General features: G+C 32.3%; 4 protein-coding genes across 5 annotated transcripts; 3 read left to right on the top strand and 1 right to left on the bottom strand.

The window, feature by feature from the left end:
- Window positions 1-27,829: 27,829 nt before the first annotated feature.
- Window positions 27,830-31,299, bottom strand: LOC140047685 (large neutral amino acids transporter small subunit 2-like). The gene is made up of 8 exons (XM_072092723.1): window positions 30,890-31,299; window positions 30,359-30,484; window positions 30,130-30,268; window positions 29,893-30,016; window positions 29,550-29,653; window positions 28,981-29,077; window positions 28,504-28,671; window positions 27,830-28,066 (listed from the first exon to the last, which is right to left on the bottom strand). The coding sequence occupies exons 1-8, from the start codon at window positions 31,239-31,241 to the stop codon at window positions 27,830-27,832; spliced, it is 1,347 nt and encodes a 448-aa protein (XP_071948824.1). The 5' UTR covers window positions 31,242-31,299.
- Window positions 31,300-43,616: 12,317 nt separating this feature from the next.
- LOC140048085 (endoplasmic reticulum-Golgi intermediate compartment protein 1-like) lies at window positions 43,617-53,054 on the top strand. Its single transcript, XM_072093091.1, has 10 exons — window positions 43,617-43,776; window positions 44,381-44,442; window positions 44,588-44,660; window positions 44,924-45,012; window positions 45,603-45,727; window positions 46,285-46,392; window positions 49,187-49,247; window positions 49,677-49,777; window positions 50,479-50,601; window positions 51,328-53,054. The coding sequence occupies exons 1-10, from the start codon at window positions 43,757-43,759 to the stop codon at window positions 51,433-51,435; spliced, it is 870 nt and encodes a 289-aa protein (XP_071949192.1). The 5' UTR covers window positions 43,617-43,756; the 3' UTR covers window positions 51,436-53,054.
- A 262-nt stretch (window positions 53,055-53,316) lies between these two features.
- On the top strand, window positions 53,317-61,152 carry LOC140046835 (serine/threonine-protein kinase haspin-like). Of its 2 annotated transcripts, XM_072091558.1 has the most exons (11): window positions 53,317-53,337; window positions 54,079-54,299; window positions 54,693-54,855; window positions 55,472-55,915; window positions 56,402-56,605; window positions 56,844-56,929; window positions 57,326-57,376; window positions 57,431-57,611; window positions 58,877-59,087; window positions 60,130-60,232; window positions 60,337-61,152. In XM_072091558.1, exons 2-11 carry the CDS (start codon window positions 54,124-54,126, stop codon window positions 60,539-60,541), a joined length of 1,824 nt encoding a protein of 607 aa, XP_071947659.1. In that variant the 5' UTR covers window positions 53,317-53,337; window positions 54,079-54,123; the 3' UTR covers window positions 60,542-61,152. The 2 variants fall into 2 exon arrangements, with proteins under 2 accessions (XP_071947659.1, XP_071947658.1); XM_072091557.1 differs by having other exon boundaries at window positions 57,326-57,611.
- Window positions 61,153-61,999: 847 nt separating this feature from the next.
- On the top strand, window positions 62,000-71,751 carry LOC140047684 (Y+L amino acid transporter 2-like). Its single transcript, XM_072092722.1, has 9 exons — window positions 62,000-62,522; window positions 63,462-63,587; window positions 64,302-64,440; window positions 64,641-64,764; window positions 64,848-64,951; window positions 65,081-65,177; window positions 65,517-65,666; window positions 70,381-70,558; window positions 71,243-71,751. The coding sequence occupies exons 1-9, from the start codon at window positions 62,000-62,002 to the stop codon at window positions 71,302-71,304; spliced, it is 1,503 nt and encodes a 500-aa protein (XP_071948823.1). The 3' UTR covers window positions 71,305-71,751.
- The last annotated feature ends 338 nt before the right edge of the window (window positions 71,752-72,089 follow it).

Raw genomic sequence — 72,089 nt, 5'->3', positions numbered from 1 at the left:
ATAACGTTAAGGCAGTGGCAATCTGGGGTCAGGGGGGAAGCTTGGCAATTTGGCCTACCGCCAGGTTGCAGTTCGCACGTACACTTATATAACTGTAGAAACATTGATGGTTTAGCCAATAACCAAGGTTATGAATGCATCGTTTTAGCTTATTTCTAGTGCTTTTCATTTTTAACTTTGAATTGTTTGGTAAACGCTAAAGCACTTGTATACTGAACTTAATTTGAACTTAATGTCGAGCTGAGATTTTCAGTTTAAAGATCAGTAAATTAATTATCAATACTAAATAGGTTCCATTATGTATCTATCTTGTAACGAAACTTTTTTTGTACAAATACGTTTTATTTTATTTTCTATATTTCATAAAGCATTATACATTACTTAACTTGGTTACATTACAAAGTAGTACAAAATAATAATAAAGTAACCTTTTCAAGTTACAAAATATATGGCTATTTTATACATAAATAACAACACAGATTTCATTTAAACAAAAAAAAAAAAGAATGATGCGAAATAAAAGTGTAACTATTTTTAAAACGATAATGTAGTTATTTACAGGTCTATATCAGTTTGCAATTTAGTTTATCTCTATATAGATTTTCAGCCATGAAGTAAAGGCTATATAACATTGTCTTTGAAACTTTTAATGTAGGCCTACCGTACCCATCGTGTCGTCGATCTAGATGCAAACAATTTAGGAAAGTGATGTTTAATGTTATATAGTTGAAACAGTAGTCGTTTTGTACTGTATTTATTTAAATATAATAATTTGTATTACCAAAATCTGCAATTGGCTAGACGCCAATAAAAAGTTGTATTCGATATGTAATTGGCTGATAGCCAGCTACATTCAGCCTAATTAAAAACCCAGCCATAGATTGTTTTATTTAGTAACAAGATAAATAAATTGACACATAAACCTAATTGATATGGATCAATGACCGCCCGGGCATCAAATTTGGGCCTATGTAACAAGAGCCGTTATCATGGTCCCTGTCGAACCCCTTAGGCTCAAAGGTTGGTCATTAAATCCCCTCAATAACAAGCCAGAAGGAAATAACAAAAATGCACCTATGGTCCGATACTTTTTTAATTTATCGCTATACCCATCTATAGGCCTATACACATGATTATTCAATAATATTGTATCTCACATGACGTGATATAATATTAGTCCGTCGCCCTCAAACTAAGAGTTAAGTCCATGTCTTTTGCTGAGGCGGAGCACTCGTGGCTTATTCGATGAGGTGAGCTGACAGCAAGAGTTGTCACGCGTTTTTTTTAGGAGAACATGCCAAGTAATGATTTTTTCCAAGGACGTAATGGTCACGCGTCCATCAACCCTGTATAACCATTCAAATTGCTTAGCGTTAATTTGAATAGATATTGACTCCGATTTAGACAGTTTAAATTTATAAATATATAACTTCCATTGTTTGTTAGGGCAAAACCATATTGTTATTTTTGTACGAAACATTCGCCAAAACCCTGTTTTAAGTATCAGGCCTGCAAGCCAGACATTCAACTAAAAAAAGACAAATACTTTATACTGTAATTGGAATACCTTATTTGCTATCAAAAGATATTGCAAAATATCATTATTTTGCATTCGATTTTTTTTTCAATATTCTTGATTGCTATCTTGATCTCCGGTTACAGCCCTAAATTCATGACTAAATCGGTGTCTAGGTTGCTAGATAATATTTGCATTCGACCTATATACTGCATCACCATTTATTATTTAATTAGAAATTTATAGCCTAATTTAATATATATTAGAAAATACCAGGTGCATATATCAAATAATATGGGCAGACTAAATACGTCAGTTACCATTTTTATTATATCTATATAGGAACATTCGGAAGTTGGCTGGGCTTTGTGAATATGTGGGTGTAGTCATAATTAAAAGAAATTAACGTAACGTTCACACTAAGAATCAGAATTGGGTTGGTATGGATGAGAAAAGAAGAAATTTAGATCGGGTAAATAATACCCATTCACACTGAGATATTTCTCGTATATTAAAAGGCAATAAGCTGCAGTATTCACTATAGGACAAGTTTGAATGCGTGGTTAAACTTCTAAATGTGAATGCGTGTTTGAACAGAAAATGTTTTCTGAATCTGGTGTGAATCAACCTTTAAGTATTTGACAGCTAATAATATCAGATACAGACACGTTTGGCTCAATGTTTGTGTCATTTTATGTAAAAAACAAAGTTAATTTAGGTAGGTAACATGAACAATTGCTACCAAATGATAAACATACATAAGGTATACATGTCGGAATCAATTATGCAATTGTAATTTCACTCTGCCCTGGTTGAACAAACTTTAATGTTGTAAAATGTTAGACTAATCTCTCAAGATTAAACATAAATAATGTGATAAAAATCAGCCGCCGAGAATTATCGTTTCTATAAACTGTGTGTCTTTAATAACTGTCTGGTCTCCCGTACTCTATAATCGCTTATCTAATACGTCATAAGACCTTTTGCAGACACGCACCCATTAAAATGGGTATTGTTTCTTTAGTTAACCCCATTTAGAATTCATTTCACTCCTGGTACAAGCTCCCAAAATACTACTAATAAATAAGAAAACAGACATTTTGTATAAAAAAAAGCTTTAATCTAAGGCACTGACCTAATAATCTTTTCCCCATTTAGGCCTATATCCTGAAACTGCACTAAATAATAAGTCCATTAATAGTTGAATCTCCTTTGGCTTGGTACAGATTGGTGTAAGGTTGTATAGGCTACGGTAATTAATGAGATCATTGATCTGTAACAACTCAACCCCGTTTTAATATTATAATTTGACTGCAAAAACTATTCATTTGCATATACTTTTGATTTATATGGTGACGATGTTATGTTTTATCTGCAACAAATTGAATAAGGGAGAGTGTAATGTCATATATGCCCATATTTAAGATGTCTTCAGTGTTTATATTATTTTGTTTCAGAAGAATAAAAACTAAGTAAAATCAACGAACGCTGCATTATAAATTATAATTGTTACAACAAAAAGGGCTTTTAGGCCTCGTAAGAATAAGTCATAACCTACCACTGGTCGCGTTGGGTGTTATTATTAGTAATTGAGAGGGTGGGGAAATTTCAAAAATTAAGGCTTGGTAATAGGCCTATAGTCTATATAAAACTGTAGACGATATTCAAAGAAAATAATGGTATGTGCGTCAATCGTAGCAGCATGATATCGAGATATTTCCCTTAAGAAGGATTGCGAATCGAGTTAGGTTTCAATAGGAAATATATGAAGACGTGACAATGGGTTTATCTGTGTGTCTAGGATAATTACCAAAACGTCAGCCCACCGTCTATATCTATAAAACTGCGATGCATGTGTGACAGTTCACACCATATCACACTGTGTAATTTCATAGGCCTGAAGTACCATACAATAGATGAAGAAATACTAATCGTGTTTCGCAACCGACCAATTACATATGAACATGAGTGCGGTGCTGTTGAATACACTGCGCCTCACCACAAATGACCCCAAGTCAAGGTGACAGAGCGGACGTCGAATGGTCATCAAAAGAATCATGTAACTCCTGGGATTTGTAAAAGTACATAAAACAAACTGCCCGATATTTTACCTGTGTCTGTGTCATATTTTTGAAGTATTTAATTATTATTATTAGGCCTACCCTTATTTCCTTTCCGATTTCAATCATGATACGTGGACGTCAAAACCCTTGAGAGGTATCCACTTCATTATGTATTAGAATTCACCAGTCACGTTCAAGCCCACCCTCTTTGTTCCATTCTATCATGTGATTTTTATAGGAAAGAATCGGTTTTTGGTTAATAATTACATGGGTAACTTTAATAAGGATACATCAAATAAACTGTATTATGTGGTTGCTTGTTTTGACATTAATTTGTGTGAAAGTAAACATGTATGCACAATGTTAGTTTATCAGGGAGGAGTAAAATTGTAAAGAATGTACTGTCATTCTTTTTGTTGTAACCAATTATATTGGACCCAGTTTTCATTGTAACTCATTTAAATGTTGCGCCTTTTCTACTGGTGGTGGTACAACTTGAAAATATGGACAAATTATAGGAACGTGACATTACATTTAGAATTGTCTTTAAATAGTTTTCACGCTGTTAATTGAAAACAAAACTAACCTAGTTGTGATTATGCACACCAGGATTAAAGTATTGAGAGGAAGAAAACAACTTTTTTTAATAGTTTAATTTAGAAAACTGAATATTTTGTCTTTTCTTTTCTATAAAAGTAAAGTCTTTGTGGCTACCCTAATTCTTAAATTGTTAAAATTAGGATCGTCACGGGGATATCTAGTGTCTATCTAAGTTGTAATTTTAAAAATTATCTTTCAAAAACAGTGAGGGTAATAAAAAATATAATATTCGAGCAAAACAATACTTAACAAAGAAAAACAAAGAAAACCCAATATGTATCACAGACCCACAAACTTTCACTTACGTCATTGTATAACCAAATATATTCCAAATAGCGGCCCAATCTACCACAGTATAGCCTATCGAGTATAACTTGATAACTAATTTCCTCCGATAAGTATCAATTATATGACCTGGATGTAATCCTCTAGTGAGTTTGGTATTTTATACGAATTTGATACCGGTAAGATTTTCGAAGATTGTCATAAATAGTTTCATATACGCGCGCGTTCAAACAGTATAATATGGCTTTTTACACACGCGTTCAAACATTGCTAGTTGATAGTACGTATATGGCTTTGTACGCGCGCGTTCAAACATTGATATTTGATGATACGTATATGGCTTTGTTGCGTGTTCAAACATTGATAGTTGATGGTACGTATATGGCTTTGTACGCGCGCGTTCAAACAGTGATATTAGTAATACGACTTTGTATGCGCGCGAAAAACGAGTGTCCCAATGCGCGTAGTAGGGAAACTAACTATGAATAGATATCATAATACTGTATTATAAAATCAAGACAAAATTAATGTAAAAGATTATTATAATAATACAATATGTTTAGTTTATGCCTATTATGGGTATAACACGTTTTCGCATCAATTATATCCTGGAGTGAGTATGCATAATAATTCGTATTTGATAACATAATCTGTAATCGGCTAAAAAAATTAACGTTAGTGACACAATTTGGATTATAAAATCAAATAAGCATTTCCCCTTGAAAGTGTACGCTAGTCTAGACGTGTAGTAATGTTCCGTGATGCAAGAGTTTCAACCTAAACCATTGTTAAATCTCTGCTGACCCACAAACTTACATATAATTCTGCGGTAGGTTTTTCTTTCCGAGAATACAAACTTCAATACGTAACGAATTAAATGGTGGAAACTCACTTCTTAATATTCTATCTCTATAGATATAACACCGATTAGTTAGTTGTATTAGTGAAATTTTTTAATCTGTGGGTGATAAGTAATATGTTTATTTAAAAGATGCCGAAACCAAGATATTAACTTTAGGATTTTACTTCTTATTGCGTACCACGTGAAGTCAATGATAAACATACGACTGTGGTAAAAGTACAGGATTTTAGCTACCGGTAAACCTGACCTACTCAGTCAATAGTATCTTGAGACTTTATAAATTATTTTGTTTGTACTGCCTTCTTAAACTAGCACATCTGGGGAATATTCACAACGGATGTTGATTTTATAGTTTTTTATACTAAATTTAGAACAAAAATAGTTAGAAATGTATTGTTCCCCAAAAACATGAAAAAAGAAGGTTATTAAAAAAAAAAAAAAAAAATTGAAGTTTTAATAAAGTCACTTTTGTAGAAAAAAACAAACAAATATAAGTTTTTCACTCATAAAAGACAAATAACCGGTTAAATTCAACCTCAGTGGGACAAATATGTCTTTAACTGATAATAATTCTCTTCCATTAGAAGCCAATCTTACAGAGTAACATTATAAGATTGAGATACATTGAGTGCTAGACTTGCCCAATAAGTATGTAGTTATTGTCTTTGTTGTTAGTCCACCAGTCGGCGTTTCGATTTTTGTCTGAAAATTACGAAAATGTGATCTCAAGTATTATACATATGAATTTCGGTCTAGAACCAAGACTAATTGAGTCCATTCCTATGCCAATTTAATAATTCTATTTTTGTGAAAGTTTTAAGCTATTTTTAATGAATACAGACAGTCGGCTTCAAAATATGTCATTTAGTTTTTCATGATAATGATATATAAGTAGACGTTTACCCACACATGTATAACAATACACTTTAATGGCAAAGTTAAATTGGAAGATTCAGATACCATATCCAATAATTAAGTTCCTGGGAGAGAAAAATATTTGCACACAAGGACAAACCGTTAAAAACACTTTTAAAATGGTTTGTTGACGCAAGGTATCCATGTCCATCTCATGTGAAAATATAAGAAACATGACATCATGCAACAGGTTGACAAGACAATCATGAAATATTGATTTCAGATGCGAAATACTCGTGACGACACACAGGTGGAAAGGTAAGCCGTTGTAAGCATGGCAAATGGCTAGGGAACTATTCATTACGTATTGGTGTTATACATAACGTGTTCTTAATAGTTTGTATACAAATGTACAGTCAGCATAACGTCATCTGCATTCTGTATCAAATAAATAAAATATAACATAAGACATATAAACCTTGAGAGGTTAGTGTCCGTCTAAAAAAATGCTTTTTTTAAATGAATGCATATTAAACTAAAAGAGTGTATTGAATCTCTGGTATTTTTCCAAAGTTTAATATGCACCTGTTACCAAAAACAAATTCAATTACGTCAATTGGGCATTAATTAGTAAACATTCTACTATTAAAGAAGATTGCAATAAAATAATTATTCTCGTCATTATTTCTCTGAATCTTTTCGTTTGGAGAGATGACGTAGTACCGCATCAGTTTCAGTATGTGATTGTGATTGGCCGGTTAAGTATCATGTATATATCAATTCCAACGAGCTGAAACTCTTTATTTTTAAAGAGTATGGTCATTTTTACGTTAAATAATTAAAAGTAATTAATAGGTGTTTATAGTAATTCACGAGTGTATTCGTTATTCTTGTAAATCAAATTTCACATTAACTATTTCTAGCCGCAACGAAATGGTAAATGACAAGTTATAACTTGTTGACAGTGGCTTACAATTTGTTGGCACTTTTCATCTACTTTTTTCTTTTAAATATATTATACATTATTTAACTGAATAATTAGTACGGTAAATAACTACTATTTATTGACATAAATATTACTATTATTTTATTATTAATTATTAATGTTTAACAAATCTCAATATCACTCTCCATTTTCTATAAAACCCTATTCTTGACCTTTTGCTTATTTTATTGTTTTTTGTTGGTTTTTTATATTGTAAAATTTGTCTTATTATATTGAATAAATAATCTATTTATTGACATTAATATTGAATAATGCTATTATTTTATCGAATTAAAATAGTAATAAGTAACTTTTTCATTCATTCGTTCACACATTTTCCATTTTATAGCAGCAATTGTAGGCAGGTTGCACAATAACTTGACCGACAGTTATTTCATTAATTTCGTTCAGTACAATTTATTGAATACTAGTTTTCCCTTTTGGAATATAAAAATAATAACTACCGTTTATATTATCAGATAATATTCAGGATAATATCCCAAAGGAGAACATTAAAATGTGTTTTTGCAACATGTTTTTTCGAAGCTGTTAAGTTATTGAGACTGACCTTCAAACTTGGAAGTTTGTTTTCCTGTTTGTTAATTTCATTTAATTTATTGTTTTATGATATAATAAATTGTCGTAACTGGTAAGAGGGCCTAATCAGGGAAGATTGTATTCCAATCTCTATTTAATACATAAATAAAATGAAATCGTGTTATCAACATTATTACACACCTATTGGTTTAACCGTACTTTCCCACAACCCTTGTAGGTCTATTTAATTACATTTTAGTACTAAACTACAAAATATTTATTGTATGACAGTATTAGGCTACTTAATTGGACATACATTGTGAACAGAACATGTGTGATATAACATGGATTGCAAATCACTTTAAAAAATCGATAAACAGACAGAAAATATTTAGAATACATGGCGGACTTTTTACGAGCATCCACGAGAGTGCAAATCAAGAATGTATGAATCAATACAGGATTTCTAGGCCTAGTGATTTTTTTTACAACAAACGAATTTTTAAAATGAACAAATAGACCCTAATAGCAGTAAAGTTTAGTAGTCGCGGGTTTAAACTCTTCATTTCTCGATTATATGTTTTTCTTCTTCTTTCGTTGGATTTAAACTTGCCTTATGTTCAATACATCATAGCAATCCATGCCCGTAGCCACTGGGGCTCGTAGGGTACGAAAGACACCCCCCTCCTTTATTTTTTATTCTTAATTTTTCCAGAAGTGCCCCTTACAAACAGCAGCAAAAGTTCTAATAAAGAGGCATAACTCATGAACATTTTTGGCCATTCCTTCATAGATAACATGCAAATTACTTTTATCTAATAAGCTAGGCCAAAATCTTTTTTTTTCTTTACGCTTGCATTTCTCCATTTTTTTGCGAAAAAAGTAAAAATCCTAGTTACGGGCTTGTAATCTTATGTAAAATGTTACAGATTATTTATTTATTTAACAAATAAATGTTCATATTGTTTTAAATAGGTTGTATGTGTATGTATTCAAGCACCAGAACCGACCGGCCTACTGAAATTAATTTGATATTATAACAATAGCTCTTTTGTAGATTTTTAATTCTACTAACAATTGCAACCACTTTTGTTCTTGTTTCATTCTTTTCAATTACACCTGAGTATTTTACAAGTGTAAATAAAATACTATGAATTTTTCTTCTTTTGTTGTTGTAATCTTTCTTATGAAGAACAAAAATGTGAAATGACAATGCACAGCCACTCACACACAACAGGTTCTACAGAAGTCCTTCTTAAAATATCCTGGAATGTCTGAGTATAGAAAACAACTTTTAAATGTGAACATACCTGTACTGTACTTGCTTCACTTATTTATTGCATTGAAGAGCAGCTTATCTATGTCAAAATAAATCACACACAATATCCACTTTCGGATAATTTATTTACCATGTGCTTGAATATTTTATAATCGAAAATTATTATCAGTTTGCACTACAGCACTGAGATTTGCTTTATTAAACATGTCAAAAGGTATAATATAACTTAAGTATATACTTGGGTCTGTACATCTGTTACGCCTACGATGTAATAACATAATTATTATCAAGGTATATGGAAATAAGTTGTTTTCCATAACAGGTAGGCGGAATTATCACAATAGTTTAAAAGTTAATTTTTGTATTAAATCAAACTTGTTAATACTCTTAGTTATAATAATTAATTTTATTTTATAACCACAAATATCCAAGGGAAGTGAATGATTGACCAGGTGCATTCGTTATTGTAGAAAATAGAGATTTGAATTAGTGCGTGTGCGTGTTAGGCCTATTGCAATAAATTATTATTAGTATTATTAAACAGGTAATTCAGATACCAGTGTTTAGTAATTTTGAACATAATTATAAGTGTGTTACGGTGTCCAGTACTGTGTATCTTAATTTCCACGTTATTCATAAACGAAACATTCAATAGAATGTGACACTTAAACAAGTGAATTTTCAACTATTTTTATGTAAAATGTTCATTTTCTCTTGATACATCTTTTAAATTAGTGGTCCCCTGGCATCGTACTTAATGATAGTATCATAATTTTCTGTTGTAACCACAATATTATAAATATTATTTTTGGAAATAGATTGTGGTAGGCGTTTGGTTGTATGCCAGCGAGTAAACCTCTGAAATGGATCGTGGCGAATTACTTTGAGGTAAGTTTTTTTTTTTGATTAAAAAAAAAATGTATCACATTGGGGTCATGGAATGATTGTTCAAAGGTGGCCAAAAGAATGTTACATGATCCTTGAACACAAAGAACATTAAGTTTACAAATTGTACTTTTACTAAATTACACTATGCGTTAAATTGCTTTACAAAGGAACACATTTTAAATGTGTTTGCCTGGAATAAATTGTGTTTTAGCGATATTCTAAATGTAATGTTAGTTTGTTTTGTGATGTATGTTAAGTTTTTATTTTTAGATTTGTACATATTTTATATTTGGATAAACTTTTAAATGGAATTTTATATTTTGTTATGGGTACTTTTTATAATGTTAATTTGGCACAATTCAGACTATTGTGCAATAGCACTTAGTATATTTTTTAATAAACCTGAATTGAATTGAATTAGGCTGCATTGTTCAAGTCAATGGCCACTGAGCATTCGACAAATTTTTAAAAATACTTACACGTATACATTTATTAGTAATAAAATTAGATTACGTGAGAATGTTGTGTGACATTGAAATTATATATAGTGATATTGACCTTTGACCTCAGCCTAATGAAGTTCAAAATAATGGTTAATAGAAATTAATGTATAATTTGCACACATTATGAATAGATTATACCGGATATTATATTCGAGAAAAAATGTCGATATCGCAAAAGACATGCATAAAAATGTGCTTATTATTATGTCGACCGATGGAGTCTATTTTATTAATTCAATAATTATCATTATTATGTAAATGAGTTGTATGATTGTTGATTTACTTTTTATATTTATTTAATTATATTGATTACGTAATAGTGTGTTCGTGTGAACCTGGGACGAAGCTCCCACACCACCTGTGAGTTACGGTACTTAACACTGTATCCTCCTTCAGCGGTCTCATAAACCACATATTAGGCCATCAAAACAATCATCCCTTTACTAATATTTTATTTAATCCACTCAATAAGTTACGTCTTTAGTATGTCAGCTTACATTTGAGTTGACCGCGTGGCGTGTAAGCGCATTCCGCCGCGGCAAGGTACCAGTAACTTCATGCAATATCATTATCCTCTCGAAAACGGAACGAATTGTTATAGCATATTGACCTTCCGTTGAAAACAATATGGTCACCATGTCAAGTATATTCCCACCAAAGTCGGACTAAAATCTACATTTTGACATTTTTTACGGTAATTAAATTGTTGTGTATAACAATGTAACTTTAGCATTGGTTATTAAAGCTTGGTTCCCACATAGGAAAACTACAAGGACGATACGAAAGCTTGGTTCCCACATAGGAAAACTACAAGGACGATACGAAAGCTTGGTTCCAACATAGGAAAACTACAAGGACGATACGCGCAATGCAATTTGGCCAATCATATCCCGTCACTTGCGTTACGCACTATATAAATTATCTCAAACAGATTAAACTGAATATACGTAAATGAAATATTAAGGTGCTAATGCATTTAAACACACTTAAAAACATACGTCTATAACTTGTGTATTATGTCTTAACTATGTATTTACTTTTAAGTTCACTTCACTTTAAATGTGATATGCCCAATGGACATGATGATGTCATATCACTATCTTATTTGGGCACGTCACACAATAGTTTGATAGTGTAAACAGAGCTTAACGTACCAACAAAATGTGGATGCATGTGATATCGTTCACCATTTGAGTTCTGTCATCAAAAACCTTTTTTTTTAAAGTGCAAGGCACACAAAACTAAAATACATCGTGATGGAATTCAATTTGTGTTAGTCATGTCGTCATACCCCGGGAGTGTAGTGTCATAATAAAGTGGTTAAGATGTCAAATTGTAACATATGGTACCCTTTTTTAAAGGAATATTTCCCCTTCTTTTAAATTCGAAGGCTCATTCCTACATCATTTCTGAATCAAAAACAATGTAGCCTAAAATAGGTCAGTGACTAGAAGTTAACTTAATGGTGTATATGGTGGAATATATAACATTTAACAGTTTGTTTCGAGTTAGGCCCCTAGTTAGGCATAATTGTAGTTTAAATAATATTATTTAATAAATCACCAATTCCAAAAGTATATCTGATTCACCCTTTGAATTGCTTAGTACTGTAATTGATCATAAGAACATTGTGTATTATAGATCCGTGTGGTACAACCTGGAATGAAGGCAAAGAAGTTTAGGCGCTAAGCCTGATGAATCTTTTTTTAATGACCATTATTTATTTATATTATATTCAATCAAATTGGTTTATATATTGAGTGAACAATAAAGTAAATATGTTCGTTACTTTGTAAAGAAAACAAACAAGGATAAACAATACAAAACAAATCGTGGGTCTGTGTGTTACGCAGCGAATTTCTGTCATGTCAAGTATATGGAATTAAGTAAGTAAGTGCTCTTTACGGTTGAATAGACTTTTTGAACATGTTGCGGTATTATTTGTTGTCCATTGTTATAGTTTTACGTGCTTTAAACAAAAAGTTACTTATTCTTACATTATATGTATTTAATTATGATGCTAATTATGTATGATGCTAATTACAGAATGATGTGATACGGTATTGCATGGACTGTTTAACTATAATATGTACGTGAGTGGCTCATACCTCACAAGAAGATGATTTAAATGCTTTCAAAATAGATATAACATTGATGTTAATCCATGTGAATGTTGTATGGCTACTTGGTAAACGATAGGATTATAAGTGCATTATGTTTGATCCGCTTCTGAGCATTCTGACACCGAAGAAGAAGAAGAACAATTTATAGTTCAACTAAGACAGTTACAGTTTGAAACGATGTTGTATCATAACTTGCAAATTTGAGTAACAAAAAAACGAGAAAGAAAAATACTAACCGAAACGTTTCATAACAAATCACTGTCTCTAGAAAATTGTCAGTTCTTGTTTGTAAAATGGTCTGTTGATAAGATGGACAGGCTGGAATCAGACCAGGTGTATTTTGCTATATGGTAAATGGGTAGTTAGTGAGGATGATATAATGATACCACCTCAATCCATGCACAAAAGAATGGAGGTTTTTGAAACGTGAAAACGAGTTTGCTTTACATGACTATTAATGTTGTAGCTCATTTCATTGAGGCGGGCGAAATTACCTTGGTCATGCTAGGTGCTAGGTGCAATAACGTTTGCGGTCAATCAGACTCTATTCGTGACGGGATATTGTGAGTCGGTGATTTTTTTGTGTGTGGACATAATGATTGAAAAAAATATGTCTATTAACGTACATATGTTTATTGTTAAGGTTTTGTTAGGTAAGGTAATTTCGTTTCATCAAGGGTGTTTAGAATGATTCGCTGTCCCTTCAGAGGTTCATGGCATTTGTGGTTTAACACGGGTAATCGATGTACTTTTAGGTCGAAACGGAACTTTAGGTTCAACTAAAAAAAATGTTTTGTCAAAAAATAACAGCATTCGTCATCGCAATATTATACACAAATGTTGATGTTTGCTGTGAGATTGTGTTTTTAAGATCGTGTCTTTACTTCCATTTGTGGTGTAATAATTTAACGGAAATGTTGTATATCATCAATTATCAATTAACAGGTTGTCTATTACCACGTACACTGACTAACAACACAACGACAAAGTAAAAATTGAAGTAATCCTGTAGCTTATGGCTGTGACGTATGACTCTGGATATGAAGACGAACCAGGTGTGAGTAGACTTAATCCGTCAAGACTTGACCGCCAAATAATCATCCTAAGTCAGTTTTGTTGTTTTTTCACTTTTAAACCATATTAAAGGTTACTAGACTAACATAAAAACAGCGAAAAGTAACTTCTAATGAACACGTTACGGAATGTTAACACTGGATCACCGAACCACCGGCCTCTTGGGATTGATTAAGACGATACTTCCAATATTTCGTGAGCAACATGTAGAACGTCCCTTGAGAAGTGAGCCGCTTTCTTTTGACACGCTTCGATGTTCCTTGCGTTGGAGTTGGCTGACTTCCGGTTCCTTTGGTGTATATAAAGACGATGGCAATATTATGCCAAATTATTATTATCACACATTTTGAGAAGTACATTTGCACTCACTGATTGTGGAAGGTGTCATTTTTTAAACTTCACATTACTGGATATCTTGACTCTATTACTATGTATCTAAGTAAGTAAGAACATTAATGTTTTGTTTATTTTGTAAGCACATTAGCTTTTTCGTCAGCGAAAAACTTTTACGGTTTGTCAAAACGTGTTCGAACCGTGTAGGTTCATTTCATTTCTCATTATTTTATTTCATTCGTGTGCACATTTTATGCGCAGTTAGTAACTGTGTTTCCATGGGATACACAATAAATTTGATGATAAATCCGTACCACGTGTATAGTGCTTACAGAGTAATTCATCATTTTAGTAAATATATTTTGGGGATAGTATAGTTTGGCATTATTGTTTAATAATGCATTTATTGGTTTGTTTAGTTTGTTCGATGTTAAAACAGAACAATATTAGTATTTTCAATCTAACAGATTCTTAGAACGTTTCTTGTAAGTACCTACTCGATATGTTTTAAAATACCGATCTGCAATTGAAAGGTTTACCAATTAAGTATCGAGTAGATCTAACTAAAATAGTCAATAATTAAAAGAAGAATAAAATAATCTATAGATTTTTTTTACTAAATTTATGAGAAAGGGGTGGCTTTGGTTGGCAATTATACCTATACAATTACGGTATTTTGTAGATATAATTAAGAAACGAACTATAGTTGAAAGTTATTCACTGAAGAGAATGCTTCAGATGTGTTAGACATTTTATTGTGTAGTATAAGATATTGCGCGACATTATTTCTCAGACATACCGCCATCTTATTTTATCAAACAAGGGATAATAATAAAAGATAGAAAGTCCTTCGTAGTATTTTTAAACATTTCCGGTTTTGTGGTTTAAACACAAATCCCTGAACATGTTTTATGTGTACAAATAGATTAATTAATATTGGGCACATTCACTTTGGCAATTGTCCAAGATATTAGGCCTAAATTCGTCATAATTATGATCTGCTATTAACTCACTGATGCGGGCAATGTATATTGTGACTAAGATCATCTTATATTACGTTTAAAAACGTTATTTTGTAAAATGAAATAACTAATCTTAATAATGCTGTTCCGTTTCAGATATCTTGACAGTTTGTATTCTGTTTGCGGTTGCTGATTCTGCACCGACGGAGGTTTCCACCACTATTACCACGGAAACGGTAACGGTTTCATTAACGACTGCGGGTTCCCCAGCGGCAACATTAGCACAGCAATATAGCCGCATACTGTCATCTATATCCACGACTGCAATTGAAGTGAACACTGTTATGTCTAACTTCGTGAGTATGCACTATTTTACTTCCTCGAACCGTATTTAGAAAAGAGAGAATGGTTTCTTCCATGCGAATTAAAACTTGCAAATTTGCCAAAAATATACAATTCGGGGAGATGATTAGGTATTTTTAAGTTTTGTAAACTATTTATCACGTGGCTTATGATATCTATACGTCTACGGTTTGAGCCAATGGCTGCTTGTTCCATATTTTTATAATAAAGATATACGCTGCCGAATTTTTTTATATTTGCATCGATTTTAATTAATAATATAATATAATAATAATAATAATAATATATAATATATATCAATCTTTAATATTATATGAATATTAATTAATTAAATCGAATGTTCTTTCAGAGAAACGAAAGAATCAGCGGCCCAGAAGTCAATTATTACTATTGGACTATTCTAGGAGTTCCAAATATTCACAATTTCCCGCTTGGCAAACGAGAAAATGCAAACGTAGGTTTTACTTTACTCTGTCTAATTTTAGAATATATATATTTAGAAATAGTACCTAAATGATGTATGGTTATTTGAAATCATATTTGATGAATTTCGTAGTTGATTTACTCCTTTTTCAGTATGTGCCCTATATCCAATTTCAACATTCATTTTATTGATAAGTCTCTTTTGAGACCAGTGGAGTAGGTGGTTAAACACCTGTCCCTCCGTCATGATTGACCCCAAAGCTTTCGTTGTTGATGTACCCCTGTTTAAGTATACGTATATCCAACTTCAAATTTACTTGAGTCTAGTGAGTGGAGTAGAAACCGTCATAGTGGTTAAACCCCTGTAACTCCGTCATGATTGACCCCAAAGCTTGGAGTTGGAATGCATGGCCATCAAACTACACATGTTCATAATGTGACAATATTCCTACATTCATATTTATTTTATAGGCTCAGGATTTACTTGAAACATACAGAGAAAACATCAATATATTTGACACTGCACTTACCTTTGTGATAGCAGATGAGGATAATTACAGAGGCCACAACGGATATAGAAGCCGATTTACGTCACTTCGATCCAAGATTAGAGATATAGTCGCTCAATTAGAAAGTATTGTAAGTTTTATTTTTAACAAATTCATGTTTTTATACAAAGTGATTAATATAATAATTTTGTATAAATACTCGTAATTTAAAATGTTTATGGGGGAGGACTATAACTAAAAATTACATTAATGTGATTACGTACTATGACATAGTTTCTAACAAGGACTTATCGCGTCTAATCTGGCTAACTCTGTCTGAACTCACCCGATTCTCTGTAATGTATCTGTACAGATGGCAATATATCAAGTATAATGGTACTGTAGTATAGTAGTAGTAGTACTGTATTGTCATATGAGCGATGATAAAAGCGTCACATGTGATACTTATACGCTGCTGTATTACAGATCTGGCTATGATACTGGGAAATTATAGGTACAGTACCTAATAAATCCAGGGTTTTAAGCTGATTCAACAGTTTACAGTAATATTTGTTATATAATTATTATTATATTATTCATAATTTCTTACAGATAAGCAGTTCTAATCTTCCAGTAGGTACAAATTTAGCCAGCGTCGACACCCAAGTATGGTTTCCCCCATCAGCAGATGAAACAGAGAGGGCCAAGAGAGATTACGTCACATTACGACAGTTAAGTGGGTATTTACCCGCTACGCACGCCAGTATATCTCGCATACGACCTTAACAACATCTAACCCAATATAACTAATAACAGAAAATGCTGCAGCAAAATTATATTTTCTGTTTATTTATTACAATTAAATAGTATTCAAACCATTCCAATATATTTTTTCAAAACTAGACATTTGTAATGAAAAAATGAATGTTAAAAAATGATATACATTCGTCTATTTATATTTGTAAAAAAATATTTTTCGTATTTATTGTTAATTTATGAAATTAATAGCTTTGATATTTTAATGTGTATATAATTGCTTAAAAGCTATAATGCGGTTTAATAATTTATAACTCTTGTTTGGTTTGAGTAGACTAGTCAGCCTAAGAGAAAAACTGTTTTTCATTTACAGCATTTTTATTAATTTTTTTTATTTGTTGCTCTCTCATAAAACCGTTACACAAAGGACGCAACGCAAGGACGTATAGCGCAACGCTGAGTAAAGCGTGGTTCCCACTAGCGACGCAACGCAAGGACGTAACGCAACGCAAGTGAATTGACCAATCACAATTGCGATGGCTTATTCGCTTGTGATTGCTAACTGTCTATAACTTCGCTTGTCATTGGTTAAAACGCTTGCGTTGCGTTTACGTCCTTGCGTTGCGTCTCGAGTGCGAACCGGATTTATTTGAGAAATCACAAGTGATGGAACTGTGAGAACTGTCGCTTGAATTTGTAAACTCGCTTGCGTTGCGCATTGAAACCAAGCGTTACTTGTGATAGCGTAGCTAACCAATTAGAAAATACTGTTTGTAGCTCAATACAAATTAACTTTTTGAATGGTTGATAAAGTAAATGGGCGTTACTGTAATTGGCACTAGGTTTATGCTATGATCTTCGATTTGTCAATGTTTAAGTATGCAGTAAGGTATTAATTATTTTCTATTGTAGATCAGATTCTTAATGAGCATGCGATTAGACTTAATTAATTAAAACGACTTTTAATTTTAAATATATTTAAACCCTTTAAATGTGAATATCTATCCCCTCTGTAATGGTGAACTTGACTGGAATTGCAGTTTTTAAGATTGGTCCCGGCCAACTAGGACGCAATGCAAGAAATTTGACCAATCACGACGCGTTGAGTCATCCGAACTGTCACTTGTGATTGGTCAATTCACTTATTGCGCGTATTTCCAAGTTGGACACAAAGCTTTAACAGAAGACGTTAGTATGTTTAGATGTTGTTTAATTATTAAGATGCTTGAAAAATATTCTTTTAGGCTCTCATTTCATGAGATAAACAGCAGCATAAAACAATATGTGCAATACTTGACTATTGCCAGTGCAATTATTTATGTTAGATTAGGAAAATGACAATTTCAATGTATATTATTGTGGCTAAGCCTTGCAAGAAGTTATCGATTTACAATGTAAGCGTACATAATTTAAGTCTAGAGTAGGCGGTATTACTATTCAATTGTGCCTTACATGGTAATAAAGATATATTTAAACAAAATTGATTTGAATTCTTTTTTTTCTTTTAATTTTTTTTTTTGGAATACTGAAGTTATAACCGATCAGGTTGACTCTCTGCTTGTTGACTGTTTTACACCATAGTCACTATACACTCACAATCATTCAGTAGTGTTTTCGGAGCCATGTAAATTTACAACGTATGGCTCTCAGAAGAGATAATATTGATAATCCTAAGATATTTTATTTTCCCACTATTGCGCCCTCTATCTAGAGACAACTTTTGGTACCTCATATTGAGCGTACTAATCGCATGCTGTCAGTAAAAAAACGGACCAATAACTCCTACGTACGTACAAGTAGTGTTATTATATTGTCTTGTTTAGGTCTACATTCTAAAAACCAAATGGAGAAATAATGTACACTGTACTTCTAACCGTTCCTTCTAAATGTTAGACCTACAGACATGTCCGTCCTTCACTGCGACTTCTGGAATTCGGAATGAATACATAAGAAAAGGATATCCACCAGGCAGGGAGTTGTATTTATTTTACAACCCTGCACGAGGTGTGTAAGACTTAGCGTGTGAGTGGTGAAACTATGTTGTGCGTGACACGATTGTAGAGGAAAGCCAGGTGATATGTAAAAATACAAATCATCGAAGGACGATTATCAGTCTGTAAGTGTGGATGGGTTAATTAAGAAACGGTTACTAATTTATATTAAAGATATGAGATTACCTTTAGTTTACTTTCGATACCATTGCTTATGAGAAACAACATGTAAACTGAAAAACACGAGTGGTAGGGTACCTTATGTTGATTCTGGTGAACATTTTATAAAGAATTTGTAGCATATCTTGTATAACTTATATTATAAGAGAAATGAATCTAGCACGGGATCGCATTTTTGGCCTAATTACTTTTGTGTACGTGTATAGAGGGCGCTGGACCATTTTCCTTTATGTAACATATCTAACTTCTCCTTGGAAACAGACTCTATAACTTATAAGTAATAATCGCGCGGCTTTAGCTCCAGAACAACCAGACATTGCGCTATACAAGCACCGTGGTTATACAGTACAACCTATTCGATTTATATGTTTATAATGTAATTGATGAAGAACATAGTGAAAATATTTTGGATAGTTTTTGTAAAAGATTTTTTAAAGACACAATAACTATTATCTACATTGCTATATTAAGTAAATTTAAAATAGGGGGTGGGGGTGTTTTGTAATAAGTTGTTGTGTTAACAGTTGATTTTATTTAGTTCTGTACACTGTTACTATATTTTATTTCTTTTATCTTTAATTGAGGAAGAAGTATGTTTTATTTTTAAAACTGGTAGGGGCAGGAGTGTTTCGGGTAGGGGCAGGAGTGTTGCGGGTAGGAGTGGGGTGTTGCGGGTAGGGGCGGGAGTGTTTCGGGTAGGAGTGGGGTGTTCGGGTAGGAGTGCAGGGTGTTGCGGGTAGGAGTGGGGTGTTGCGGGTAGGGACGGGAGTGTTTCAGGTAGGGGCGGGAGTGTTTCGGGTAGGGGCGGGAGTGTTTCGGGTAGGGGCGGGAGTGTTTCGGGTAGGGGCGGGAGTGTTTCGGGTAGGAGTGGGGTGTTTCGGGTAGGGCGGGAGTGTTTCGGGTAGGGGCGGGAGTGTTTCAGGTAGGAGTGGGGTGTTTCGGGTAGGGGCGGGAGTGTTTCGGGTAGGAGTGCAGGGTGTTGCGGGTAGGGGCGGGAGTGTTTCGGGTAGGAGTGTTTCGGGTAGGAGTGCAGGGTGTTGCGGGTAGTGGCGGGAGTGTTTCGGGTAAGGGCGGGAGTGTTTCGGGTAGGGGCGGGAGTGTTTCGGGTAGGGGCGGGAGTGTTGCGGGTAGGGGCGGGAGTGTTGCGGGTAGGGGCGGGAGTGTTTCAGGTAGGAGTGGGAGTGTTTCGGGTAGGAGTGGGGTGTTTCGGGTAGGGGCGGGAGTGTTTCGGGTAGGGGCGGGAGTGTTTCGGGTAGGAGTGGGGTGTTTCGGGTAGGGCGGGAGTGTTTCGGGTAGGGGCGGGAGTGTTTCAGGTAGGAGTGGGGTGTTTCGGGTAGGGGCGGGAGTGTTTCGGGTAGGAGTGCAGGGTGTTGCGGGTAGGGGCGGGAGTGTTTCGGGTAGGAGTGTTTCGGGTAGGAGTGCAGGGTGTTGCGGGTAGTGGCGGGAGTGTTTCGGGTAAGGGCGGGAGTGTTTCGGGTAGGGGCGGGAGTGTTTCGGGTAGGGGCGGGAGTGTTGCGGGTAGGGGCGGGAGTGTTGCGGGTAGGGGCGGGAGTGTTTCAGGTAGGAGTGGGAGTGTTTCGGGTAGGAGTGGGAGTGTTTCGGGTAGGAGTGGGGTGTTTCGGGTAGGGGCGGGAGTGTTGCGGGTAGGGGCGGGAGTGTTGCGGGTAGGGGCGGGAGTGTTTCAGGTAGGAGTGGGAGTGTTTCGGGCAAGGATTGTTTGTATGTTATGTTTTCATTTGATTTAGTTTATATCTTCTTTTTGTTTGCTTTTACACTTTTCTGTATGTTAATTTGTTTTTCTTTTGTATTTTATATATTATATATTTTGTTATTTTATGAGATGTATATTTGTACTATAAGTGTGCCACCAATCTAAAGGTGTAGATCCAAATAAATAAATAAATGTCCACGCCAACAAAGATCTTTATATTATATGGTCCATATGGCGGCTCTGTGGTCCATGCTTATATAGCGCCCTCTATAATTTCCTAATTTTATCGGCTGTGGAGACACGGCCTGAAACGTCGAGTATCGGATTACATTTTTGCACTCATAAGAAAACAACTAATACTTTATAGTTGGAGCATGGATTAATACATGCAGGGAATAATTTCGCCAGTGTAGCATAGCAAAAAGCTATACAAAACAACCTTCTTGCTACACATTTCTACAATGGTGTAGCAAAATATACTATAGAAAACTATGTTTCTCGACTCAAAAATCAGTTTTATTAGCAATATTGCTAAACAAAATTTTAAGATGAAATTTTTCCCTGACATGATTGGAGGAATTAATTGGGTCGTCCAGAATCAGTGTGTATTTATTTATGTTTTTATAGATTTTTAGCTTAGCGGTAAGCAAGCATGCTTAAGTTCATGCATTTGTAAAATAATGGATGGTGCTAAATGAGTTATATACCAGCATTAAAGTTATTGGCATCATACAAGCCAAATAAATCATTATTGATTACTGTAATTAAAAAATATGGAAAATTCATATAATAATCAAAACCAGTTTATACTGAAACATCTTAATTCATCATCAAAAGACAGAACTAAAATTCATTTCATGATACCGTACATTACTAATACTGTTATTTATTCAACAAATAACACCAGGCTACAATACTGTATACAACTAAAAGCAGACTACCGTGTAATGATATACTGTACATTAATATATTATTATAATATTATATGTTAAAAAGCACATTAATCATCAGATCTGATTGTTATCGGTTCTTTTTTGTTGAGAAAGCATGTAGTCCAAGGGCATTGTGAGATTCCCTGACAGTTATAAAAGTTCACAGAGTTCACTACAGTTTGTAAGTAATTTTCTGACAGTTTCCGGACCAGAAAGGAAATTCAATTTTGTTGTCTTCATTCAATATACGAAAGTTTTATATATGCAGCGTTGTTGTAAGTAGGTAGCTGCAAAGTGATTCAGCAGTTTCGGTTAAAAAAGGTGCATTTCCACGAACGTTTCTCTGTTTTTGAAGATAGGTCCCCAAACCGATTCTTGTTCATCATCAGCTGCGTTAATATTCTGATTGACATCCATATTTGGGCAGTAGTTTTCCTTTTGCTCAATTTCTGTCACAGGTTCAATCTCTTTTCTTTCCTCTTTAGCTACACGTTTAGCACCACTACCACCACTTGTACTATTGCACATTTCAGGATGAAAATCCTCAATTAACTCTCTGAAATAAACAATATATTTAGCAAAAATAATTTTTTTTGTATGATACCGCTACGAATACAAATTTACTATATTATTATTTGTATTTTTTTAAACACGAAGGGATTAACAATAACAGATGTATATTTTATGAGAATATTTTAATAATTTTAATTGTAATTTTAACCATTGTTGTGCTGCTGTTATGTTAATATTAAAGCGTATGTTCAATAAATTATATAATTACAGTATATTAAAAAATGGTTTTGTTTTGGCCAAGCTAGTTTATTATAAATAGAATATATTAATATTATTATAATAAATTATAATATTTAATTACCGTAAGTTTTATGAGAATATTTTAATAATTTTAATTGTAATTTTAACCATTGTTGTGCTGCTGTTATGTTAATATTATTATTAAAGCGTATGTTCAATAAATTATATAATTATATTAAAAAATGGTGTTGTTTTGGCCAAGCTAGTTTATTATAAATAGAATATATTAATATTATTATAATAAATTATAATATTTAATTACCGTAAGTTGAATCCTTATCTAAATAGCAATATAAATATTAAACCAAGAACACATATAGGCTAGCCTAAGCCTAAACGGTAAGGTAACAGTATTTATTATATCCAACATCCAACGTACGATCAGCTGGGCTGATTGTACGTGAGGAAACTCCCTGGATTCTCCGCAAATTAATGTTGATTTTGACAGCTAATTTACTTTGCTAAATAGACGTTAAATAACAAAATAACAACACTACCTTTTCTTAGTCAACTTCTGCGCATTATAAGCCTTCTCCGCCATTGTATACATGTGTAAAATACGGTAAAAAATACACTAAAACTACTTTAAAATTTCCTATGAAACATCACCGATTGCAAAATATACTGTACAGCACTGCTGTAAAAACAATGACGACAAATCCTCATAAAATGGATTGCTCGTCGGCTGGGGTGACATTAGGACGGACTAATATTAACAACAATTAAAAACAATATAAAATTACGAATATCACACTTTAGATAATTAACACTTATTAAAACCAAGTTATACAAAATATATTCGTGTAATTTAAAATGATAATATAGCATTGTGTAGATATGTTTAGAAACGATTCCCCCTAATGATTGCATAAATGGAGTGTTCCAGAATTAGAACAATAAAACAGACCTTGATATAATATCACGATCTATTCACGTGTTCACGGGGAGCGAGCGAGGTCACCACCGCCGCCGATGAATAGCATGCATTAGACGAACATAGATATTAAGACCTATATTGAGCAAAGTACACAAAAAAAAAACTTTTATAATCATATAAGAAAATCAATCTAATGTTTTACTTTTTTGTAAAATAAAATAAACTAAAAGTTATATTTGTCATTATTTATAAATAAAAAGTAAAAGTATTTTACTAAAAAGTATAGGCCTACTGTAGGCCTATTGTCCCCCGAAAAACATGAAAAATGAAGATTAGTAAAATAAGACTTTAAATAGGTCATTTTTTAAGTATGATTCACTTTTCAGTTCATAATTTAAGTTCACTTATAAAAAGACAAACGAAACAGTTGATTTTAACCCCCCAAAATTTAAGTAGGCCTACTTTTTGCTTTAAATTACATTTTTTTTACAGGTAAATCATTTTTTCTATTCAGTTTTTGGTCAAAGTGAATACTATTACACATCAACATTAAATGGCATATTCAACAAAAAATTGTAAAAAAATTGTAAGTGGACAATATTTATCTTTAAGTAGTATTCACATACAATTTAAGGGTGTGTTTCCGTTAGCTTCAGTAGGGCCTATGTGAAATGGTGAAAACGGTGTCACATGATTCATTCAAACCCATTATCTGCTACGCAATTTATTTTTAATTAATAGATGCTGGAAAGCGCCTTCATTACATAATAGTGTTGTACAGTATTGGCTTTGAACCAGTAGCCTACTGTAGCCAAGGTTTATAGTTGGTGTTGATGTCGGGTGATGATGACGAAGAGAGTTAACCTTTTAATCATCGTTGGAGAACTACTTCAATCACAACCAGGATCATCCAGGTATCATACATTGGCGGTGATTGCGATTCTAACGGTGACGTATATTCCATCGGCATAAGTATTGTAGGAGTGGCAATTAGAAGCAGCGAGATGGTTGAACTTGGAAAGTCTTGTACAGCTTTCGACGCTGACGATCGACCATCTTCAACATCTTGAACATCTTTAAAGAAATGAGAAGAGCAATCCAACATGCCGTGTTTTCCTCTATTGTAGGGTATCTAGAAACAGTTTTGGTAACAACTATGACGTTTATTCAAGACAATCCTTTAACCTATTATAGGTAAATTATTATTATATTATTTGTAATATTATACAACTTTTTTCCCTACCAAATCTATACCATTTTATTATTGTATAACTTAACCTGCTGTTTGTTTTTTTTTATGCAAACCTGCCACGACTATCCAATGATGACCAAGAGAAATAATTTCAGGTAAATAAAATATTCAAAATATATTTTTAATACCGCTATTAAATCTTAAACTTTTTCTTTAAATATTGTGTAGGCCTATAACTTAACCTGTTTTTTTTTTCTTTTCATGCAAACCTGCCACGACTATCAAATGATGACCAAGATAAATAATTTAAGATTGATATATAAATATATATTTCAATCAATCAAGGTAGGCCTAAATAAAATATTCAAAATATATTTTTAATACCGCTATTAAATCTTAAACTTTTTCTTTAAATATTGTGTAGGCCTATAATAGGCCTAACTTAACCTTAACTAATCAAAATTTATTTTTAATACCGCTAATTACATCTTAAACTTGTTCTTTAAATATTTTTGTGGAAAATCTGTGTGTCTTTTAGACGTTCACCTAGGTAAATATAGCTAACTAAGTAACGTGTTTTCTTTATTCTTTTGTTATCAACATAATATTAGGTAAACTCTAAACGTTAAATTGATTTAATTATAACTGTGAAATACATTGATTTGTGTAGCTTGTGTAAATACGCGTAGCTAAAATCAATAACTAATAAAGTGGTTTTATTTTATTGATACTTGTCGAGGAAACTACATCGACAATCGACACAAAGCTGATGTTATTAACATTTTAGGTAAGAAGAGTCACATTTGTTATCAACTCTATCCACAAAAATGTTAACAGACGTAACATATTTGTTTGTAATAATTTCCGATATGGCGATACGACATAATAAAGTAAATGTCAACATTTTAGGTATGAACATTTTAATCACTTTGTACTGTAAGTCAAGGTTAATACAATCAAAGTTGTTAAAAACAGCCTTGATCGAGCTATTACAAGTTCTACCAACATTGTTTCTTAAATTTTGTTGTATTTAAAACTTTGAAAATTCTTTATTTTCCTTAATTGGCGAGAGCACTACTAATAAGACTTATCAACAAGAAGTAGACATGATAATGGTTTAGCACATTTTTCAACATTTTAGGTAACGTATAAATTTTTTTTTTATGAATTAGCCTAGGGTTTTACATACAACTATAGTTTTTTTAAACTAATTCTATTTTTCCTTTCCTTTTTTTCGGTAAGTACCACAACCCGTTACCAATAAGTTAATATTAAGGTTATGTCTCCGACATTTTAGGTCAAAAACAATCACAGTTGATATTTGAAAAATTAAACGTTTTACAAATATACAAATGTTTGAAATGATTTTTTTCTTTTCATGAATACGCAAACCAACTCATCACGAAGAATTTCAAGATGATTTTTTCAACATTTCAGGTACAACAACCAGTCACAGTTGAATTCGAGTCTAGCTTGTGGCATTTTTTCTTTTCATAAACGGGAAATAACTCCTCACCAAGAAATTATTACAAGATGATGGTTTCAACCAGTGGCGTAACACACAGGTTTAGCACTCCAAGGGAGCCTCCAACGCTGTGTAGTTCCATTGGACTGCTCGTGCTCTGTAATGAGCTCTGGACCCATGGATTTAGCCAGTTAGCGCTCGTAGCCGTTACGCACTATTTTGACCATCTCAGGTACAACAACCAATCACAGCTAAGTTCGAGTCTACTGTAGCTTGTGAAATTTAACCATACATAGATATAATATATTGTTTATAATTTGTAACTATTTTTTGTTTTAATGAACGGGTTAAAAGTTGATATCAAGATGATGTTCTCAACATCTTTATCTTTCTTGTCTTTTCATGAAAAACGTTCTGAGGGACCCAAACAATCTCACAACTCATCAAGTTACTGTATATCAAAGATTCTCATTTTTAGGTACAACCAATCGCAATTCGTAATCGTAACTTTTTTTTCCTTTCATGAATACGGCGGGACCCACCGCAACTCATCACTAAAAAGTTAATACTAAGAATAAGAGTCCACAACATTAAACAAGCAACCACAATTGTTATGCAAGTACGTATGACTCGTACTTAGCTACTTTACAGTTTCAACAAAATGTTAAAGCTATACAACTTCGTTTCTTAAAAGGATGATGTAGCCTAGTATTAAAATAAACAACAAAAACTTTCTACATCATTTTAATAATAATAATATCCTTGATTTATATAGCGCCTAATGTTGTAAACCTCTAAGCGCTGAACATTACCCCAGTCATTTTTTTTATCAAACACGGAAACATACTCCCATAATGCAGCTAGAGTAATCAGCGCATTTATACATGAAACATATTTTAAAGATGTATTGTCCCTTTGACTAATTCCAAAAAAATTATAAAAAAAAGATTTCGATAAAAAGTGGGTCATTTTGAAGTATCATAGTAGTTACCAAACATTTATCGAAAAAAATCAATTAACTGAAATACAGACGTTTTTTGTTTTGTGTGAAAAAAACCTTCTCATGACGAGTTGTAAACAATCCTAATTAGCATCATACATAATGCATACTCGTGGTTTGCGACGATTTTCCAGACGACATGTAATCAAATTAATTTATCTGTTAATAAAGTAACCGATGGCAGATTATTTAATTTCTTCACATTCGTCGCTCTGTAATCAAAACACCGTGGCTAGGGAGTTGTGCATAATATGGTAGTGATGTACCCGAATATGGTAGTGATATGCTCAAATATGGTAGTGATATGACATCATCATGTCCATAAATATGGGCACATCACATTTTTTGTTACATAAAGTTTGATAGTGTAGACAGAGCTTAACATTCAAATGCTAACACGTTTTATGATATTCTAGTTGTTCAACACAGCTTCCGATTCTTCTTCCACTACTAATAGATACTTTTGTAAACAATCCGTTAAACGTTCTGAAAAATAATTACAAATGTTATCCCCAATATCAAAATAATTAGTATTAGTCCACCGCCATGGTTCACATTACAAAGATTAATTTGCACGTTTATACGTTGTTCACGTCAACATATTACCAATTAAGCTTCGTTCCACGATAGGAGGAACGCAGATGACGTATGTGCAACGCAACGTAAGTTGTTGACCAATCATAAGCGACAGTTTGGATAATATCGCGAGGTGATTGGTCAAATTAAAGTGCAATGCGATTACGTCCTTGCGTTACGTCAATTGGAATAGCTCGTCATATTAATGTGACTAAAATGGAGTGAAAAACAAGATGTACACGAATCCGTAGGCTTAACTTACTAATTCGATATACCATCCATTCAGGCTGTTTAAGTCCTTTTAAATAATACACCGGGAAGCCTGTGCATGTTATCAAGAAACCAATCAACGTATCCATTGGTTCGGCAACCGCACCAGCTATAACTATAGCTATACAGCTTATAATAAATATAATCGGTATAACGGCGTTGACCTAAAGAGAAGAAATTATGGATACTAAATTATTGCTCGAAATAATATTTCTTAATAGTTTCCATCTACCCTTCAGGCATAGTTATTTACCCGGTAAGTTGGTTCCTACTAAGGTTCAGAAGACTGTGTATGTAAACGCAACTTATACCCGAGTAAAGTTAAACATAAACAGGCGCTATATAGAATAAGCTTAGTTATTTAACCGGGTAAGTTGGTTCCTACCAAAGTTCGGAAGACTTTGTATGTCAACTCAACTTATAGGCTAGCGCCTACCCGGGTAAAACTAAACATGAACGGGCCCTATATAGAATAGGCTTATTTATTTACCCGGGTAAGTTGGTTCCTACCAAGGTTTGTGTATGTGTAAACGCAACTTATACCAGAGTAAAGCTAAATATCAACGGGCCCTATAATAAGAGATTAACGGTATGTATTTACCCTGTAAGAGGACGGAATTACTTGAACTTGAACTTGAATTGACTTTTTCCATCGTAAATACAACAATCCACCCACGGCAAATCCACTAGATGTCCATGCGACAAAATTAAAATAATTTATCAACTGGAAGACGTCATTTGAAAACGCATAGATTATCGACAATGTGCACTAAAAAAAAAATTAATAATTAATATTTTATTGTTATTTTATTTTGTTAATCTTATAAACGTGGTGGTGAATGTGAAAGTAGATATGGAATGTTGACGATGCCAAGACTGTTTATCGATTATCATAAGTTGTTGTTTATAATATAAGGGCTACAGAAGCAAAACGCAATTTCCATAACTTTGATATTTGCTTAAATATATTTCATTAATTAACATTTGTTTGATTGGTTTGTTGATTGTAGTGAGTTATTGGTGTATTGATTGATTGATTGATTGATTGATTGATTGATTGATTGAAAAGAAGGATTACTGAGAATAACAGGGCTGGTGTCGGTGTCACGTGACCAATGTTAATCATAGATAGAAATTTGGGTAGTTCACCGTTTCTAGCACCAACGAAGAATATTCTGGAAAAAAAATATGCACTTATATTAAAAGTTAAATAAACTACCACCACGGAAAAGGTGCTAGTTGTTGCGTTGTCTTAAAAATATACTATCCATATAAGTAAACGAAAAAAAAAAAAATTATGTCGTATTATATTAAGGAATGTACATATTAACAGTCCATTATGCTTGGTTCCCACTAGAACGTAACGCAAGGACGTAAACGCAACGCAAGCGTTTTAACCAATGACAAGCGAAGTTATAGACAGTTAGCAATCACAAGCGAATAAGCCATCGCTTGTGATTGGTCAATTCACTTGCGTTGCGTTACGTCCTTGCGTTGCGTCGCTAGTGGGAACCACGCTTTAACCAAACAATCGACGCACACGTAAGTACTACATCACGTCTACCGCGCCCTCACTAAACACAAATGGCAACATTTATATAAATTGCATTACGGAATGTTCAGGTGATGAGTAAAATGATGGGCTACCTCGAGTCCGCCAATAGCATACCATTCACAGATCCAAACGTTGATAATGCCACTGCCAATGGCATTATCCATGAGAAATTGCCCATTAATTTCAATCCAAACGTCTTTGAACAAGAATAAAATAAGAGAAATGTAATTATTGGGCTTACAGTATTATTGATAGTAAAAACAACATACATAGAAATTTCAAACAATATATCAACATTCTGGCAAAATATTATGGTGTTGACACAAATTATGTTTAAATAATGACATTCAGAAAAACGATTCTCAATATCATGGGCCGGCTACATGGTATTAACACAAATTATGTTTCAGTATAAACATAGAGGTATGGACTTACAACAGCAACTGCGTCTGACGCTAAAAGCTCAGCTGGTGACATTGCAGCAAAGTACGCCATGTTGGTTAACACGTAAATACACGTTACCATGGTGATAGATATTATGATAGCACGAGGTAAATTTCTATGAAAAAACGAATATTGTATAGTAATATCTTTCTTTCAATATAATAATTTGATAGTGGCTCATGTAAAGAAAGATAAGATGTGTCAAATCTCTAGAATTCAAATCATTACTTTTGTGGATCTTTTAGTTCCTCGACAATAACGTTCAAACTGTACCATCCAGTATATGAAAATAACCCAGCGTAAAACGCCACTCCAATTTGATTCCACGTTGTCTCGGCAAATGGTGTTTTAAAGCTCTTAACTTCTCCTAATAAGGTTAAAAATAAATTTAAATTAATAAATCAAGTCAACAATGGACGCGTCCACGAATAACTTATGAACAATACGATCGTATTACCTTTACAGAGTTCGACAATTCCAAGAAAGATGATTAGACATAATGCTGTAATCTTCGCAGCTGTAAAAATGATTTGTATCCGAGTTGCAAAAGCAACGCTCCAAGAGTTCACGAAAGTCAGCAAAACTACGAAAAAATATAACAAATCCAATGGATCAATGCAACCAGGAAGCTGATGATGCAAAAAACTGTCATAGATCGCGCGAAATTGTTATGATGGAAGGGGATAAGTCGGGACCCAATAAAACGTCCCTAATGCCTGGTTCCCACTAGAGACGCGACACAACGACGTAACGCAACGTACAGAATTTGACCAATCACAAGCGACGGATTATTCGACTGTCGCTTGTCATTGGTCAATTGTTTGCGTTGCGTCTACGTCATTGCGTTGCGTCCTAGTGGAAACCAAGCTTTACTAAGGGACATCCCTGGTTATGGGTCTTAAACTATAATAATTGGTGTTTTTTTGTCCTGAATAGGGGTTCCATATAGAAAGGTTTTACGGTAATTGTATGAGGCATATAAACTCACCTAAGCAAGCTACTGAGATGAGTACGACCGGGTTGCCAGGAATATCACAATTTGGAAACCATGGTTGAACACAGTAGTAAGCAAACGTCAATGAGATCACTGCAAATGATACTGGCATAAGCATTACAATACTAACCCACAGTAAAATAAATCCCCATAAATCGCCGTATATATGCTTTATATACGCGTATGCTCCTCCCGATTTAGGTATCATTGTCCCTAGTTCAGCATAGCAAAGTGCCCCAAGTCCTGAAAACACCCCACACATTAGCCATATGATTAGGGTCATACCGACAGACCCAGCCCCTTCCAAAACTCCTCTGGGTGATATGAAAATTCCAGATCCTATCATGACGCCAACATTAATTGACACTCCGGCAGCTAAGTCGATCTGTTTTGCTAGCCGTACACTTTGCTTCTCTGCCATGATTATTTCGTTGGTATTCTATTATAGGCTTAATATTTGTAATTTGTCTGATTATGTTATTATGTAAAGTTGGTGTAATGACCTTTGGGCTTACAGATCAACCAGATTTTGGTTTTCAGATACCACCGACAAACTATTTATAATAGCAATGCGATTTAGGTAACATTGTCCCTAGTCCTGAAAACGCCACACACCGATAATTATAGGTCATACCGATACCAAAACTCCCCCGGAGATCAATCAGATTTTAGGTTCATGATACCGAAAAACTATTTAAAATAGTAATGCAATAATAAACATATATATGTAGGCCTAAACTATACGTATTGATTTGATCATTTTCTTCTTCTTTTCAATTAAATTTCAATTTTTCTGTGTATTTCCAAATACACCACGTGTACATGGGGGATGCATAAGATAGTAGCAATACATACCACTACAAGTACAAGGCATCTTGAGAAGAGTGATGTTGATTTTTACATTTAATCTTTCCACTTCATTTGGATTATCAACAAATAGTTCACTAACGCTGAAGACAAAAAATGTATATTTTCCAATTAAGACTTAGTTAGGAGGAATTTGTAAAGAATAACAACGATACATACTGGTCGCTCACAATTAGCGTGGCAAGATAGATCTACGCTACGCATACGAATAAATATAGTGCAATTTACTTGGAAATTACTCTTTTGAAACAGTATATATCATTTGAAAATAAAGGCAATAAACAAAATGAATAAAAATATATAAGTATGAGAGTAGACAGGTGTCGGTGAGGTGTTTACTCACCATTATACAGTATGAACATATGTTAGCAGAGGACTGAAAATTGTACGTATTCAAGACTAATTCTTGCAATCAAGCTTAGTTCCCCGCACTGAGACGCAACGCGCAAGGGACGTTAGCCTACCTGCAACGCATTTGACCAATTACAAGTGACAATTCGGATAATTGAGTGGGAGAAGAAACAAGCGCTATTATATAAACAGTATCCCCAACGCGCGTATAGTGAACGCACTTCCTATGCCTCTACAAACGCGCATCCGCTTTACGCGTGCGTATTTAGACGCACTTCCTTTTTCTTAAACTCAAATTATTGAGGTCAAACTACACAGAATAAGCTTCTATACACCGTATTTATTTTTAAAGATATACTTTTGAAGCAGAAAACCATGTTAAAATTAATTCATATACTTATCGCCTAGGTTAAGCATTGAATATGGTGAGTAACGCCGCCCGGTAGGCCTACTAAGACTAAGAGGGGAAAGAATAAAATGTATTAAAAGTGTCAAAGTGTTGGTGTTTTGTATATAATAACAACAAACTGGATGAAGAGACTAACCAAATTAACCAATCATAAGTAACCATGTGTTTGGGATTTCTCTTATACGGTCTATTGATTTTGGAAGGATACCGATTACCGTCTGTGTAGAGCTATATATCCAATACCAAATTGGCGAGTAAATCATGTTTTACTTTAAATTAAATGTATACGCTCTTCCACAAGGTCAATTGTTAGTTATACATACAGACTATATTAAAACAATGATTTTGAACACGTAGGGCATTTCTTTGAATTCTTTCCTATTGTCGTTTTGTGGTAATTTACAGCTTTTTATATATTTAACAAACGTACATAATCAATTGCGTCTGCATCATGCTAGACTACAACTTCCGGTAGTGACGTAATCAGCATATTTTTGGTAATAAAACTTTTTCACTAAGCTAGGGAATCTTCTAATATCAATATTCATTAGACCGTACTTTAGTTAGCCAATCAAAATAAACGTATAAACAATTTTGCGGCGATGTTACATGTTGTTGAGGTAAAATATACTGTGTTTTACAATAACCAATTTGGTTAGAGTAAAACACAATGATAAAGAATAGGAAACATTTAATAATATGATAAATGACATTTACATAGCAATTTATCACTGTGTTTTACTATAACCAATTTGGTTAGAGTAAAACACAATGATAAAGAATAGGAAACGTTTAATAATATGATAAATGTCATTACATAGCAATTTATCACTGTGTTTTACTATAACCAATTTGGTTAGAGTAAAACACAATGATATAGAATAGGAAACATTTAATAATATGATAAATGACATTCACATAGCAATTTAGCACTGTGTTTTACTATAAACAATTTGGTTAAAGTAAAGCAGAATGATAAAGAATAGGAATTTAATAATATGATATATGACATTTACATAGCAATTTAGCACTGTGTTTTACTATAACCAATTTGGTTAGAGTAAAACACAATGATAAAGAATAGGAAACATTTAATAATATGATATATGACATTCACATAGCAATTTAGCACTGTGTTTTACTATAACCAATTTGGTTAGAGTAAAACACAATGATATAGAATATGGAAACATTTAATAATTTGATAAATGACATTTACATAGCAATTTAGCACTGTGTTTTACTATAACCAATTTGGTTAAAGTAAAACACAATGATAAAGAATAGGAAACATTTAATAATATGATAAATGACATTTACATAGCAATTTAGCACTGTGTTTTACTATAACCAATTTGGTTAAAGTAAAGCAGAATGTTAAAGAATAGGAATTTAATAATATGATATATGACATTTACATAGCAATTTAGCACTGTGTTTTACTATAACCAATTTGGTTAGAGTAAAACACAATGATAAAGAATAGGAAACATTTAATAATAATGATTATTTACATAGCAATTTAGCACTGTGTTTTACTATAACCAATTTGGTTATAGTAAAACACAATGATATAGAATAGGAAACATTTAATAATATGATAAATGACATTTACATAGCAATTTATCACTGTGTTTTACTATAACCAATTTGGTTATGGTAAAGCACAATGATATAGAATAGGAAACATTTAATAATATGATAAATGACATTTACATAGCAATTTATCACTGTGTTTTACTATAACCAATTTGGTTATGGTAAAGCACAATGATATAGAATAGGAAACATTTAATAATATGATAAATGACATTTACATAGCAATTTAGCACTGTGTTTTACTATAACCAATTTGGTTAGAGTAAAACACAATGATAAAGAATAGGAAACATTTAATAATATGATAAATGACATTTACATAGCAATTTATCACTGTGTTTTACTATAACCAATTTGGTTATGGTAAAGCACAATGATATAGAATAGGAAACATTTAATAATATGATAAATGACATTTACATAGCAATTTAGCACTGTGTTTTACTATAACCAATTTGGTTAGAGTAAAACACAATGATAAAGAATAGGAAACATTTAATAATATGATAAATGACATTTACATAGCAATTTATCACTGTGTTTTACTATAACCAATTTGGTTAAAGTAAAACATAATGATAAAGAATAGGAAACATTTAATAATTTGATAAATGACATTTACATAGCAATTTAGCACTGTGTTTTACTATAACCAATTTGGTTATGGTAAAGCACAATGATATAGAATAGGAAACATTTAATAATATGATAAATGACTTACATAGCAATTTAGCACTGTGTTTTACTATAACCAATTTGGTTATGGTAAAGCACAATGATATAGAATAGGAAACATTTAATAATATGATAAATGACTTACATAGCAATTTAGCACTGTGTTTTACTATAAACAATTTGGTTAAAGTAAAACACAATGATAAAGAATATGAAACATTTAATAATTTGATAAATGACATTCACATAGCAATTTAGCACTGTGTTTTACTATAACCAATTTGGTTATGGTAAAGCACAATGATATAGAATAGGAAACATTTAATAATATGATAAATGACTTACATAGCAATTTAGCACTGTGTTTTACTATAAACAATTTGGTTAGAGTAAAACACAATGATAAAAAATAGGAAACATTTAATAATAATGATTATTTACATAGCAATTTAGCACTGTGTTTTACTATAACCAATTTGGTTATAGTAAAACACAATGATATAGAATAGGAAACATTTAATAATATGATAAATGACATTTACATAGCAATTTATCACTGTGTTTTACTATAACCAATTTGGTTATGGTAAAGCACAATGATATAGAATAGGAAACATTTAATAATATGATAAATGACATTTACATAGCAATTTATCACTGTGTTTTACTATAACCAATTTGGTTATGGTAAAGCACAATGATATAGAATAGGAAACATTTAATAATATGATAAATGACATTTACATAGCAATTTAGCACTGTGTTTTACTATAACCAATTTGGTTAGAGTAAAACACAATGATAAAGAATAGGAAACATTTAATAATATGATAAATGACATTTACATAGCTATTTATCACTGTGTTTTACTATAACCAATTTGGTTAAAGTAAAACATAATGATAAAGAATAGGAAACATTTAATAATTTGATAAATGACATTTACATAGCAATTTAGCACTGTGTTTTACTATAACCAATTTGGTTATGGTAAAGCACAATGATATAGAATAGGAAACATTTAATAATACTAGAGGGTGAGCTCGCTTCGCTCGCTCCCCCTCTAGGAAGTGTAGACGATGGTTTTCGGAATGATAATGTTCTCCTTATACATTTTCTGTCGGTTACCATTATTGAAAATGCTTGACATTCGTAAAACTAAACTACTTTGTTTCAGAATCACAGTGTTTTAGATGATTAATAACATTTTAAAGTATAGTTTTTATTGTTTGGTAGGGCCCTTTGGGGAGGCGGAGGTCATTTGAGGGAGGTGCTTATTCGAGGGATATATGTTAAATTTTTTAGTTCTAATAATATGGTAACATTTATAATCAAATGAAATCCTCTCATAGATATGAAAAGTGGTAAAAAAGAATAACAAATGCCTGGTAAATTGCAGATAACAGTGCGGTGAATTCTACTACAAATAGTATAATTGTGTTATTATAAATATGTGGATGGACGTTTATTAGATAGTTGAGTTGGGGAGGGGGGGGGGGGGTGATGTTTTATTGGAGAGGCGTTTATTCAAATGAATACCATCCTAATAATTATTAATACATTATTTAATTTAATCATCTTTTGAAACTAACTGCCGTGACAGAGTGGGCCCAAGAAAGAAGACATTACGGCTTGCAACATGGGCAGACATCTCGGTCCTAACGGGACACAGGAAGATAGCCTACAGTTATTCCTGCAAGCTTACTCAATAAAACTCAGCTATCGGGATTTCACTCGAAAATGTCTTATCAAATCTCCCTATGTAATTTTATAATACTATTCCCCACAATATATTCTGATTCTTTATGGCGTATATTTAATTTGATCTTTATTACTTTGCAGTATAATTCCTATTATTTAACTACTGTACCTTCACACACGTGTGGTATGTTTTAAAATAAACAAAAAACTGAAATGGCTATGATTAATGGCCAATTTTTTTTTCGTCTTCCAAAGGGACACTGTATTGATTGATGGAAAGTGCCTGTTTCCAGTCACCTTTAGGGTCAAATCTATTATTTTAACTGCTCCCTGGTGTATAAAAGAGAGAAAATATTTGAAACTAAGGTGAACTTATCTTAAACCCGGAAATTACTTTGACCGGGAAGAATTGAAATTGAGAGGAAAATCCAATGTTGAAATCATAAATGTTGTTAAAAAACTCTTTATAATATCTTCCTAAGATATAAATATGGAACAATAGCGTCGGCGTGCACACTAATGTTATCAAATCTACGTTTCGCGGTACATCTCGGATAGATAAGGTAGGTATCCAAGGCGGAGATTTGTACCGAAGTTTTTGCATTGTGCTCGCCTATGTCAGAATTAACCATAATTTATATATAGATGATAAATGACTTACATAGCAATTTAGCACTGTGTTTTACTATAACCAATTTGGTTATGGTAAAGCACAATGATATAGAATAGGAAACATTTAATAATATGATAAATGACTTACATAGCAATTTAGCTCTGTGTTTTACTATAAACAATTTGGTTAAAGTAAAACACAATGATAAAGAATATGAAACATTTAATAATTTGATAAATGACATTCATATAGCAATTTAGCACTGTGTTTTACTATAACCAATTTGGTTATGGTAAAGCACAATGATATAGAATAGGAAACATTTAATAATATGATAAATGACATTTACATAGCAATTTAGCACTGTGTTTTACTATAACCAATTCGGTTATGGTATGACGAGACGAATCGATATTCGACGCTTCGTGTGACGAATAATCGCCAAATTATAATTAATATAATTAATTAATGAAATAAGATACGCACTTGATGTTTGCATCAATTGTTCTTTAGAATAAATACTTTCGAAATACAAAACAAAAAATGTGTGGTGAGTGACGATATGTTCAATCATGGACCTATAAATTACTAATTTATAGGTCCATGATTCAATATCTGTAGCTTCAATTCAAACATAATGTAACAGAAAATTCGAAGCGTAAAAAACGTTCGTTTACACAACACTTTTTTTTATACTTTATTATTGATTATTATATTATACAGGAATACTATTTATTTCCTCATTTCTACCCAAGAATAAACAATTTTTGGATACAAAACTTTATGCATGTGAATTACATTACCAAAATATTAAAATGAGGATAAAAAAACATCGCGTAAAATACTCGTATTCAAAAGCTTCTGAAATTTGTAGATATATGTCATGAAAAAGAAATTTGACATTCCCAATAATTTTTTTTGGCAAAAATGTAATATATGAAACATACAATTTACATAGTTTATCATTGTTTTTTATTAGAACCAATATGGTTACACAGTTAAACATAGTGATAAAGAATAGATACTTGTTAGGTTACTACCCTACCCTCTAGTTTGAAGCGACATTATAAATTCATCGAGAAAAAAAACGTATCGTATTCAGAAACGTTTGACATTTTGTATAGATATGTTCAATAAGACGAAACAAATTATAAATTTCAAGACAAATCGATGACTTCCATTATTTGCATTTCTAAAAATTCACACTTATGAAAGACCATACATTTTCAACATATTCGTTTTTTCTGTGTACCGAGTTTAGAAACTTTTTGAATACCAGACGTATTTTTTTGTGATGCTTTTTCATTTGAATTGTAGTATAAAATGTCATTGAAACGAGATAAAAATCATACAAGACATGTTATAATAGGTTGCTCTATATACATAACAAAATTAGTTCTTTTTTTTTGGTAAGAATCGCCAATGAAGTAGAAAGTTATTTCAGATGTAGTGTGCATTTATACGTCATTAATAGTAGGCCTAAAATATAATATTAAATATTATAAAGAATATCAAACATTTTATGTTATGAAAAATAAAATTTACATATAAGTTTATCATTGTGTTTAAACACAGTGAGTGATAAAGAATAGAACTGTTTTAGTTTATTTAACCCTAACCCTAGTTTGAAGCGATCACATATTTAATATTCATCGCTAAAAATACGTATCGTCTTGAAAAACGTTTGATATTTGGTAGATATGTTCAATATAGGTTCTTACATCTATAATGCAAAAGAAATATCCTAATAGTTTTATTTTGATTTCTGGGAATCATCAATGAAGTAAAAATGTGTTGGAAATGTATTGTCTTTCATAAGTGTAAATGTTTAGAAATGCAAATTATTAAAATCACGAATTTGTCTTGAAACTTTTATTTTTTGTTTGTTTTATAGACGTAAGAACCTATTGAACATATTTACCAAATTTCAAATGTTTCTGAATACGATACGTTTTTTTTCGCGATGAATTAAGTATGTGATCGCTTCAAACTAGGGTTAAAGTTATAAAACCTAAAACAGTGTCTATTCTTTATCACTGTGTTTAACTGTGTAACCAAATTGGTTCTGTAAAACAAGGTGATAAACTATGTAACTTGTATTTATTATTATTACATTATAATGTATCCTATAATGTAATATGAAAAATAAAATGTACATAGTTTATCATTGTGTTGTACTAAAACCAATTTGGTTAAAAGTTAAACACAGTGTTAAAGAATGGAACTGTTAGGTTATTTAACCCTAACCCTAGTTTGAAGCGATCACATACTTAATTCATCGATAAAAATACGTATCGTCTTAAAAAACGTTTGAAATTTTGTACAGGTTCAATATAGGTTCTTACATCTATAATGTAAAAGAAATATCATAATTTGTTTTATTTTGATTTCTGGGAATCATCAATGAAGTAAAAATGTGTTGGAAAATGTATGGTATTTCATAAGTGTACATTTTTAGAAATGCAAATTATTAAAATCACGAATTTTTCGTGAAATTTATATTTTTTGTTTGTTTTATAGACGTAAGAACCTATTAAACATATCTAACAAATTTCAAAAGTTTCTGAATACGATACGTACTTTTTCGCGATGAATTTATTATGTCGCTTCAAACTAGGGTTAGGGTTATATAACCTAAAACAGTATCTATTCTTTATCACTGTGTTTAACTGTGTCACCAAATTGGTTCTGTAAAACAAGATGATAAACTATGTAACTTGTATTTATTATATTATTACATTATATGTATCCTATTCTTTATCATAACGTTTAGATAATAAGATATGTTTAATATAATATTTTGCTATGTAAATAACATCATATAATAAATGTTTCATTATCATTGTGTTTTACTGTAACCAAATTGGCTATAGTAAAACACAATACTAAATTTGTATGTAAATGTATCATATTATTATATGTTTTCTATTCTTTATTTGTGTTTTACTGTATCCAGCGCAGTGCTAAATATCATTTATCATATTTAAAATGTTTTACTCTAACCAAATTGGTTATAGTAAAACACAGTGATAAATTACTATGTAAATGTCATTTATCATATTATTAAATGTTTCCTATTCTTTATCATTGTGCTTTACTCTAATCAAATTGGTTATAGTAAAACACAGTGCTAAATTTCTATGTGAATGTCATTTATCATGTTATTAAATGTTCCTATTCTATATCATTGTGTTTTACTCTAATCAAATTGGTTATAGTAAAACACAGTGATAAATTGCTATGTAAATAATCATTATTATTAAATGTTTCCTATTCTATATCATTGTGCTTTACCATAACCGAATTGGTTATAGTAAAACACAGTGCTAAATTGCTATGTTAATGTCATTTATCATATTATTAAATGTTTCCTATTCTATATCATTGTGCTTTACCATAACCAAATTGGTTATAGTAAAACACAGTGCTAAATTGCTATGTGAATGTCATTTATCAAATTATTAAATGTTTCATATTCTTTATCATTGTGTTTTACTTTGACCAAATTGTTTATAGTAAAACACAGTGCTAAATTGCTATGTAAGTCATTTATCATATTATTAAATGTTTCCTATTCTATATCATTGTGCTTTACCATAACCAAATTGGTTATAGTAAAACACAGTGCTAAATTGCTATGTAAGTCATTTATCATATTATTAAATGTTTCCTATTCTATATCATTGTGCTTTACCATAACCAAATTGGTTATAGTAAAACACAGTGCTAAATTGCTATGTAAATGTCATTTATCAAATTATTAAATGTTTCCTATTCTTTATCATTATGTTTTACTTTAACCAAATTGGTTATAATAAAACACAGTGATAAATTGCTAAGTAAATAATCATTATTATTAAATGTTTCCTATTCTATATCATTGTGCTTTATGGGAAGAAAACGTGCATTGCGCACACTGTTTACGCGCCTCAACAATAAACGGCGAATATGCGATTCGTCACTAATTATGGAACGCCGTTTTACACAAGTTTTTGGCGATGATAAAAATTGCGTCGATGATGAAATTGCGTCGATGAAAATTGCATCGACGCAATGTAGATTGCGTCGACGCAATTTACATTGCGTCGATGAAAATTGCATCGATGAAAATTGCGTCGATGAAAATTGCGTCGATGAAAACTGCATCGATGAAAATTGCGTCGATGAAAACTGCATCGATGAAAATTGATGTGATGAATTTAATTGATTATGAAAATTCCAAATGGTTTTAATTCAATCAATGATGAAAATGACTACTAGTAAAGTAAATGATGATGTTAATAATGATGTTAATAATGTTATTATGTTGCTAAAAATTGACGGTTTCTGAATATTTTGATATGATAAACATGTTTACCGCTTGCGCTAGCGCGCGTTATAGACAAGCGCACAGTGAGCGCGCACTAAAACAATGTTGAAATATATGCACTGATTAACATTTTAGTGATTTAGTGTCAACACATTTTAGCAATGGATCCATTATTGTCCTTTCGGACACATTATATCTTCTAGCTAATTGCTTCCGTTAATCCACCAGTTCAGTACATAAAATTCAGATGTCCAGCATCCATGACATCATATTCAAATCATACCGGCAGGGAGATCACAATTTATCGATGCAGTTTTCATCGATGCAGTTTTCATCGACGCAATTTTCATCGACGCAATTTTCATCACATTAACGCAATTTTCATTACATCGACGCAATTTTCATCGACGCAATGTTCATCACATCGACTTATATTTTCATTACATCAATACTATATTCATCGACGCAATTTCATCACATCGACGCAATTTTCATTGCATCATCGACGCGATTTTATCATCGCCTAAACTGGCATTCCATACTAATTGCGTGTGATCTGATTGGTGTATTATAAATAAATTCATCGCGATGAATTTTTCAGTAGATGTAATGAGACAGTTCAGTAGATGTAATGACAGTTAATTTAATTGTTCTGCTCTTTTTGTACAAATCTATACTACTTTATATTATGGATTTTGTAGTACTGTTAAAATTATTAAATCTCTGGAAGTGTGTTTTACGAGTATGTCCGCAAATTTATGCGTTTACGGTTTTAAAATGTGAGTTTTAAATAGCGAACATGATCTTGTTAGGTGCACTGCGCACGCAGTATTCCAAAATGTCTTACTAATTGGGAGAAAATCATATTGTATCATATCATATTATATCCATTCTTTAAATTCATATTCTTTATCCAAAACTAAATTGGTATAGTAAAACACAGTGCTAGCAATTTATCATATTATTAAATGTTTCATATTCTTTATCATTGTGTTTTACTCTAATCAAATTGGTATAGTAAAACACAGTGCTAAATTGCTATGTGAATGTCATTTATCATATTTTTAAATGTTTCCTATTCTTTATCATTGTGTTTAACTCTAACCAAATTGGTTATAGTAAAACACAGTGCTAAATTGCTATGTAAATGTTATATATCATATTATTAAATTCCTATTCTTTATCATTGTGTTTTACTCTAACCAAATTGGTTATAGTAAAACACAGTGATAAATTGCTATGTAAATGTAATTTATCATAATATTATTAAATGTTTCCTATTCTTTATCATTGTGTTTTACTCTAACCAAATTGGTTATAGAAAAACACAGTGATAAATTGCTATGTAAATGTAATTTATCCTGTTATTAAATGTTTCCTATTCTTTATCGTTGAGTTTTACTCTAATCAAATTGGTTATAGTAAAACACAGTGCTAAATTGCTATGTAAATGTTATATATCATATTATTAAATGTTTCCTATTCTTTATCATTGTGTTTTACTCTAATATGATTGGTTATAGTAAAACACAGTGCTAAATTGCTATGTGAATGTCATTTATCATGTTATTAAATGTTTCCTATTCTTTATCATTGTGCTTTACTCTAACCAAATTGGTTATAGTAAAACACAGTGCTAAATTGCTATGTAAATGTCATTTATCATGTTATTAAATGTTTCTTATTCTTTATCATTGTGTTTTACTCTAACCAAATTGGTTATAGTAAAACACAGTGCTAAATTGCTATGTAAATGTAATTTATCATATTATTAAATGTTTCCTATTCTTTATCATTGTGTTTTACTCTAACCAAATTGGTTATAATTTATTTAATTTCATTTCAAAAGACATTTACCTAAATTTCTATTTAAATGTCATTTATCAAATTATTAAATGTTTCCTATTATTTATCTGGTTATATAGTAAAACACTGTGCTAAATTGCTATTGTATTAAGGACGAGTTCCGAGAAGATGTATTCAAAGCTACAACCAATCAGAACAGTGTTAATCAATATAGTCCATGGCTACAGCCAATCAGAAACGTCCAAATCGCAATAACCCCTAGGCTAATAGAAATTATTGGTCCGAGTAGCCTTTTCAACCAGACGTTGCGAGGTTTAAAAAGTAAAACATGATTTACTCGCCAGTTTGGTATAGTTTATATACCTGCTGTGTACTACTGATTTGTCTTCAAACCGGTCGGTGTGTAAAGCTTCCCAAATCCGGGACTGACCTCGCCTTTACGTCCATCTGTACAATAACAACCGGCTTAGCCCCTGTACTTAAATTTAGTTAAATCCAAGCACAAAACTGTTCCAGCTTTATTACGTCAAAATGGTGTTTGATGTTAGGAGGTATGTTTATAGATAAATGCTTGCCACGTGTATACATTAAAATCAGGAGTGATTCCGAGTTATTTTATTAAGTAGGATTAGATTAGAATCTAGCTAGTTCCTAGTAGTAGGCTATGGCAATGCTAGGCTTGGCTTTAGGCTCTTCTATTATAGGCCTATTACTAACTATCAGATAGCCTAGCCAGGCTAGCTGTACTTGGTATGCTTGCCTCCAATAAGTAGAAGGAGCTGATATGTCCGATTAATTGATGTGGGTCATGCCTTTGGGTATGTATTTAAGCAAAATGAGTAAAAAAAAGTCGAATACATTAGACATATATATTATTATTGATTAAAATATATGTGATGTGTGTGTTCATGTTTGAACAGAACTGTAGTAACTGGGGTGTACAGTCACAAACAACACACAGCAGATAGGACTGGAAGGGAGGAGTTTAAACAATTAATTATGTCCCCTCCAACACCCCTACTATTCTAATACTACTACTACCAGCTGCTGTCCCAATGAATACAGTATAATATATAAATATGTTTACTGCTGTACTTACTACTGTGTACTAAATATGAAATATAATAATAAATGTTTTTTAATGTTTTTATTTAGACTTGATATATACCGGAAGGTTCCCAAAGACCTGACGCAACCCACTCTTGCAGGAGCCCTTGGTAAGTAAAGTAGTAAATATTTGCAAAGGCCTCACCCATCATATCTGTAACTGTAGGTCTAAATATATTTAAAATGTCCACATTTGGCAGCTATAGTGTAATAAAATTCAACTTTTGATTATGTTTTAATTTTATTTTTTTTCAGTTTCTGTTTTAAGTGGTTTATTTATCACCTTTCTGCTTGTCTCTGAGTTTAAATTTTTTGTATCACCAGAAGTGTAAGTAAAAACAAGATTTAAGACTAAAATCCACAAAAGGAAATTGTTTCCTACTGAAGTTTAAGTTTTCGTTTTTCATTTTAGTTTTTTTCTCTAGACACTTCTTTATGAACCGATTGCACTCTATTTTTACTTAGAATTTGCCACACGAATTGTGAGCGACCAGTACTGTATCTTTTGTTCTTCTTTACAAATTCCTCCTAAGTCTATGCTCAGTTAAATTTTGAACTTTTTGTTGACAAATATACATTTTTTCTCTTCAGCGTTAGCGAACTATTTGTGGATAATCCAGGTGAAGTGGAAAGATTAAATGTAAAAATCAACATCACTCTTCTCAAGATGCCTTGTAGTGGTATGTATTGCAACTTTCTTAAGCCCTGTCTACACTGTCAAACTAGTGTGATAATTATGGTGTCATCATGTCCATATATGGACATTTTTCATATCACATTTTTTTGTCACATAAAGTTTGATATTATGGACCGAGCTTTAGGTTTAATATTATATTACTGTACATCTCTGCTTTAAAAACTATGATTGAACTAAATTGTTTATATTTAATACACATCTAACAGTGAGTAACTTGTCAATACAGAATAGATAAACTATTTTATAATTTATCATGCTTATAAAGTCTCATTTGAGGCTTAGGGAGTGGAGTTAAGAGTAATGACTCTGAGTTACAACCCTGGCACTATAGGTCAGGATTGAACCCCGGACTTTAGGATTGGAAGGAAAGCACATTAACCACCAAGCTCCACTACAATGACATAATTAATTTAATTTGATTTAATACTTGACCCTTAATAGTGAGTTTTATGTTTTGACAAAATCCGTCAAATAATTTGTTTTATTTCTTCAGTTTGTTATCAAAATAAATTATATACAGTATCAAACTTTTAAATGAATTTATTTCCACATTTTCATTGTTTTTGTTTGCAGTTGTTGGTTTAGACATTCAAGATGAGATGGGACGACATGAAGTAGGTTATGTAGATAATACAAAAAAGACGCCAATCAACAAAGGTATTGGTTGTCAGTTTGAAACAAAGTTTTCAATTAATAAAGTAAGTATTTCAACTACAGTACAACCCTCCTTTTATTACTACCTTATATCCTCAGATATAATCCCTTTTCAGGTCTAATCCGACGCCCTAATTTATGTCTGCTTTCAGAAACAGGCATATCCCCAGGTATAGTCCCAGTATTGACTTTTGATCTGGATGTAGGCCTCTCTCTAGCCAGTTTAGATGAGTTTTTACAAAAAAATGCTTACCAATTTATATTTTTTCTCTTTTCTGTTTCTCTGGGTGTAGTCCCATCCCCAAAATTGGCCCAATTTCGTGTTCTAGGAGAGTGGGATTATACCAGAGGATATACGGTATATATATTTGCTTATTGCTAAGATCTAAAAAAGGAAGCCACTTGATATGGAATTTTATGCCTACAATACAATAAAAGAATGTTATGCATTTGAATGCACATGCTACTATACAAATATACAGTAGTACATGTGGCACTAATAACCTGCATAGCCAGAAAAATATACAGTTATAACATATACAACAAAAAATACATAAAAACAGCTTTGTTGACTCCATTGATATTTTGAAAATATTTCCAGGTACCAGGGAATTTCCATGTTTCAACACATGCAGCAGGCCGACAACAACCTGCCAATGTAGACTTCTCACATATTATACAAGAAGTATCATTTGGAGATGATCTAACTGTAAGTAAATGGAAATAATAATAAAACAATGAGTAACTCCAATTGAGATAGTGATGTTTTAATCTGTTTTATCATTATCAGGACTAGCCTTTTTTGGGATGTGTTCCCTTTATTGGGAGTTAGCCTTGTTTTAATTTGGATCTCAGCTGGTATTTGAAAAACAAAAACTGTGTTTTTAGATGGCAGTATTTACCGGAGTTCCACCTTCATATTTAGTCTTTTTTGTTTCTCTTTCTGGCTCTTTTACTTTATCGTTTTGATTTTTTTGATTATTTTGTTATCTCTATTGAGATCCAGCCACTGATACTAAGGAAATCTAACAACAGGACACTATAATAATAATAATATATACTTTATTTTAACATGGAAAAGCTTGTGTCACCATAAAGGTGTTCTTCTACAAGGCCGTGATCAACTAACAGTAATACAATACACATTTAAAAATAACAAATTTTTAAAATAACAAATTTTTAAAATAACAAATTTTTAAAATAACAAATTAGAGAAAAAAAATATATAAACAGAAACCTTAATTACATTTATTCTAAGAGAAATAAAAAATAAATAATAAATTACACCAATAATTTTTTTTAAGTATTTAAATTTGTGGCATTTTGCATTGGTTTTTCTAGAGTATTCCATAATCTAGCACCATGATATGAAAAACTTTTTTTTTTATATTCTGTTTTGGGTTTATCCAATTTTAATACATCCTTTGATCTTGGATTGTATGTGTCTAGTTTGGATGTAAATAGTTCGTTTAGATATGGTGGTGCTTGATTATGGAATATTTTATATAACATTTTGGCTTCATTATTATGCAGTTGAGTATTAAGATTTATCCAGTTTAAGTTTTGCAGGGCTTGTGTACTTGAGTCGTATTTCCTTGTGTTTGTAATAATTTTGGCTGCTCTGTTTTGTAGCATTTGTAGTTTATTAGTATTTTTTTATTTGATCTGCCCCACACAATATTACAATAGGTAAACTGTGGAGAGATAATACTATTATACATTAAGCAAGATACATGTTTTGGGACAAGATTTGAAGATTTTTTTAAGTAGTACAAGCCTGGCAATACTTTATTTTTAACATTATCTATTTGTTTATCCCACAGTAAATATTCATCAATAACAACACCTAGATGTTTACAGCTTTTTACTCTTTGTAGCCGAACCTTGTCTATGTTTAAATTTGAAATTTTCAATGTTCGCTATTTGCAAGCCTTTGTTGTGTTCCTATAAACATACACTGATTATTTACATTTAGACTAAGCTTGTTACTTGCTAGCCATGATTTGATTTTTTTTAAATCTTCATTCATTTTTGCAAGTACTTCATTTATATCAGAAGATGCAAAGTAAAGAGCTGTATCATCTGCATACATACTAATCTGTACACTATTTACATACTTTGGTAGATCATTTACATAAAGTATAAATAAGAATGGTCCCAAAATTGATCCTTGGGGGATTCCAAAATTACTATAGCATTTATCTGATCGGACACCATTTACTTGTGTTAAGTGCGTACGATCACAAAGATAGTCTTTAAACCAATTTATAATAGAGACATCTAAGTTAAATGATTTAAGCTCGCCTTGCCAACAGTTCTGTACTACGTACTCTCCGCCGCACAAGTGTCTGTTATTTAGGGGCGTGGAACTGGTCTTGTCGCAGCCACAGATAAAATAAGCCCTTTGATCTCCAGAGCTCAAAATCCTGTTGTTAGATTGCCTTGCTGATACCCACAGCATTGTCATTTAATCAGTAATTTTCCTTTATATATTAATTAATTAAATGTTCAGTATAACACCGGCCGGTTTAGAATTCATGTTCTGTGCCTGATGTGTTGATATATAAGTTTATGAAATACACATTTCAAATTTAAATTTGTGAATATCAATTGTTAGAATGAAAAGATAGTAAATGATGTTCTCCATCATCAGACTGATATTGATCTTACTGATGTTAATACTATATCATTCTACCAATTTTATTGCTTCCTTTGGAATTAACACAAAGGACAACCCACACCTGTTTAAGGGCTTGTCAACAAATGTATGCAATTCATTTTATCTTTTATATTGTTCATATCATACCCAAACATCTGTTTTCAATTTCAATTTTTCACTTTATTTCGTCCTTAAATAGGAAATATTTTAGTGTACAGTATTTTATATTAAAATATAAAAATATTTAAATTGGCTAAAAGTATTAAAATATTTAATAACACTATATAAAACACTTTTCTGTACTTTAAAATATAAAAAAACATTAATAATGCCTTTTGCATTTTATGAAATACAATGTTCTTAGTTCATGGAGCTTAATAACAAAATAACTGTTTTAACTCCATTGTTTGTTCAGATTGTTTTTCACAGTAGTAAAAGAAATATTGTAAATGCACACAAATTGTTTTATAGTAGTAATTTTGATATAGTAACAAATCTCTCTTTTTTAGAAAATTGCTTTAAAATATATTATCTCTTTTATCAATTGCACATATTAAGAAAACAAATTTTTGTAAATCTAAACTTAGACCTACTGTACTTACTTAAATTTGACAATTTCCTCTTTTTTTTTTATATGTAATGCGCACCACACCTTAATTACAGTAGTTGCACTATAGCTTGATGGTTGACAAGCCTACTTACTAAAGGTGTTGGGTTCAAATCCTGGCCATCACACCACAATTTATCATTTGTTTAAACAGCACTGACTATGCATGGTAATTTATAAAGCTTTTGTGTTATGTGTTGAATTAAAATTATTTATATTAAAAATATTTCTTTTCAGGAAAAGAGTTTAAATGCTGCCTTTAATCCACTCAAAGGGAAAGACAAGTCAGGTGGAAAAGGTAATGTTTAATTAAGTAATTGATTAACTACTATTATAAATGCCAAGAAATATTATATTTGTATCAATGATTGTACAGTATACAGGTATATGGTATATAGTGAATGTGGGTTGGTTTTTAAGAACAACAAATACATAGGATAAGATAAGGATAAACCAACTTTTAACTTCATATATTTACTATAAATTCTGTAACTAAAAGTGGAAACAAATACCTTTTTTAGGGTGGTCATTCTCAAGCTTAAGTATTGTTGAGATTTTTATATTGTGTGGTTACATTATTGGAATCTTGAACGGAGCCTGAGAATCTGTTGTTCTTATTTAGTTATTTTTATTTATACAAGTAACAATTGGTCTTTCTATATTGTGTGGTTACAGTATTAGAATCTTGAATTTTAGTTATTTTTAAACAATTGTTTTTTATTTACAGCTGAGAATTCGCATGATTATTACATGAAGATTGTTCCCACTATATATGAAGATGTAGTAGGAAAACAGAACATCTCATACCAATACACATATGCATACAAGGTACCGATTAAACAGGCAGTGTTGTCTCTAGCATGGAGATATATTATTATAATACAAATAATTAATGTCTATGAGTTGGATGGTGAGAATTTTTCATTAGTTGAATAATTGACTGCTCTATTTTTAACGAGGCGCAAGATGAGTTGAAAACAGAGCATTGCATTTTTCAACGAATGAAATATTCTCGTCATTAAACGAATACAAAACATTCATTATTATTTAATAACCACTTGCTTTTATTCAATTTATCCATGGTATAATCATTGATGAATGCTAGGCTGGGAAACTAAAGCCATTAAAATAGGCAGTGCTCCAACTTTAGACACTGAGTAGAATAGTTATATGCGGCAAAACACGATAGTCAAAATCGTGGCAATTCACAAAATGTTGCAGAAAGTGCATTAGAGCGTGTTGATTAACCATTAGATATCACTTTTTGTTAGATAGGGCTAATTCCAAATGTAACGTGATACATAATTAACCAATTCAATTGCATGAATACAATCAGGTGATTAATTTTCAAAATAGTGGTAATCCTAATATCGTCTTTTACAGGCACTGTTGAGACTGTTTTTCTACTGCCCAAATATTGAAAAAATAGAACTTTACTTAATATCCAAAATTAATTAAAAACGTACCACAGCCGTGTCACATTTTGACCATCTAATTTGTATCATAATAATGTGATGATTTTATTTCAGTCGTATATGTCGTCAAACCATGGCCATCGAGTTCTACCTGCCATCTGGTTTAGATATGATATCAGTCCAATTACTGTCAAATATCATGAAAAAAGAGCACCATTCTATACATTTATTACAACGGTAAGTTTGACTTGTTACCACCATGTTGAACTTAAAGGAGGCCAGGTGCGGGCAAACAATTCATTCATGTACAATTAACCAGATATTATATTTAAAATTCATGCCTGCACCTGAGCTTTAAAACCTCTCCACTAGGACACCCCTATATCACACAAACGAGGAACAATAATATGTTTTAACACTAACACCTACTTACAGTATGTGACACGTTTTGGTTCTGAAAGTGTCATATGAGTGGCCAAGCAGTTAAGACAGTAGAACCGTAATACCTTGCCATATTAACATCTGCAAGGGTTTGAGGCTCACTCACTCCATGGTTCTGGTGGTAGAACGAGTCTTCTCGGATAAGGATTATAAACTGTAGGTCCAGTGTAGACATCTGGCTCATGTTCACTTTAAAGAACCTAGTACATCTTTTGAGACAAGTAGGGGGTTACCCTGGTGCACTAGTATACACACACAGCTATTGACACTTATCATAAGAGAACACCTTGATTGTAGCATACGCTGTTGAGCGTATATAAATATGGTGAAATAAAAATCATAATTTGTGTTTTCCCCATAATTACTTAAATGTTATAAATTATCAGTATATCACCGGAAAGTGAATTTCTATAGTACAGTAAAAAGAAAAAAGCCTATTTATGCATATTTCCTGAAAAATATGATTTTTAGAAGGAAAATAATGTAGAGTTTTAGTTCTGTGTCACTTTGGTTTTATTTCAGATCTGTGCTATCGTCGGTGGAACATTTACAGTAGCTGGTATAATTGATGCAATGATCTTCACAGCTTCTGAAGTTTTTAAAAAGGCTGAACTTGGAAAACTTTCATAAACCTTGTATTTAATTAGCAGTTTTTAAATTATTAGCACTAGTATGTCAAGAATTTAACTATTTTGTACTTTATTAACATTCCAAATAATTGATTATTCCATATTCTATATTTCAATTATATTATAAATCACAAAATATGTTCAGATATTAAGGTAGTTTTCCAATAATTAATAGAGGTATACAATTATATATTTTTATACCTGTATGAACAAACTCGGTTCCAAATGTCACTTGCGTGCAACTTTAAAAACAGGGGTATAAGAATTCTTAGGTGTATTTCCGAAAGTATAATATACAATACACAAATAAAAAATAGTAAAAATAGTTTCTAGTGGCAGTGAGTGTTGTGCAATAGAAGCTTTACGTGACCAAATATAACACAATCAAAATAGGCCCTACTTAGTTTATTCATAGAAAGTCATTTGACTTGTATTTAAGTGTACAAAAGGAGCAGGGATTTTTGTTGGGTAGTCGCAATTAAACGAAACTATTTACCTTACCGTAATTGTCCTGACAAAATAATTCTTACAATTTTTTTTTGTTGGATATGTAATTTTAATGTCACATAATTGACCAAAAATAGAATCGAAAACAAAATATTTACATGAACAAACTGTAATTTAAAGCGAAAAATAGTCAAATTGGCTGCCAGCCAATAGATTTTTGGTTGGATTTAACTATTTACTTGTCATTTTATAAGTTTTTATTTTATTTCTACGGAAGTGATTAACTTTATTAAAACTACAAAATTAATAACATATCTAAAGTCTTCATTTTTCATGTTTTTAAATTAACTTTAATGTATTTTATACAATTCGATTTTTCCCCTAAATATATAATCATGATGAAATCTCTTTCATAGGCCTCAATGAGAATTTAATAAATTGAATTTAAGTTAAAAGAGTAGTTAAACCAATCCATGATATTATTTATAGGCTAGAGATGTGTATGTGTAGTACTTTGGTATTGAGTGATATTTGAATTCATTTAGCTGGTGGTGGTGGTGGTGGCAGCGACTGGAAATTGATAATTAAGGGTGATTTTTATTTTGTAGACTGGATTTGAGGTTGAGGTGTGTGGACAGGCTTTAGTGCTGTATTAATGAACTTTTTCGTGAGGGGGTTGAGAATTACATTTTTATAATTGAATGATTCCATTTGTTAGGCGTAGTTTATATAAGCATCTCACAATCTGTACATCAAGTGACAAACAGTGCCTTATTTCTGGAGAGATTTAATCTAATTAAACATTGGTCAAATTAAACCAAACTTTTATATTTGTTTTTCTTATTTTTTATTTTGGTGAATAATTGATTGTATATAATCATATTTTTTATTTATTTTAATTTTAATTTAAACTTAAATTAATGTTGGTATTAATTTTTCAAATATCACTATAACAAACTGTTATGATAATTGTGTATGTTCAAACATAGGATTCTGCCTTATATGCCCAATAATGACATACAAATTTAACTGTATCTTGGACATGTAGATACACTTGTATCGTGTAGATACACTATAAATTATATATAGTCTTTATATCATGATTTTATTTCAGTTAGTATTTATCTTTGAATTATTTATATTCGCACTAAATAAATATTAACCTTTCATAAATATTGCTTTGTTTTTATCATTTTGTTCACATTGGTTACGTACATTTTTATTAAAATAATAAATTGTTTAAATTTTTACCCGATTACTACTGTATTATATTTTAAAAATGTCAATTCTAAAAATGAACTGTAAGGACACAAAAATTGGTGTTGCTGCCACCAATCGACCATGCTGACATTATTATAGAGAGAGCAATCTGTCCAATCAGGTAACCGCATTGAAAGTTGATTAAAATCAACATTGTATTTAAAAACATTTGAAAGGCTGAAGGACTCGTGTTTTGGTGAGTTGTTTTAAAATTATTTATACACATTATATCGTTGTTTCAAAGGCCAACCTAGGCCGACCGGCGGATTGCATCGTTTTGCATGCATACCGAATATGTAGGCTAGGTAGTAGAGGCCTACGCGTACGTTAACTATTATTTTACTAAAAATCTAGGCTAGGCCTAGGCCTCTATCTAAGTCTACTAGGCTTATTGGCGCTACTTCTTTTTAAGGCTAGCCTAGCTAGCTATTTAGGGAGCCGCGCCCGACACAGGCATCCCTGGCCTGGCTTAGGAGCTATGCCTATCCTATCTAGGCCCAGGCCTATATAGCATAGTCTAGCCTAGCTAGCTAGGCCTAGTTATTAGTAGAGTAGAAGCTAGGCCTATAGGCTAGAATACTCCGTTTTGTTTTAGGGGGTTTTAGGCCCTCTACTATTAACCCCTATTTTTAGTATAGGCCTAGGCCTAATAGATACAGTATATATGAGTATGCTACTAGCTAGCCTACTTTACTTCTACTAATTAGTACTAACTAGGCATATAGGCCTAAAATGCATGCTAATTTTGCTTAGGCCTAGTTTATTAATTAGTTGTCAGACTCATATAATTTAATACATATTTAAAAAAGTTTCTAGGGCTAGGCCTACTACTAGGGGCCTATTATTATACAGTTTATAATACTAAATTACTAATTTTACTTGTTTTAAAATTACCTAGGCCCTAAATAATAATACTAATTTCTAAATTAAATTATAGTAAGCCTACCGTACCTGGCCTATGTAACATTAATGGATGTGAAAAATGGCACTACAAAAAAAGAAAGTTGTAAAAACTTATGGCAAGAAAAGTCAGAAAACTATCGTGTCTGATAATTGGTGGGTTTCACCACAACCAAAAGCTTCGAAAGTATCAAACTTCTCCACAAATGCATTCTCGGAGTCGGACCAAAGTAATGATTCTACACAATTAGAAGAAAGGTTAGTTATGATTGTGATTATATTTTCTGCCCCTGCTGTTGTTGCGGACAGACGAACGAGTGGCGTTTGGTGGCAGCACTTGACATGAAGGGACCCTTAGAGAGTAGAAAGTTGTGTGCCGTCCACACCTGTGCATAATTCAGCCCAGTAGGCTGCAAGTTGCAGGTTATTCCCCGATTTACATTTAAAGTTACAAATCTAAAATCTGCAAAGATATTAGCTTAATTAAAATAACTTTTATTAATATACAGTTTAATTCACTGAAAAGCTGGTTACTTTAAATGCATGCATGCTGTACAGTATGAATTGACAAATTCTTCTTTGAACGTCTTCAATCTGGAGGATAAATGTTCAAACAATATTTATTAACAATTTCAAACTTTGTTTACTTAGAAATAAGAGCGAAGTTTCTGTTATGAAAGATGAATCAAATACGCTTCAAGAGGTTAAAGAACTCCAAAATTTATTCTGGGCAGAGTTGGAAGAAAGTAGGCAAACATGTGCAGTTCTGGTCCCGGAGACGCCTGAATCAAAAATGAAAACACATACATTTAAGGTAGGAGGAAGAAAGGTTCAGTCAAGATTTTCAATCGTTAATTTAACCCATAATTAAGTGATCAATTAATTCGTAACAAATTCCCATACTGAAAAATGCTTATAATATAATTATATATAAATATTGGAAATCATTTTTAACTGGTGATCAATGAATGAATCATGTTTATAACTGCATATAAATACACATGTGGACACATAAGGTTTAAGGCAAAATAAGATAATAACATCTTTACCGTCCTGCCTTTTTAAAAAAGGAAGGATGAGGCCCTTTTTTTTTTCCCCCCAAAGATGTCCGTCATGCTATTAAAATCCGCAATCAGAACAGGCTGTCCACAACAAGTATGCTAGACTGATTTTCCAGCTGCATATTGCTTCTGGGACTGGGCGATGTACATGCATTTTGAATAGTACAGGGTTATTGTAAAAAAGGAACACGATGAAGTCTATCAATTGAAGACGTCTGTAATTATTTTTTTTTAGCGTAAAACAGGATATTTGTTCATGGTTCCAACATCTACTATAGAAATATCTATATTTGATAGTACTGTACTTTGATAGTTTTCACCCATTTTGGGTACACGCAAAATAATGATAATATCTTTTATTTACTTCAGAAAAGTGCGAGAATCCAGAGCACAAAGACAGTGGATAGAAATAATAAAGAAACTGCAAAGGATAAAGAAAATGTATACGCTGGAAAAAAAACCAAAACAACAGAAAGTAGTAAAATAGAAGAAAAAGCAGAACATAAAGAAAAGTTGGCAGCCAAAAAATTAAGACAAAAACCAATGAAAGATAAAGAAATATCTTCTAAGAAGAAAAACATTAAAAAGAATGGTAGACGTGTTTCAATATTTCATAGGAATTTACCAGTTTTAAATCTGGACGAGGTTCAACAATGTAGCCCGTGTGAGGTGTTATTGTCAAGACTAAAACTGGATGATGTTACTCCGACTTCAAGTAGCCCTAAAGTGCGCCTGTCACAGTGTGATGCTAGCATCCATGAAAATGATTTTGACAACATCAGTGGTTTTATTCCTGGATACTTAAGTCCAGTAGTAAGCATATTCAATTCAGCTTTTAATTACTGTAGTAATACAGATATACAAGATGTATTATCCCCTACAAATATAATTCTTTAAACATTTTTGGTTGAATATGCCATTTTAATTAACCACATAATAGTTATCCACATTGACCAAAAATTGAATCAGAAAAAAAAATTTATTTACCTGAAAAAAAAATAGTCATATTGGGTTTTGGTTGAATTTGACCATTTATTTTGTCATTTTTATTTATTTATTTATTAAACCTTATTTAGTGAGGGTGACCCTAAACAGCATATGCTGACAATTAAGGGGCCCTCATAAAAACATTATTATTATTATTTTTTACAGAAGTGAATAACTTTATTAAAACTGCAATATGGCCTATTTAAAGTATGATTTTATTAATCTTCCTTTTTCATGTTTTTTGAGGCATACATCTTCAAACTCTGGTATTTGTATTATTATTATTACTGTATCTTTTATGTAATCCTTCAGAAATCATTATCACCATTTAGAAGTAATGATGGCAAGATTGTATCATTTATGGAGAAAGTTCTTCTTCACTGCGGCCAATCAGAAACTCGCCCATTCTCAAGTTTATTTACAAAAAAGGAATTATCAAACTGTCGCAAAATAGGTGAAGGGGTTTATGGTGAAGTTTTCACGATAGAAAGAAATGGAGAAATGCTGGCAGTTAAGGTATTGGCTTTTTTAAAAAATTGAACCAACATCATAAAGACTGTCCCAATCAGACATGCCGGCTGATGCCTGTATAAATACCTGCATTGCGCCTGCATCGTTACCAGCATATATCTATTCACATAGGACTATCGCTGTTTTCTTTGTGCTCCCATTTTGTCAGTATGCATGCTGGTCCCTTGTACATTGTCTTATTTCTAAATCTTTGTGAATAAAATTGGTTTTTATTTTGTTACAGATTATTCCCATCGAAGGTGAATTAATTGTGAATGATGAGAAACAGAAAACATTTGAAGAAATTTTACCTGAAATTGTTATTTCAAAGTATGTAACATGGTCACAATTTACTTATTTTATGCAATACAGCAGTAAATAATATAAAACTACTTTATATTTTATTTACAAGGCCAAATCCAGACAAGTGAAATCTTTTTAATTTGATGTTTTCGTCCAATAAGTTGAGCAAAATGTAATTATTGTTGTTATTTTACATTTTGACAATAAAGAGATATGTTTGGGTCTCGAAGGTGTCCTGTTATGGTTCTACTGTATTTGTCTTATTCATGTACATGTTTTTTTTTATAGACTATACTTTTTGTATGAGTACGCCATTTGGAAAATGAATTTCCAACATATTTTATGGTGGACCAATAATAGAGTATTATCTTTGAATATTGTATAAATAATGATTACCATTTTGTTCTAATTGTTTTTCAACAGAGAATTGAGTTTCTTACGTGAACAAAATAGCAACGGCCAAACTGACCATTTCAATAGCAACGGCCAAACTGACCATTTCAATAGCAACGGCCAAACTGACCATTTTATTGAGGTAAAAGGCGTTCATTGTTGCCGTGGTCAGTTCCTTCCGGAGCTCCTTAGGGAATGGGATGCGTTTGATGAAAAGAAGGGTTCCGAAAATGATCGACCAGACTCTTACACGGACTCGCAGTTATTCATTGTTTTTATGTTTGCAAATGGAGGCAGTGATTTAGAAGCATTTAAGGTAAGAAAAAATAATATGCAAAAACACCTTTGTATTTTTGTATTATTTTTTTTGTATTTTATTATTTCACATCCAATATACACCAATTACAGGATGAAAATATATACATATAAAAACACGCATAAAAGTAACAAAAAGAAAAACCTTACCTAATACAGTAGTTAATCTAATCTTTAAATTGGCAGCAGTGTTAACTAATTCATGGAGAGTGTACTTAAACTTATAAAAGGTACAATAAAAGATATCTATTCTAATTCAGGATTTGACAAATACAGACAAAATTCTACAAAAAATACCATTTTGACAGACATTACACAGGAAAATTGTAACATCAGTCGCTAACAGTTGCTTTTTATACAGACCTCCCAACTCTCCTGATAATTACAGGATTCTCGCGTAGAGCGCGCATGGAACGCACAGCCAGAGCCGTTCCGAAATTCAATGGATAAAAGCTATTTTTGTTGTTTAAAATCATGTTCGCAGTAACTTTATAATTTTATTATAATTTTAACAAAATCCTTTTAAACAAATTGATTGTTTTGATATTAAATTTGATAGTTAAAGCCTTTTGAATGTTATACTCTACTTCATTCGCTACATAGGAATGAATGGACACAAACATGGCTTCTAATCCATTCAAATTCGCAACTCTTTATATAATGGCTCTGCCTTTAAATTGTAAATAGTGCCCTCTATAATTTGATGTGGTTTTTTAAAAATAGTATAGCACCCTCTATTTGTAATAACAATTTTTTTATAACTCCCAATATTTTTTTTTTTTTGGTCTCTTTATAGTACTGTATCATTTAATTTTATTCCTTTCGGTAATAAATAAAAATGATAAACACAAGTGGAGTGCTGTGGAGTGACCCTCCAAATCCAAGAAAAATTAACATAACAACATAAACAAACTAAATTTAAAAAAAAATGTTTTTTTCATACATTTTATGAATAAAAATTAATTAATTATTGAAATGAGTGAGTATACTAGAATTACAATAATTTTAAATTACATTAAGAATTTTACATTTATTGTCATTATTGATTAGTATTATTATTGCACAAAGATTTTAATAATAAGAGTTAATTGTCGGTCTTATAATTTTATTGCACTAACGTTCAACAACATTAATTAATTTTCCATGAGCAAAAGAGATTAAAATAAAGTTATAATTGAATATGCATGAACTCTTATATCCTTCTTTTCTAATTTTTATTCATTTATAAATCTTTGGAACTTAATGAGAGTTTGCTTCGTTTTATAGTTTCAGAATGTATTAGAAAAGAAATGCGTCCTGCAGCAAACTATAGAGGCACTTGCAGTAGCCGAGAAAGTGTTACAATTTGAGCATCGTGATCTCCACTGGGGAAACGTACTTGTAAAAAAACTCGAGGATGATGAACAGGATACTACTTTGCCCGGGCACAGGCTTCATGTGTCCATCATAGATTTCACACTGTCAAGGTTACATAAAGGTAAAGAAATGACAATCACAGTATAACCACTCGTTTGGGACACCCCTATTCAGGGAACACTTTGTTGGGTCGCATAGGTGTCCCTTTAAGACCAATTTACACAGACTAGATGGTAAGCTCGCTTTACTAGCGTACCATCTAGGTCGTGCCCACAGATGGTTCTCGAATACATAGTAATTTCAGCGTAAAAGAAAACTGCCAATTTCAAATGTCGTTTTTACACAGATGAGCGGTGACGGTAATACTAATATAGAAGCTGTGTTATTCCTTATGACCATTTTACACACAACATGAAGCGGACAGGTGGTTTCCGCTCTTGATAGATACCAATTCTACATTGGACATACAGTTACTACACAGTTTTGCGTTTAAGGTTACCGCTCGTCTATGTAAATTGGTCTTCTGTCAGAGCTCTACTGTCTTCTTAATATCATAAATTGACTATCAAAATCTGTCTTGTACAAAAGTGTTCCCTTAATAAACATTACCGTAGTGTTAAAACATTAATTGCCCCTTGTTCATTTCACATGGAAGTTCCATCCTAGTAGAGGTGTCCCCCCAAAGGAGGGGTTCTACTATATCATATTATAACCCACCCATTATATTCATGCAATTTGATTGGTTAATTAGGCATCACATGTCATTTTGAATTCGCCCTATCTCATGGAAAAGATATAATGTTGATAATGAACGGCTCTCACATTTAGCTTTTATTTGTAAAATATAAATATATAAAAATTATAAAATAAATTTGACTGCTATTTTCAACTCGGCTAGTATTAGTGCCTTGTTAAAAATAGAGCAGTCAATTTTTCAACTCATGAAATATTCTCACCATCCAACTCATAAACATCTATTATTTGTATACTATCCAGTATTTATGAAACAAAGATCAGGTACACCCACCACTAATATGCCCCTAGAAAAATGCCTTTTTTCCTCTTTTTACCTTTTAAAATCTGTCCATTCACATACAAACTTGAATAGGTTCTCATTTGTTGGTACTCATACACTATTTATTCAATGTTTTCATTTCTCACAGATGAATGTACATTGTTTTTCGACCTTTCCACTGATGAGAGTATCTTTGAGGGGGAAGGCGATTATCAGTTTGATATTTATAGACTTATGCGTGATCATAATAAGTAAGTAACATATGTGTATCCTAAAATCTACATGTGGAAAAATTAATAAAATATTTACGTTATATAGTTTTTTGATGATGCTAATCATTTTTTTTTTTTTGCAGTAACAAATGGGATCAATTCAACCCATACAGTAATGTGTTATGGTTACATTATTTAACAAAGAAACTGATTGATGAGAAGAAAGTAGTAAGAAGCCGCAAAAAAGTTCACATTGAAGCATTGCATCAGTTGAAAGCTTTTGAACAGGAAGTACTAAAGTTCAAATCGGCAGAAGATGTATTCAAATCAAGTAACTTGTTCACCTGAAAATCATTTTACTTTTAAATTTATGCTGTGTCTCTGGACATATTCAGACACCAACCTAACTATCGGCACAGTCAATGTGCGTGTTATTTACTATTTATTCACCATTGTTGACAGTGCTTTCTGAAAGCACAGTCAACATTAAAAACGAGTTTTATAGATGCCTGGTTCACCATGCAAATAAAAACACACTGTTGACCATGCCGATAGCCACTATACTAACTACCGTATTGACTATCAGCATGACCTTACGGATTGAAGGGACTAATTTACATAGAAATCAGCATGGTTAGCCGTGCTGATATTATCCACTGATTTACAGTACAAGCAAAGAAAAGGTTGAGAAAGTAGACGATGTTTGTGATGAATAAAGATAAAGATATATTGGCTCCCTAACAACATTTTTACAGACATGAATAACTTTATTAAAACTGCAAAATGGCCTTTTTAAAATCTGATTTTTTAAAATTAATGTTTAAATTGCATGTTTTTGGGGACAATGCATCTTTAAATATTCTGATCACTGTTATAAATGTAAATTATCAAAGATGATGCTATAAAAATATCCTTTTTTTTTTTTTCATTTTATTTGTACATATTGTGAAATAAATAAATACAGGTACACTATAAATTTTTATATTTTGTATTTATTGTATTAATGCGTTATTTTAGTAATATTAATTAATCTCCTCTCTCTATAGTAAACGCATTTTATCATTTTTCTCGTGTTACACACCAAGCAAGGTGGTTTGACAATAAAGTCATTGTTATTGTGTAGTAAGTAGCTAAATAAATATTGCCCTATGTAAATATATTATATAGATATACACACGTAGGCCAATTGTATGTAAAATACCGTTATCACTTCTTAAATAGATAACAATCTTAATTCATACGTCAATCAAACGAACATTTCCTTTACAAAGTCGACCCCTACATGTGACGTCATCATATCCTACAGCGTATATCATTGCGTACATTTTATGCAGGAATCGAATACATTTAATCCGTGGTGGCTATATAGAGAAATCAATAGTACAGAATACAATTTTAACGAATATTGCAAAAGAAAGAAACCGAAGAAGACGTTCTTTTGTTTGTCATATTTTACTTTTAATCAACTTTATTTTACATGATTAATACAGTAAACTGCTTTCCAATATGTTTGCATGCAAGAGCATTTCCAGTTAATACTTTGTAAGAAACTATTTTGGAAAGTCTAATGGTCAATAAGAATAATAACATATTTTTATGATAAATAGGTATTACAACATATTTATGATCCGGGGGACGTAGGCGCGCCTATATAATGTTTTCAGCTCCTAAACTTGTACAAATATTGAACCACCGACCTTTCGGGTTATCAACGTATGTTAATAGACCTTTGCCATTGTTCGTTGTCGCTGTTACTACTCGTGGGAGCCACATGCTAGCCACCATCTGGTGAGAACAACCATAAAAATGGCATCTTCTGAGTATAGACCTATTGGTGATGGTGCCGCACTGAACAAAATGCTACCGACGTCAAACGGTACAAGAGTGAAAAAAGATCATGACGATTCGATGCGTTTGGAACCAACAATTGGACTTTTTAGTGGAGTCACCATAAACGTTGGTTGTGTCATCGGCTCCGGTATTTTTGTGTCCCCTAAAGGAGTTATATTAAATATTGGGTCGGTAGGAGGGTCTCTTATAATATGGACATTTTCAGGTTTTTTCTCAATGCTTGGTGCCTTGTGTTTTGCCGAATTGGGACTAGCGATTCCCAAATCTGGTGGCATGTACGCGTATATACGTGAAGCTTTCGGGGAATGTATTGCGTTTTTATACGTTTGGTTGGCTCTTGTCATTCTATTGCCAGTCACGTTTGCTGCTCTTGGTATCATTTTTGGACAGTACATACTGGAACCAGCTCTGGTGGCGATGAATTGTACTGATGTTGACCTCACTGGGTGTACACAGATTCTGGCAATCATATGTGTTTGTAAGTATCTCATGTAAACTTAGCTTTTTGCGAATCAGATTCATTTTATCGGCCTCCCCCCGTACTCATTCACTCCGAACAGTACGTGCGTTTCACCTGATGATACAGAAGGCTATAAGCCTATCTTTGCTAGTATAAAATATTAATTTGCCGTTGATGATCAAGTTGCAAATAACGACCTTTATACTGTGTAACGTAAATACACTTTCTACTTATATTAATTGCACGATAACAAATTTTCCAGATTAAACTTAAAATTCATACTAACATTAATTTAATGTTGTTCGGTTTGTGAAGAAAGAAAACCTTAACAGCGTTAATGTTTGTTAATCAAACAACTATATTAAATATTGGTATTAGATAAATTTTGAATCGAAAGAACTTTGACCCTGCCTCGGCTAGTTTAGACCAGAACTGACTAGAGAAAGGTTGAACAAATGTGGGTAATAAAACAGTTTAGATTGTGTACGAAACAATGTTATCGGTAGGCCTACATGATAATTGAACTTCTAGTTCTATTGTGATTGTAAATATCAATAATTGGGCTATAAATATGTATAACTTGTAGCCTATAAAACAGTTTAGATTGTATAGGCCTAGTAAACAATAATAACATAAATGGTAATATATTTTAACATCTCTTTTGGCATTGTAAAACAGTATGAAGAATAATATACAGTATTTATAGTCTAATTAAACAACGTATTTTTTGTATCAAAATATGATAATTGATAAAATAATAGCATAATTTATAATAAATAAACAACAATATTCTGTAGTCTATTTTTCAAAAATAAGTTGTAAAACAAAATGATTTACGTAGACCTAAATTTTTGTTTTTTTCTGGTATTTTAAATATCAATTGTGACATAAGCAAGTGTGTGATTGTAGATGGAAAATATATGATCATAATTATTCTTATTGAACTTTGTTTTACAGCTTTAACGACGTATATTAACTGCCGTAGTGTTAGATTGGCCGCTCGTGTGCAAGATGTACTAACCGTCGTCAAGGTGTCGGCTCTGGCTCTCATTATTATAATGGGAATTGTAGAAATGGCAAAAGGTATCGCTTAATGTTTATGAATCCATGTTGACGTTCAACAAAACGTGAAGGGGTCATAGTTAAATGATACATGGACTACCGTACTGTAGATAGGCTTAGATAATATTTACCCTGATGATATAGGTTGGTTTCCTACCCACCAAAGTTAGCGATAAATGTTACCATGAAACCAACTTAACCGGGTAAATAACTACGACAGTAATATTGAGAATGTATGGTTAATTTTTTAGTGGTGGTACAATATTTTGAAGTATAGGCGGGGTTTAAAAATTGTTAAAGATGTATTTTCCCCAAAAGCATGAAATATAAAGATTAATAAAATCAGATACTGAATATGTCATTGTGTAGTTTAAATAAAGTTAATCACTTTCGTAGAAAAACCTAACTTTTTACTTATAAAATGACAAAATAAAAGGTTAAAATCAACCAAAAACCCAGTCAATTTTACTGTTTTTTCCTTTATATTACAATTTTTGATGGTAAATATTTTTTTTTATAATCCAATTTTTGTTCAAAGTGAATAACTATTGTGTGACATAAAAATGGCATATCCAACAAACAGAAAATCAGACAATATATCTTTAAATGAAGCAAAGCTTGACTTATTTTAGCCAAAATTGGTGAGGTGGAGCTTAATTAAAATAGTTGGAAGATTATTTAGAATTCGGTAAATTTAATTATAGACAGTAGACAAAGATGTTGCTTTGTTTCTAGGTAACACACAAAACTTTGAGAATGCTTTTGAAGGAACCAATCTGATTGGACTTGGTGGTGCTCTCTATTCTGGGCTCTTCTCGTACGCTGGATGGTACAGTTTAAATTTCATTGTAGAAGAAATTAAAGATGCTCCAAGGTAGGTCACTACTAATATAAACTACGTTAGAAAGTGTCCACAGTTTTGACTAGGAACGTAATGACGTGATTTTCACTTGCGCGATTCCATAGTTTTGGTTGATTCCCGTTCAACGGCACATTATACGAATAATAATTTTATCCAAACCAATCGGATCAAATTGTTGTAACATGTTTAATTTCTAATGTTTTTATTTCTAGAAATCTACCACGTGCCATTATAATATCGGTGTCAATAGTAACAGGAATCTACGTACTGGCAAATGTAGCGTATTTTGCAGTTTTGACACCAGAAGAATTAATACAGTCAAATGCCGTTGCTGTGGTAAGAAACCTGCATTCCGATTTCGTATAAACTCTTGCCAAGTATTATGGTATAATTATATAACAATGTGTATGCTTTCGTAGACTTTTGGTATCAAAGTGCTGGGAAAGTTTGCTCTGATCATGCCGATAGCTGTTGCCTTGTCAACGTTAGGGTCAATCAATGGGACACTTCTAACCTCCTCCAGGTAAGTCAATGTTGTATTGCTCATGGTTGAACATTGTATAGTCTCATAGTAAATATTCCGTTATTCCAGAACATATGGAGGAGTTTAATGTCATCTTACAAGTAGAAAATGCTTTTCTTTTTCTGACAGACTTTTCTTTGCCGGTGCACGTGATGGTATTTTACCTAAACTGATAGCAATGATCAACGTGCGGTACAAGACACCACTGCCCGCGTTGTTTTTTGTGGTAGGCTGCTTCAATCAACTCAATAAGTCTCCACGTTTGTAATGCTTAGATGCGCTCTCCATCGCGTAATACATTTAAGAACAGTGACTAATATGATGGATACGTACGTTTGTACAATGTATATTTGGAAATACGACGTCTAAGGTAGGCCTCCCAAGAAGTTCTCTTGCGTCCTTTCTTATGTCCCTATAGGCCCTTTCGGACTAGGCTGTTTTCCCTGGTAAGTTAATTCTTACTCACCAAGGTTAGCGATGATGGCTGTGCCCAAGAAGTCAACTTATCACGATATAAATAGGCCTAACTAGACCCTAAACGGATGCACGTTTGTGTTAATTTCAGAGCTTGCTGTCGTTAGTGTACGTGTTTGTCAAAGACGTTTTCCAGTTAATAAACTACTTTAACTTTGTTACCTGGACCGCTGCTGGCATGTCTGTGTTGGGGTTGTTGTATCTTAGATGGAAACGACCAGAAATGGAAAAACCATACAAAGTAAGACTCGTTTGTAGTAGGCCTACCAGTAAAAATGTCAACATATACTTATTGAATTATTCTTTTCTTTTACTTCGAAAACCTATTCGTGCCACTGGAGTATAATTTACCATGTCGAAATTTAGACTTACTACTTATTTTGATAGCACAAATAGGCTTTCGTATTTATCTGGAACGAAAATATTATAGGTAATAATTGTTGTATTCGATTGGGAATTTACCGTTGAGTACAGTTTTTTCGTTCCGTTTCAACTGAGTATTTTGAGCGCCGAGGAGATCTAGACAGGTTCCATTTCTCAAAAAACGGCCTAGAAAACGAATCAAGAAGCATTTTTGGGTAGAAGCTGGGATCCACTTGGTTTAGGATATTTCGACCTCGCTGATTACGAATATGGCGGATCCCAAGCGAAATTCGGCCATCTAAGCCCTTAATTTGCATAATTAAAAATGGCGGCCATTTTTTATAATTACCCTATATCTCGAGAACCACTAGTCACAGATAATTAATTTTGGTGTCAAAATGTTTTAAATATATGGTTTTATATTCACTTTAATGACACATTTTCTCAAAAAATTGATGCAAGTCGTATTTCTGACATTTTGACCTTTGACCTTGATTTATCGTATCTCAGTAACCAATAATCGGAGAGACACGAAATAGGGCTCAAATTGTTCAGAAACTATACATTCATATTTATTATAATGAAATGTTTTTACAAAAAATGGCCGATTCTACAACTATTGACCTTTGAACTATTAGTCAAATATAATAATATAATAATAATATAACTTTGAAAATTGTGGTCTTATGAATTTTTTTTTCTTTTTAAATTGTTTAAAACATGTGTGTTTCTATCCAGTCTAATGGCATATTTTGTACAAGAATGGCCGATAGTATGGTTATTGACCTTTTAACTACAGCATAGGCCTACTGTATACTAAATATAATATAATTGCATAACTATGAAATTATTTATACACAATAATAATTAGTAACATTATAAAATTCACTGCCATCAAATATGATGTGTTATGATTTATATAGATTTAAAAAGGAATTTGAATACGCAAGTTACATTTTTTGAAATTTGAAATTTGAAATTACCTGCCATCAATATGATGGAGTGTGCTTATAGATTTTCTAAAATGTGAACATGTCAGCTACATTTGGAAATTACCTGCCATCAATATGATGGATTATGATTATAGATTTAAATAAAAATTTGAACACGTAACCTACATTAGAAAATTACCTGCTATCAATATGATGGATTATGATTATAGATTTAAAAAAGAATTTGAACACGTCAGCTACATTTGGAAATTTGGAAATTACCTGCCATCAATATGATGGATTATGATTGTATAGTACCTGCCATCAATATGATGGATTATGATTATAGAATTAAAAAAGAATTTGAACACGTCAGCTACATTTGGAAATTGGGAAATTACCTGCCATCAATATGATGGATTATGATTATAGATTTTAAAAAGAATTTGAACACGTAAGCTACATTTGGAAATTTGGAAATTACCTGCCATCAATATGATGGATTATGATTGTATAGTACCTGCCATCAATATGATGGATTATGATTATAGATTTAAAAAAGAATTTGAACACGTAAGCTACATTTGAAAATTACTTGCCATCAATATGATGGATTATGATTGTATAGATTTAAAAGAAAATGTGAACACGTACGTAAGCTACATTTGGAATGAACATGTTAAGGGCATCAGTTAAGATCATTCATGCAAAGGTTTCCGTCATCTTTAGCGTTGTTACAGCGGCATAAAGCTGTACATGGTAGTTTTGACTTCTTGCACCTACATCTATTGGCAGGTTATGTATCGTGTCTTGCATCCACAATAAATCATCTCTAACGAAGCAGTAGGAATAGCTTCATTTTTCAGAAGCACTGGTTGAAGTTTACCATTAGATAGCTCCCAACCAAAATATGTTGGTGATGGCAAATGCTGGATTGGCGATACAGCTTTTTTCCATACGAGTGCTTGGAAGTGTGCTCTTTTTATATGTTGGTGCACTGCATCGCTTGTTGGAGGTAATGCCTTTTTTTTTTAAAGCCTAACTTTATTGGTACTTTTAACTTGACCAACACCGTAAACGTAGCAAATGAATCTTTCCGATTTCATAATAACTTGGTCACTGATAGGTTTTCTCCCAGGTCTTTAATTAGTTCATACCTTTTTTTAATACTTCCCATGCCGATGCCTTTGAGTGACCACTTAGATATGAGCAGTGAAGAGTTAAATTACTGTATGTATGTATTAATATAATTTAACTCTTCCCTGGATATGAGGTAGTATCGCATCCACTAATAGTGTGGAATGGAATCAGTGCTTTTGCAGAACCCTCGGGCAAGGCTTGAAAAATGTCTTTTATAGATACTTTCTTTTTTTGGATGTCCCTGTCATCATCCATTTGGATACCATGCTTTGGTAGTGAGACACTAGAATCACTAGTACGTCTGTATCCCTAGAAGCAACTACAACTGTGTCGTATCGGACATTGGCAGCATGACAAGTCTCGTGTCCGATTCTTCATGGTCTGACCAGAGACAACGTATTCGTGTACAATTTTGATGATTTAACAACTGATTCTTTCATAAATCCACCAGCTGTGACAATTTCTTTGTCTATAGGAGCTTGACGAATCAACTCCTCTGATAGAAATCGTGTCAGATCTGCATTATTATCTTGTAATGCCAACAAGTTTGACCAGCAATTTGGCAGCGGTATTTCACCACTTTCTATAATTCGACGAATTGGTCTCTGTGTTTTGGTTCATCTTTGTCTGATGGTGTCCTTTATCGACAGTTTTAAGTTAGGCATGCCATGTTTAAAAAAAAAAAAATTACCTCCAACAAGCGATGCAGTGCACCAGCATCATATAAAAAGAGCACACTTCCAAGCACTCGTATTGAAAAAAGCTGTATCGCCAATCCAGCATTTGCCATCACCAACATATTTTGGTTGGGAGCTATCTAATGGTAAACTTCAACCAGTGCTTCTGAAAAATGAAGCTATTCCTACTGCTTCGTTAGAGATGATTTATTGTGGATGCAAGACACGATGCATAACCATATAGATGTAGGTGCAAAAAGTCAAAACTACCATGTACAGCTTTAATATGCTACTGTAACAACGCTAAAGATGACGGAAACCTTTGCATGAATGATCAAAACTGATGCCCTTAACATGTTCATTCCCAATGTAGCTTACGTGTTCACTATTCTTTCAAACCTATACAATTATAATCCATCATATTGATGGCAGGTAATTTCCAAATTTCCAAATGTGGCTGACGTGTTCAAATTCTTTTTTAATTCTATAATCATAATCCATCATATTGATGGCTGGTACTATACAATCATAATCCATCATATTGATGGCAGGTAATTTCCAAATGTAGCTGACGTGTTCAAATCCTTTTTTAAATCTATAATCATAATCCATCATATTGATGGCAGGTAATTTTCTAATGTAGCTTATGTGTTCAAATTCTTTTTTAAATCTATAATCATAATCCATCATATTGATGGCAGGTAATTTCCAAATGTAGCTGACATGTTCACATTTTAAAAAATCTATAATCATACTCCATCATATTGATGGCAGGTAATTTTAAATTTCAACAAATGTAACTTGCGTGTTCAATTTTTTTTTAAATCTATATAAATCATAACACATCATATTTGATGGCAGTGAATTTTATAATTTTACTAATTATTATTGAGTATAAATAATTTCATAGTTATGCAATTATATTATATTATATTCAGTATACAGTAGGCCTATGCTGTAGTTTAAAGGTCAATAACCATACTATCGGCCATTCTTGTACAAAATGTGCCATTAGACTGTATAGAAACACACATGTTTTAAACAATTTAAAAAGAAAAAAAAATTCATAAGACCACAATTTTCAAAGTTATATTATTATTATATTATTATATTTGACTAATAGTTCAAAGGTCAATAGTTGTAGAATCGGCCATTTTTTGTAAAAACATTTCATTATAATAAATAAGAATGTATAGTTTCTGAACAATTTGAGCCCTATTTCGTGTCTCTCCGATTATTGGTTACTGAGATACGATAAATCAAGGTCAAAGGTCAAAATGTCAGAAATACGACTTGCATCAATTTTTTGAGAAAATGTGTCATTAAAGTGAATATAAAAACATATATTTAAAACATTTTGACACCAAAATTAATTATCTGTGACTAGTGGTTCTCGAGATATAGGGTAATTATAAAAAATGGCCGCCATTTTTAATTATGCAAATTAAGGGCTTAGATGGCCGAATTTCGCTTGGGATCCGCCATATTCGTAATCAGCGAGGTCGAAATATCCTAAATCAAGTGGATCCCAGCTTCTACCCAAAAATGCTTCTTACATCATATTTCAGAGGAAATAGAACTTGTCTAATCGTTCTCAGCGCTTGTTTGACGTTCTCCATTCAAATGATGTTCTGTTGTTGAGAACAATCCGTTAGTTGAGTACTTTTGTATTCCCGAATAGTGAATTGTGACAATTCACCATTCGAGAATACAAAAATACTCAACTAATTTTTATGTTGACAGGAAGTTCCCAATCGAATACAACAAATGTACTTTAAAGCCAGTCCATTGTTTGAAGTAAATGCCTGATGATAATATACATTCATTTATTATACATTTTCAGGTAAACATTGCTCTGCCAATAGTGTTTGTAATATCCTGCTTTATACTGGTTGTTCTTGGTGCCATTAATGCTCCAATGGACACCGCCATAGGTGTAGCTATAACATGTACCGGTGTACCTGTCTACTTTCTACTCATAAAACCACCAAGATTACCTAGATATATGGAATTATGTGTTGGTAAGTTAATTTGAATAGAGAAGAGTGAATTTAATGTAATTTCACAATTCTCTGATACGAATGACGTATTTAAAGCTTGGTTTCCACTTGGACGCAACGCAAGAGCAATTTGACCAATTACGACGCGATCGATGAATCATCCGAACCAAATGCGTTGTGTCTACGTCAATTCGTTGCTCATATATCGTTGGGTTGTACATACGTCATTGCGTTGTTCCTATGTCGTCGTACGTCCAAATGGATAACCAACCTTAATGCTTGATTCCCACTAGAGACGCGTTTACGCCCTTGTGTGTTGCGTCTCTAGTGGGAAGAACCAAGGATTAGGCTAAATCATCGTTTAGAAAACCTGTTTATATCAGCAAAATCGCGATTCCGATCTTTTCGCCAGTAAACATCACTATATCCTTCCCCCACCCTCAATCGATTTTATTTTAAATATAGGTAGACCTGTTATTATTGATTCATATTTGAATGTGCAATAGATCATCCTTAATTAAATGTGCGCATTAGATTTTTTTTTAACAGTTTTGACGTATATCTAGGCGGCAACCAACACCACAATATTCGCAACACAATATTTATTAGGTCTAAGTAGTCGCAAATAATTGATATAGAAATTTAAATATGATTATATATAAATGACATAATAAACTGGAATTATTCCTTTTTTATTTTTTGCAGCCAAGTTTTCATCGTTTTTTCAGAAAGTATTTCTCGTAGCACCAGAGAAAAAATACACCTGAATGGTCAAATGCAGCCAGACTATCAATCCAGAAGTACATGTTGTAACATCTTTATTGCATATTTCCATATTCTTTTATATCTCTGAATATTCCATAATAAAATGTTGTAATGAACACTTAAGCGTGGTTCCCACTAGCGACGCAACACAAGGACGTAACGCAACGCAAGTGAATTGACCAATCACAAGCGATGGCTTATTTGTTTGTGATTGCTAACTGTCTATAACTTCGCTTGTCATTGGTTAAAACGCTTGCGTTGCGTTTACGTCCTTGCGTTACGTTCTAGTGGGAACCAAGCTTTAGCGATGCATAATATACCGTAAAGCCTCAGTTTCTGTGCAATTTGTTACAGTATAAAAAACGCACCAACATTTGTTTCATTAAAATTCAAATTCAAATTCAAATAAACATTTATTTCTTTCATTCATATTTGATTAAAAAGGACGAAAAGTATGAAAATCGACCAATTAGGCCTTTTATTTTACTACAATAAAAGTGTAAAATAAATTATTCATACATGCCGTTTTCAGACATTAATATTTCGCTGTGTATTATTGTGTTCGCCGTTATAAATATAGTATGCCAATTGTTGATCTGTTATGACCGAACTTCTTAATAACTTTTTCACAGGCAACATTTCGAGTTACATTTCCTGCAGATATATGATTTACACTGTAAAAACAGTGTGGAGCTTTTAAACACGTCTTTACATGTTTAGCGTGTTTAAAACATAAACGTGTTTATAGTAGCTAGATGTTTTTTTCCTCCACTCGTTTAGCAGTCGA

The sequence above is a fragment of the Antedon mediterranea genome, chromosome 4, assembly GCF_964355755.1.
Source record: "Antedon mediterranea chromosome 4, ecAntMedi1.1, whole genome shotgun sequence".
NCBI lineage: Eukaryota > Metazoa > Echinodermata > Crinoidea > Comatulida > Antedonidae > Antedon > Antedon mediterranea.
Note: the sequence above shows the minus strand (reverse complement) of the source record. Positions and strands in the feature narration are given on the sequence as shown.

Bases quoted from the DNA above. Each gene is read 5' to 3' on its own strand.
- LOC140047684 (XM_072092722.1), top strand. From the start codon at position 62,000: ATGGCATCTTCTGAGTATAGACCTATTGGTGATGGTGCCGCACTGAAC. The intron at 64,441-64,640 runs GTAGGTCACTAC...TTTTATTTCTAG, and splicing joins GAAATTAAAGATGCTCCAAG to AAATCTACCACGTGCCATTA. The intron at 65,178-65,516 runs GTAGGCTGCTTC...TGTTAATTTCAG, and splicing joins TGCCCGCGTTGTTTTTTGTG to AGCTTGCTGTCGTTAGTGTA.
- LOC140046835 (XM_072091557.1), top strand. From the start codon at position 54,124: ATGGCACTACAAAAAAAGAAAGTTGTAAAAACTTATGGCAAGAAAAGT. The intron at 55,916-56,401 runs GTAAGCATATTC...GTAATCCTTCAG, and splicing joins CTGGATACTTAAGTCCAGTA to AAATCATTATCACCATTTAG. The intron at 57,612-58,876 runs GTAAGAAAAAAT...TTCGTTTTATAG, and splicing joins GTGATTTAGAAGCATTTAAG to TTTCAGAATGTATTAGAAAA.
- LOC140048085 (XM_072093091.1), top strand. From the start codon at position 43,757: ATGGTGTTTGATGTTAGGAG. The intron at 45,728-46,284 runs GTAAGTATTTCA...AAATATTTCCAG, and splicing joins CAAAGTTTTCAATTAATAAA to GTACCAGGGAATTTCCATGT. The intron at 50,602-51,327 runs GTAAGTTTGACT...GTTTTATTTCAG, and splicing joins TCTATACATTTATTACAACG to ATCTGTGCTATCGTCGGTGG.
- LOC140047685 (XM_072092723.1), bottom strand. From the start codon at position 31,241: ATGATAGGATCTGGAATTTTCATATCACCCAGAGGAGTTTTGGAAGGG. The intron at 30,485-30,889 runs GTGAGTTTATAT...ATTTTTTCGTAG, and splicing joins CATCTCAGTAGCTTGCTTAG to TTTTGCTGACTTTCGTGAAC. The intron at 29,078-29,549 runs GTAGCCCATCAT...TTTTTTTTCCAG, and splicing joins ATGCTATTGGCGGACTCGAG to AATATTCTTCGTTGGTGCTA.